Raw genomic sequence first — 72,089 nt, forward strand, 5'->3', positions numbered from 1 at the left:
ATGATTAAATGAAATACCTAAAACAGTAGCTGGATTATATTTAACCCAGTTTATGAAATACCAAGTCACAGGGCTTTTTTTGAAATTCATGCATGCTGAAATAATCGGTGCAGTTGAGGATGTAATTGTGGAGCTCAAGTCCAGCCTGCCAAATAAGATGAACTGTGCTAAATAAAACCTTTAACAAAGTAAAGAAGACTGTGTTCATATGCACAATAATAACCAGATTACAATAAGATTTTTTAGGAGTAATATTGCTATTTAAAAGATCATATAGACTAGTTTTCATCTAATACAGTAAAACAGCTATTTACTTTATCTGCAATACAAATAAATTGCATATAACTTAAGCACCCAAATCTTCCTAGCCTTCACCTGTACTCAAGCTACGTCTGTGTAGCTCTGATTATGTGTAATAAACATTTAATAAACATTTTAATCATACTTTCTTATTTATTTATTTATTTATTTATTTATTTATTTATTTATGGGTTAAGGGATAAAACATGTGATGTATAACTAAAGATGATTATGTATGGTTGCATATATATATATATATATATATATATATATATACAGTATATATACAGTGTATCACAAAAATGAGTACACCCCTCACATTTCTGCAGATATTTAAGTATATCTTTTCATGGGACAACACTGACAAAATGACACTTTGACACAATGAAAAGTAGTCTGTGTGCAGCTTATATAACAGTGTAAATTTATTCTTCCCTCAAAATAACTCAATATACAGCCATTAATGTCTAAACCACCGGCAACAAAAGTGAGTACACCCCTTAGTGAAAGTTTCTGAAGTGTCAATATTTTGTGTGGCCATCATTATTTCCCAGAACTGCCTTAACTCTCCTGGGCATGGAGTTTACCAGAGCTTCACAGGTTGCCACTGGAATGCTTTTCCACTCCTCCATGACGACATCACGGAGCTGGCGGATATTCGAGACTTTGCGCTCCTCCACCTTCCACTTGAGGATGCCCCAAAGATGTTCTATTGGGTTTAGGTCTAGAGACATGCTTGGCCAGTCCATCACCTTTACCCTCAGCCTCTTCAATAAAGCAGTGGTCGTCTTAGAGGTGTGTTTGGGGTCATTATCATGCTGGAACACTGCCCTGCGACCCAGTTTCCGGAGGGAGGGGATCATGCTCTGCTTCAGTATTTCACAGTACATATTGGAGTTCATGTGTCCCTCAATGAAATGTAACTCCCCAACACCTGCTGCACTCATGCAGCCCCAGACCATGGCATTCCCACCACCATGCTTGACTGTAGGCATGACACACTTATCTTTGTACTCCTCACCTGATTGCCACCACACATGCTTGAGACCATCTGAACCAAACAAATTAATCTTGGTCTCATCAGACCATAGGACATGGTTCCAGTAATCCATGTCCTTTGTTGACATGTCTTCAGCAAACTGTTTGCGGGCTTTCTTGTGTAGAGACTTCAGAAGAGGCTTCCTTCTGGGGTGACAGCCATGCAGACCAATTTGATGTAGTGTGCGGCGTATGGTCTGAACACTGACAGGCTGACCCCCCACCTTTTCAATCTCTGCAGCAATGCTGACAGCACTCCTGCGCCTATCTTTCAAAGACAGCAGTTGGATGTGACGCTGAGCACGTGCACTCAGCTTCTTTGGACGACCAACGCGAGGTCTGTTCTGAGTGGACCCTGCTCTTTTAAAACGCTGGATGATCTTGGCCACTGTGCTGCAGCTCAGTTTCAGGGTGTTGGCAATCTTCTTGTAGCCTTGGCCATCTTCATGTAGTGCAACAATTCGTCTTTTAAGATCCTCAGAGAGTTCTTTGCCATGAGGTGCCATGTTGGAACTTTCAGTGACCAGTATGAGAGAGTGTGAGAGCTGTACTACTAAATTGAACACACCTGCTCCCTATGCACACCTGAGACCTAGTAACACTAACAAATCACATGATATTTTGGAGGGAAAATGACAAGCAGTGCTCAATTTGGACATTTAGGGGTGTAGTCTCTTAGGGGTGTACTCACTTTTGTTGCTGGTGGTTTAGACATTAATGGCTGTATATTGAGTTATTTTGAGGGAAGAATAAATTTACACTGTTATATAAGCTGCACACAGACTACTTTTCATTGTGTCAAAGTGTCATTTTGTCAGTGTTGTCCCATGAAAAGATATACTTAAATATCTGCAGAAATGTGAGGGGTGTACTCACTTTTGTGATACACTGTATATACTGTATATGTAGTCTTCATGTAATCTATGAATATACAAATCTGTAAATCATAATTGGGGGTACAAATCAACAGCACTGCTGCAGTAAGTTTTGCTACACAGGTTTAAATGCAGAAACATAAAATAAATTAAATTATTAATTTGGTTGTATAGAAATTCTCTGTCAATTAAATTGATGACTGCACTCATTAGACTAGACCACTAGCATTACAATGAGTAATGTATAGATTAGAGCACTTTCTTCACAACTTAAGAGCATCTGTACAAATAATTTACAAAAAAAGTACAAAATCCTTGGATTTTAATGTAGTCAATGTATATAAAAATCTATCTTATTTGCATGTGCATAACGTGTAAACGGCCCATTTAGGCCAATTTCCTACTAAAAACAGGCACGAAAAGCATTACTACATCCACCCTTGTATGTTAGATTTAAAATAATTTATTGAATTAGTTCATTTCACTAAAAATTTTTAGCATGTAATGTGATCTTGATAAGTTAGAAATGATCTTGTTAGAATGAGAGAGAACAAAACATGACTGAAGGAATTTAAAACGTTTTATACTTACATCCTAAAATCTTTTAGAAAAATGCCAAATCCCTAAAATTCTTTGTATCTGGTGACACCTGGTGGTAAAAATACAGCATAGCAATTTCTTCAGAGTAGTATTTCACATAAAGTCACCCCAAACACACCTAAGACGACCACTGCTTTATTGAAGAGGCTGAGGGTAAAGGTGATGGACTGGCCAAGCATGTCTCCAGACCTAAACCCAATAGAACATCTTTGGGGCATCCTCAAGCGGAAGGTGGAGGAGCGCAAAGTCTCGAATATCCGCCAGCTCCGTGATGTCGTCATGGAGGAGTGGAAAAGCATTCCAGTGGCAACCTGTGAAGCTCTGGTAAACTCCATGCCCAGGAGAGTTAAGGCAGTTCTGGGAAATAATGGTGGCCACACAAAATATTGACACTTCAGGAACTTTCACTAAGGGGTGTACTCACTTTTGTTGCCGGTGGTTTAGACATTAATGGCTGTATATTGAGTTATTTTGAGGGAAGAATAAATTTACACTGTTATATAAGCTGCACACAGACTATTTTTCATTGTGTCAAAGTGTCATTTTGTCAGTGTTGTCCCATGAAAAGATATACTTAAATATCTGCAGAAATGTGAGGGGTGTACTCACTTTTGTGATACACTGTACCTCCAGTTCACCTCACTTGCATGTCTTTGGACTGTGGAAGGAAACCAGAGCACCCGGAGTAAACCCACGCAGACACAGGGAGAACATGCAAACTCAACACAGAGAGGACCCGGAGATCAAACCCAGTACCTTCTTGCTGTGAGGTGACAGTGCTACCCACCTAGCCACCCCTATTATACCCTATTATCTGACTGTAAAAGTAAAAGCAGTTTTTGTCTTCACTAAACCATTCTGTGACCCTTTGGTGCCATGTTAATGGGGGAATTCCTATCCTGAAAGAGACCATCTCAATGAGAATAGAAATGTTTTATTAGATTGATCAGGTAATCAATTTGAATTACTTAGAGTTGATTCAGTGACCAAGCAGGGGACAAATGAACTAGAGGTTAAATGTAATCAAGTGTATAAATGTTGATAATGTAATCAAGTAAGATTTTAAAGTATTGCACTTCACTTTCAGATAGAGTGTACTGTCACTGGGGGTGATTTCAAGGGCCCTGAACCAGACAGAGGCCCTCAAAGACTACTGTTTATATATAAATATCTAAGAAAGAAACATTTCAATAAACAGGGACCAACAGATATCAAGTAATAACATAGAGACAAGATTTAAAATTGGCTACATTTAACTAATATTAAATGTGTTTAAATAAAAAGTTTTTATAATTATTAAAAAATATAAACATCTCAAAGCATGTAGCGTTCATAGGCACCTAAAACATTATTTTGTCTTTAAAATATGAGCCAGAATAGCAGTGTAACTAAGTATGAAAGGGAAAAAAAACCAGTAAAGTTATGGACAAATTGTTTGGATTTTGAAGCTAGCTTTTACTTTTTATACACTTTAACAAAGTACTAATAATGTCAAGGCTACAAGCAATACATATTGTGACAGAGAAAGAAAGACACAGTCTTCATTGACATCATATAGTAATAATAGTATAAAAATAATAATAATAATAAAGAAATAAGTAAGATGCTCAAAATTAAATCTTTTTTTCTTTTTCTCTATGACACAGATTTGTTTTTCCATGTCAGTGTGAACAGCAAAAATGTAATGAAATCCTGCTTATTTGTGATTTAGCTTTGCTTGAATTCGGCTGTGATTTGACATACCAGAAGTAACAGTATATAATAAACTGTGTTAGGATTATTATTAGATAGAACCATTGATAGTGCATTGCATATGTTTATAATTTTACACTACTAGTAATATATTGGACAGTTTATGAGTGCAGTCTGTACATTAAATTAGGCTCAGTTCAAACCCCAAGGTTTAGTGTTTAGTTCTAGCTTTTCTGTTCACGTTGGCATTTTAAAGGCAGTGTGTAGATACAGTGGCCCTGGAGCAAAAATGCTCAGTGACCCAACAGTGGAAGTTTTACAAAGCCAATTTTTAAACCCTTTATAGCCCAAAGCCCAAAATACGGTGCCCTACTGCCACCAAAAAGCTGCCTGGTGTTCCCAGGTGATCTTCTATTTAAGTACTAACCAGGCCCAGTCCTGCTAAGCTTCTTAGATTAAATAAGAAGAGGCATTATCTTGGTGTTATGACTTTAATCTAGTCAGATGTACACATTTGAGAATTCAGTTTACACACCAGATGTATTTGAAAATGTGTCACATTATAAATGATAGTGAGTAAGTATAAAGTGCAAGAAAACAAGTATAATATCAGTAAAGTCTAAAATAGTGTGATATTAGTGTTTAAAACTAAATAGATTTTGAATATTGTTTACACTACTCCTTACCCAGATAAACCGATTGAAGTATCCAATACAGCTAACAAGCACGTACATGAAAAGGGTGGACAAAACAATATCACATGAAAAAAAGAAACTTGACTATGAATTGCCTAAATTCCAATCACAGCTGCACAGAAATGTTATATATTGTTGATGGACATTCAGGCGAAGCCAAGGAATGTCTTCAACCCACAATGTCTGCTGTCAGCTATTTGGTACGTAAATTGTTGATTGATCACAAATGGTGTATTAGGTGTAATAATAACTTGGCATATTTTTAGATAGTAGGCCATTCTTTAGGCCTAGGTACTCTCATTGGGCTGTTCCTTTTTCTTGGTGTTTTACGCAATTTTTCTAATTAAAAGAGTTTCATTTTTCAAGAGAAGGATAAAGTCAAGTCTAATTAATCATCACACATTAAACCTCCTTTGTGTTCCCTCAAAAAGGGAAGAGATTTTTCAGCACAAACTATTAATTGCTTGTATAACAGCATTCCATTTCAGCTACTCCATTACTCTACAGCTTACTGCCTACTTTATACAAATTTATTGTGTCTGTTGTATTTATTAATATTATTATTATTACGTCCCCCATATAATCATCCAAACAAATATTCTGTTCCATTTGTCAGTAAACCTGGTCATTCAAGTAAATCACCCATATTTTAATAATGATTTGATATTTTGCCATGCATAGAGTCTTCTTTCTTCCATATGACACAAATTGTAGAAAGACACCTGTCTTAAGTGAAAGAAAAAAGGTCCATTAGTCAGGTATCTTTGTAAAAATATATTATTCAATAGATACAAATACCTAGAGCTTTTAAAACTCGACATCCAGGTCCCCCTCATATTTTCTTAAATATGTCTTTCTAGAAATTGATTACTCACCCTCAGTAGCAAAGAAAATTCAGCTTCTCTCTGCAGTCTCTGTTCTCCCATACATTTGTCTTGGTGTTGTGAGCTCCACAGCGGTAGGGGTTGTCTGGACATGGGGGCATTGACATCAGGCTTTCAGGTTGGTCTCCGCTAACACAAATCCATTTTTCATTGAGATAGCGCTGACCTGTCCACACACTCTGCGTCTGGGTCAGCTCCAGCTCCTTTTTTGCCTGCTGCAGATGTATCTTAGAGTTTACAGTGGCCAAACCTTTGTAGTTAATTCTGCAATACTCAAGAGCTTCCTCCCAAGTTTTGTTCTCTCTAACCAAGATTAAGATCCTATAACAAAAGAAAGGCTGAGCTAACAAACATTGAAAATCATTCCACTTTTGCTTAAGCCACTCAACACAGTCCTGATCTCCATTCACATTATTAGGTTGACCAATATCCCAATCAAACAAATGACTCTGTTTTCCATCAGTCCACAGCCAGATTTTTGACATTGGTTTGCTTTTATGCAGCCCGATGCATAAAATGCTTTGGTATATGGGTCTGAAACGTTTGCAGTCTCTAAAAACATCTCATACTCCTCATCAGTATCCATGGAGGCCAGACCACTATAGTTTGTTTTGCAATACGCCTGAGCATCAGACCAGTTCAGTTTCTGGGAAATGTAAAAATATTGTTTCACCAGACCAAAAGACACTCCGAAGAAGATCACCAGAAGATAAATAAAAAAGCATGACTTAACTTCTGCCATGGTTCTAGGCTGTGTAGATTTTTTCATGGGGCTCTCACCAACTCAGCTTGCATGATTTGCATATCATTAAAATGCATTTCTTTAAAAGCACGTTTAGACAAAATTTCATACAAATTAGTGAATGCATGTACAAACTATATCAGCTAGTCCTGAACAAGTGGATGATAGTGAATTCGATGATAGTGAGTTTTTTCCATTTCCAAAAAAAACCCCACTTTGGTTCTAACAGCTTTCAGCAGATTTGTGTTCTTTGACTGTTGTTTACTAAAACTTGAGAAATGAAATGTTTACTATGGAAGCACTTCTGTAAGTCGCTCTGGATAAGAGCGTCTGCTAAATGCAGAAAATGTAAATGAATAACAGTGATGTTTATTCTGATTGCTTTAATAGCAATAAATCAAAAATCTCACGAATCTTGGGACATTGGTTCAGGTGTATGAACTGTACATTAAAATGCCAATAGAAACAGAAAGTTTGAATTTATCAATAAATCTGTGAGCCTGAACGCAATCTAGTCTAGTCACTAGAAGTAGCAGATAAAATTTTTCACAATATTTTCAAGTTTCATTAGATTAAGGTCAAGAGACTTAGCCACGTGGTCAGAGAGGTTTAAAATAAGGGCTTTTCATAATATCAGGATTTTGTAAAATGTCACTAGTGGAAATGGATTTATTTATCTAGAGGAAATTATTTTCACTAAAAGGTGAAGAATTCTTTGTCTTATCCAAAATTTTTGTTTTTTTTGTGTCTCAAATTGGAGAATGAGCTACACAAAAACCATCAGTCTCACTTATTTAAATATTTCTGAATGCATGACTGCATTTTGGGTGTAATGCAAATGCACTACTGCAAAATCTACCTTGTTTAGATGATGTATAGTTTGTGCTCTGGAGTTTTACAAACCAATAACCAGAATCAATGAAGCATCTAACAAACTATTAAATAAAGAAATACTTGATATTTTAGAGAATTATATTTTTACTCTGAATCTTAGATTGAACAATCAGTTAAATCAAATTTTATTTTTTATTAGTAGGTTGAGGTTACATCTTTTTTGTACTAGGGCATTTTAGTAGAACTGCTTCATGGGTCAAAAGTTTAGTAGAAATTAAAATGATACAGACTTGGACAATTTTTTGCATCAGGTCCTTTTACAAGCAGGCTACACTGTAAACAATGCTGTTAATTATGAATGTTTTTAACAGTATTATTCTGTATATAATTAATGTCTAACTAAAGCATTACATAAGTCATATAATCTACAATAGCAGCAACTAGTGCAGAATCCTGTTGTTCCAATTGTCCATTCTTGTTTTTTGACAATCTCAACTTCTTTCTACATCAATGTCTGAAGAATGAAGTTACTTAACATTACTACTTTTACTAAAGGTAAAATCCCTATTATAAAAAGGTGCATATCGCTCATATGTAAGGTGCATTCAAATCTGAACAACCACCTTAATATGTTGCACACAAACTCGTCTGAAGGTTTACAATTTGCATTACAATTTGAATATACATTTACATGGCCATTTCATTCAAAAGATACATTTATTCAAAGTCACCTGTATAAGTAAGTGCGAAAGTGTTGTGTAAACTGCACAGTAAGCCATTAACGACTGCAGGAAGAACATGTCACAACCAGACAATAAATTGAGACAGTTGTAGCAATAGAATTAACAATAGAATTATTTAGTTGCAATGAGAAATGTATATAATTATGATAAAAGCAGTTCATTAGTCACATGGAAAAAATTAACAAGTTAATAAAACATCACTGAGTATAGAGATGTCATACATGCACGAACACTCAGGGAAAGTCCTAACATCATAACAGAATGTGCTCTTTAAGCAGTACAGTCTTTCACATCAGTATGATGGCATTTTGGTATGTGCTACTTTGCCAAAATGCTCTAACTTAGCTTTAAGTATGAACTGCCCATTTAGGTTCCTGACATAGCATATCAATGGGGTTCAAAATCCTAATTTTGGCTGCTTATGCCCATTTAAAAGAAGACTTGCTTTTGTACTTTGCATCATTGTCTTGTTACATAACTCAATTACTTTTGAAAGCGAGATTATGGACTGTCTTTCAAAAAGTTGTACTTTTGACCATAGAACATTATCGCAAAAGGTTTGGGGATTATTAAATGCTTTTTTGCATATGTGAAATAATCATTTGTGTTCCTTTTGGATAATAGTATTTATTTTCTTTCTAATGATGACAGCATGAATTCTGACCCTATCTGAGGTGATCAAGGCCTGCAGTTATCTGTTTTGTGTCTTATTTTTATATTTACTCCTGATGTCCTTGTCTTATATGTACACACGTGAACAAAATTGTTGGTACCCTTCCGTTAAAGAAAGAAAAACCCACAATGGTCACTGAAATAACTTGAAACTGACCAAAGTAATAATGAATAAACATTTACTGAAAATCAACTAATGAAAATCCGACATTGCTTTTGAATTGTGGTTCAACAGAATAATTTTAAAAAACAAACTAATGAAACTGGCCTGGACAAAAATGATGGTACCCCTAGAAAAGATTGAAAATAATTTGACCATAGGGACATGTTAAACTAAGGTGTGTCCTTTAATTAGCATCACAGGTGTCTTTGAACTTGTAATAAGTCAGTCTGCTTATTTAAAGGGTGAAAAGAAGTCACTGTGCTGTTTGGTATCATGGTGTGTAACACACTGAACATGGACCACATAAAGCTTAGGAGAGAGTTGTCTCAGGAGATTAGAAAGAAAATTATAGACAAACATGTTAAAGGTAAAAGCTATAAGACCATCGCCAAGCACCTTGATGTTCCTGTTACTACAGTTGCACATATTATTCAGATGTTTAAGGTCTATAGGACTGTAGCCAACCTTCCTGGACGTGGCTGCAAAAAGGACAATTGATGACAAATTGAAGAGACGGATAATACGAATGGTAACCAAAGAGCCCAGAACAACTTCCAAAGACATTAGAGGTGAACTCCAAGGTCAAGCTACATCAATGTCAGATCGCACCACCATCCGTCGCTGTTTTGGCCAAAGTGGACTTAATGGAAGACGACCAAGGAGAAAACCACTGTTGAAAGCAAATCATAAAAAAGCGAAACTGGAATTTGCCGAAATGCATATCGACAATCCACAAAGCTTCTGGGAGAATGTCCTTTGGACAGATGAGACAAAACTGGAGCTTTTTGGCAAGTCACATCAGCTCTATGTTCACAGATGCAAAAATGAAGCATACAAAAAAAAACACATTGTACCTATACTGTGAAACATGGAGGAGGCTCAGTTATGTTTTGGAGCTGCTTTGCTACATCTAGCACAAAGTGTCTTGAATCTGTGCAGGGTTCAATGAAATCTCAAGACTACTGAGGCATTCTAGAGTGAAATGTGCTGCCCAGTGTCAGAAAGCTTGGTCTCAGTCACAGGTCATGGGTCCTCCAACAGGATAATGACCCAAAACACACAGCTAAAAACATCCAAAAATGGCTAAGAGCAAAGCATTGGACTATTCTGAAGTGGCCTTCTATGAGTCCTGATGTAAATCCTATTGAACATCTGTGGAAGGAGCTGAAATGCAGTCTGAAGAAGGCACCCTTTAAACCTGAGACAGCTGGAGTAGTTTGCTCATGATGAGTGGGCCAAAATAACTGTATACCTGTAAAGTATTTATTATTACAAAAGTTATTTCAAGTTATTTCAGTGACCATTGTGGGTTTTTCTTTCTGTAAAGGAAGGGTACCAACAATTTTGTCCACGTGTGTACTTTAAAGAGTTCTTTTCATATGCAGTGCTTCAGGCCATCAGCAACACATTTCAATGTAAATCAAAAAGCATTTCTTATCAAACCTACAGCCATCCCATACAGGGTTTAATCTTAGCTTTTTTCTAAGCTTTTAATCTTTGTGCAGGCTGCTCACCAACTCAGCTTAAAGCTTCAACATTTGCTTGACATCAACATACAGTGTATCACAAAAGTGAGTACACCCCTCACATTTCTGCAAATATTTAAGTATATCTTTTCATGGGACAACACTGACAAAATGACACTTTGACACAATGAAAAGTAGTCTGTGTGCAGCTTATATAACAGTGTAAATTTATTCTTCCCTCAAAATAACTCAATATACAGCCATTTATGTCTAAACCACCGGCAACAAAAGTGAGTACACCCCTTAGTGAAAGTTCCTGAAGTGTCAATATTTTGGGTGGCCACCATTATTTCCCAGAACTGCCTTAACTCTCCTGGGCATGGAGTTTACCAGAGCTTCACAGGTTGCCACTGGAATGCTTTTCCACTCCTCCATGACGACATCACGGAGCTGGCGGATATTCGAGACTTTGCGCTCCTCCACCTTCCGCTTGAGGATGCCCCAAAGATGTTCTATTGGATTTAGGTCTGGAGACATGCTTGGCCAGTCCATCACCTTTACCCTCAGCCTCTTCAATAAAGCAGTGGTCGTCTTAGAGGTGTGTTTGGGGTCATTATCATGCTGGAACACTGCCCTGCGACCCAGTTTCCGGAGGAAGGGGATCATGCTCTGCTTCAGTATTTCACAGTACATATTGGAGTTCATGTGTCCCTCAATGAAATGTAACTCCCCAACACCTGCTGCACTCATGCAGCCCCAGACCATGGCATTCCCACCACCATGCTTGACTGTAGGCATGACACACTTATCTTTGTACTCCTCCCCTGATTGCCGCCACACATGCTTGAGACCATCTGAACCAAACAAATTAATCTTGGTCTCATCAGACCATAGGACATGGTTCCAGTAATCCATGTCCTTTGTTGACATGTCTTCAGCAAACTGTTTGCGGGCTTTCTTGTGTAGAGACTTCAGAAGAGGCTTCCTTCTGCGGTGACAGCCATGCAGACCAATTTGATGTAGTGTGCGGCGTATGGTCTGAGCACTGACAGGCTGACCCCCCACCTTTTTAATCTCTGCAGCAATGCTGACAGCACTCCTGCGCCTATCTTTCAAAGACAGCAGTTGGATGTGACGCTGAGCACGTGCACTCAGCTTCTTTGGACGACCAACGCGAGGTCTGTTCTGAGTGGACCCTGCTCTTTAAAACGCTGGATGATCTTGGCCACTGTGCTGCAGCTCAGTTTCAGGGTGTTGGCAATCTTCTTGTAGCCTTGGCCATCTTCATGTAGCGCAACAATTCGTCTTTTAAGATCCTCAGAGAGTTCTTTGCCATGAGGTGCCATGTTGGAACTTTCAGTGACCAGTATGAGAGAGTGTGAGAGCTGTACTACTAAATTGAACACACCTGCTCCCTATGCACACCTGAGACCTAGTAACACTAACGAGTCACATGACATTTTGGAGGGAAAATGACAAGCAGTGCTCAATTTGGACATTTAGGGGTGTAGTCTCTTAGGGGTGTACTCACTTTTGTTGCTGGTGGTTTAGACATTAATGGCTGTATATTGAGTTATTTTGAGGGAAGAATAAATTTACACTGTTATATAAGCTGCACACAGACTACTTTTCATTGTGTCAAAGTGTCATTTTGTCAGTGTTGTCCCATGAAAAGATATACTTAAATATCTGCAGAAATGTGAGGGGTGTACTCACTTTTGTGATACACTGTACATCTTTAATTTGTAAGACACTGGCACATTCAGATATAAGTGATGTAAGTAAATAAATAAGATTAAGCAAAGAAGACAAATTTGCACATTTATTATGATGACTGAAGGTTATTTTAATTTCTAAACACTTAAATCAAACCTGGATGGAGATTAGTAAATAAAAATAATAATAATTCAAGCTCTCAAAACACTGTGCAAAAGTGACATCTACTGGCCAAACACTTACATCTAAAATGAACCAGATCAATATTTACAAATGCAAATACAATCTTCATATGTGAATCAGTTTTGTGCTGTTTATCATTGCATATAGGACAATAACATGCAGCATTTGTTTTGTATAATAACAAACACTAATGTTATTTAGTAAAAAAATAAAAAGACAGAACAATCATCCAAAACACCTAAAAACACTTGATATACCTCATAGGCACAAGCAAAATCAGAATCAGCTTTATTAATCATTAACACACGAGGAATTTGTTTCTGCCTGTTGGTACCTCTGTACAATATGCAGACAATACTATATACAGACAATGTACAATGTACAGATTATCTACATGCTAAACAAAATTTACGCACACACATACAATAATAAAATCAAAGTAGAATTTAAAACAGTATATGTAAATGGGGTGTGGCATGTAACCAGCGGGTTATTTATGAGTTTAATGACATTTAGAAAAAATCTGTTCTTGTGTCTTAAAAATTTTGTGTGCAGGGTTCTTTAGTGCCAGCCAGAGTGGAGAAAGGTAAAAAGTTTATGTCCTGTGAGGAGTGATTGTTTTCTCTTTCCGATTCCTGGTTCTTGACGTGTACAAGTACTCAATGGTGGGCATAGGCGTGCTGATGAGACGTCCAGGATATTCCGCTGACGCACCAGCATCGAGTTTATGAACTCCAGGGTTCGAGACTCGATGTTGCCACCGGTCGGCTGGGCGCCACCTGGCGGGCATAATTGGCAGTGCCTGCAGCAGATACAAATTGGCCACGAGAAGAGAGGGCTGTACACGTGTAAAGAAGGCGTGGGCAGCAGCCTGCTCTTCTTGGATGCAAATCTGGAGTCTGTCAGCAGCGGAAGACAATTTGAATGCGCTAAATCGGGAGGAAAAATGGGGAGAAAAATGCATTAAAAAAAAAGGAGCACTAATGATTTTCTCTGCTGTCCTCACAACTTGTTGCAGTATGTGACCTGCTTCGTGCCTGATCCAAACTAGTGATGAGCAGACGAAGCCTCATTGAAGCTTTTGAAGCTTGCTGAAATTGATTTGAAGCATTGAAAGTGGACATCAGAGCAGAGTGACACCTGGTTGCTTTAAGAATGTATTGCAGCCTGCAGCTACTCAACACTGTGAAACATACGAACCCTTGGTGGTTTAATGGATCATTTGTTCATCTGCAAATAAGTATCTTTACTTATTAAAGGTCTGTGATGAAATTTGTCATGTACAATTCTCTGAGACTCAAAGGAGTGGTCAGGGGTTTGACTGTCTCTTAAATAGTCAGTGAGATAAGGGACAGCACCAAAGCTTTGAATCAGTCCCACCCATTTCTGGTGGTTCATTGATTTTTCAAAGCTTTCGACTTCAATACAAGCTCCGATACACTGAGTCGACTCAGCAAATGTTACAAAAGTAAAACAAGCTTCGAAGCCTCGGTGTTGAATGTCCCAACCCTAATCCAAACCATACCATGATGGATGTGCACAGGACAAATTCAGAATTCAGAACTGCAGCGTAGAATTGCTTTAAAGTTTTTGAGAACTACTATCTCCAAAAACCTTAAGCAGGAGTCAAACACCAACTTTCTCCTCAAAAGGGCCTGGCAGAGAATGTAAGTTCACCACAGTAGACACAGCGTTGTTAGGTTTTGTGATGGAGAGCAGATAAAAAGAGAAAGCAACTCATGTGACAAGGCACTAGTGGTGGTAAATTCTGTTTATTTTATGGACTCGGGTCACTCAAAGCGCTATTCCACCAAAAGAACCCTGGTTCTTGAACCGGTTCTGTTCAGGTTTCTTAGAACCTTGGTGTTCTGTAGAGAACCGACACGCGTTTCCACCAGTTTTTGAGAACCAAGTCTGCGTCATCAATGGTGGGCGTTGCTTAACAAAAGTTAAGAGTAGTAATATCATGGCAGAGCGTGTAGATTATGTTCAAGCATTTGTGCTGTTGTTACAGATGTTCGTTTTTATGCAAAAAGCATCAATCAGCTATTGGTGATAAGAAGACGTAGACACGTTTGTCGTAGTTGTTGTATTCTTTAGTTCACTGACGTGAGAAGCGTTTTGCGCATCGCTTTCACCGCGACTCGGCGCAAATAACTGATTTGCTCAGCGCTCGGCTTGAGCGGTGAAACATCACTAAAGTTCCACAACACGAACATCCATCTGTGTGAAATAAGCATCAAATCTACTCCAAAATACAACATATATCTGTGTTTAGCTGGATTTACTTTACGTGTGGTGTTTATGCAGCTCGGGGAATTGAAAAAGCTTCACGCTTTATTTTTCACGTTAAGCGTTTTTCGTCCGGGTCACTTTTACCACATCATATCACACAATTCACCTTTTTCAAGGCGCTTTGGAAATATCAGCGGCAAACTGGCTCAAAATTTAATCAGGTGAACTTTAAAAGATAAAAATGCAGCGACAAGCTCCATACGAGACACCAGCGGACGCCACTGTTGCTGTCGCTATGCGGTACAACATGACACGCCCACGGCTCACGGTTTGTGCTGAAAAACCAAGTATTCTGTGGTGCCAGATTGGCCCGCTAGTTCGCTGTCTGGAACCTCTTTTTTTCAGTGGAAACACACGGAACCGGTTCAAAATCAAGTTCAGGAACCGGAACGAGCTCCGTTCTGCGTCGGTGGAAAAGGGGTATATAATATTATGGAACAGCACCAAAGCTTTGAATCAGTCCTGCCCATTTCTGGTGGTTCATTGACATTTTCGAAGCTTTCGACAAGCTCCGATACACTGAGTCGACTCAGCAAGTGTTACAAAAGTGAAACAAGCTTCGAGGCCTCGGTGTTGAATGTCCCAACCCTAATCCAAACCATACCATGATGGATGTGCACAGGACAAATTCTGAACTGCAGTGTAGAATTGCTTCAAGAGCACCTGTGACTGACCATGCTTTCTCAGTGGCTGCAGAAAGTACAGTCTACAGTACATATTACAACCCCTGGCAAAAATTATGGAATCACCACTCTTGGAAGATGTTCTTTCAATTGTTTAATTTTGTAGAAAAAAAAGAAATCACAGACATGCCACAAAACTATCATTTCTCAAACTGTCAACCCTCTGGCATTAAGAAACAATAAAAAAAGAAACAAATATAATAGTTGTGGTCAGTCACAATTGCTTTTTTTTAGATCAAGTAGAGGAAAAAAATATGGAATCACTCAAATCTGAGGAAAAAATTATGGAATCATTAGAAAACACTGCACCATTATTACTTTGTTGCACCACCTCTGGCTTTTATAATGGTTTAAACTCTCTGAGGCATGGAGTTAACTAATGACAAACAGTATTCTTCATCAATCTGCCTTCAACTGTCTCTTGCTGTTGCCAGATCAGCTTTGCAGGTTGGAACCTTGTCATTGACCATTTTCTTCAATTTCCACCAGAGATTTTCAAATGGATTGAGATCCGGACTATTTGCAGGCCATGCCATTGACATTATATGTTTTCTTGAAGAAAAGTTTTCACGTCCTTTGCCCTATGGCAAGATGCATTATCATCTTGAAAAATGAAGTCATCATCACCAAACATCCTTTCAACTGATGGAATAAGAAAAGCGTCCAAAATTTCAATGTGGACTTTGGACTTTGGATGCTGAAGTTCCAGCATCATCACCTTGCCCAATGCAGATTCGCGATTCATCACTGAAGATCACTTTTATCCAGTCACCCACAGTCCACGATTGCTTTTCTTTAGCCTACTTTAACCTTGTTCTTTTCTTTTTAGGTGTTAATGGTGGCTTTTGTTTGGCTTTTCTGTATGTAAATCCCATTTCTTTTAGGTGATTTCTTACAGTTCAGTCACAGACGTTGACTCCACTTTCCGGCCACTTGTTTCTCATTTGTTTTGTTGTGCATTTTCTGTTTTCAAGACATATTGCTTTGTTTTCTATCTTGATGCTTTGATGTCTTACTTGGTCTACCAGTATGCTTCCCTTTTACAACCTTCCCATTTTGTTTGTACTTGGTCCAGATTTTAAACACAGCTTACTGGGAACAACCAACATCTTTTGCGACATTCCACAATGATTTATCTTCTTGAAGGAGTTTTATAATCCTCTCATTTGTTTCAACTGACATATCTTGTGTTGGAACCATGATTCATGACAATCTGCTTTGTGCAACAGCTCTCCGAGGTGTGAGCACTCTTTAAACTGAAGAATAATTAGCAAATCTAATCTGCTGCAGATGTTTTGTTTTTAAACTGCAAATTACAGAGTGATTCCATAATTTTTTCCTCAGATTTGAGTGATTCCATATTTTTTTCCTCTACTTGATCTAAAAAAAGCAATTGTGACTGACCACAACTATTATATTTGTTTCTTTTTTTTATTGTTTCTTAATGCCAGAAGGTTGATATTTTGAAAAATGATAGTTTTGTGGCATGTCTGTGATTTATTTTTTTTCTACAAAATTAAACAACTGACAGAACATCTTCCAAGAGTGGTGATTCCATAATTTTTGCCAGGGGTTGTAGTTCTCAAAAACCTTCTCCAAAAGGTTCTCCACACTAGACACAGCGTTGTTGTGATGGAGAGCAGATAAAAAGAGAAAGCAACTCTGTGGCAAGGCACCTCTGTTTATTTAATATGTTGTTCATTTGCAGTCAAACATAAAGCAATGCTGTGTCCTGGAATAATATTAAACAGTGAGGTTTAAATATTGCAAAGTTTAAAAAAAATGTTTTTAATGTTGGCTCATGTAAGTGATGTATTATATTTATGACATTAAAAATAACTTTGTATTGAATAAAATTAAATAAATGTGGAAACAGGTAGCTGGGTTAGTAAAATACCAGCAGTCCGGCGCAATGCATGGACGGACACGTACTCGTCCTCCTGTGGAAGCTAAGCTAACCAGATGCTAAAAACAATAATTAATTTGCCTGTCATTTGGCTTAGAAACATGTAAAAAGAAATTACTTGATTTTTCATTGGTATTTCATTGGTTTAAAGCCACCACTTTATTGCGAAACGTCCAGCCCTAAAAAGCTAGTTAATTGCTAGGTTTTAATAACCACCCGTTTATTTATTTATTTAGCTGGCTAGCCAGCTACAAAAAGAAGGCAAGCACAAGTACGCGTGCGCAACTTTAAACGCATGCGTGCAAGACAGCGACACCTTTCTGTGCCCTCTCGTGTGCAGTAGTGTGTAACCTCACGGTATGTGAAGATGTTTTCTGCTGTTGTTCGTGTTTCAGCAGCCGGTGTCAGAGGTTTAGCACGGGCACGTCCTCATTATACAGGTACGCGTTCATTTTTTGAACTTAACTTGGTTTTAATTATGTTTTTTATTCATTTAGAAAATCAGTTTCAATTTAAGTTTCCGACAACTCTACCGGGTAAAGTTCAAATAGCTACCACAGCGACATGTAGGGCACTAAGTAGGGAGCAGAAGACGTTGTTTTTAACAACAGGTAGAAATAGTAGACAGGGTGTATGGAGAGATTTGGGAGACGACCAATGAAAGTTGTATTTGGTGACAAGCATTAACGTATCAGAGTAAACGTTTATTGGAAATATTTAGAATTGTATCAGCGGTTAAATGACTAACATCGTACCAAATATTGACATCGACTTGAAGCTATTTAAAATTAGCTTAGTTACCTTTTAACCTTAGTCAATTAGCCTTGTAGCTAATAGCATTCATGTCCTTGTGATGACCCAGCGTGACAACACAAATTAAATCACAGTTGGACTCTTATTTATACATAGTATATATGGTAAACTAACACATTTATTTAAAAAAATAGTTATTTACTTTTAGTGCACATGTCCCTTTCACACTTGCACTCATTGTCTTTCGATTTCTTACATAAACACAATCAATAAAGTGTTTATAAGCATTTAAAAAAGTATTTGTAAGCAACTTACAAATTGATCATAAAAATATTTTTACAATATTAAACATGTCTATATGTGAAGGTCACATCAAATAAATTAAGTTCTAAATGTTAATCCTAAAAAGGAGGCAATAGCAGTTACCTAAAGTAGTTCCTAAAGATTTCAGGTTAAAATGAGTTAAACAGATGGAAAAGGTGACCTGGTAAACAACTTAAACGTCCCTCTCAGCACAAACTCAGTCAGGTTTGTAAACTTTCTAATGGTTAGATCATGGAACCACAAATCATGTCTTCTGGTATCAGTGATTCTTAGCTGCCCAAAAGCCTGTTTGTGGCTTGACCCTCCTCAGACCACTGTTGGTGGTTACTCACATTGCCCTTGTGTGCCACTTGCTGTTAAGGGTGAAACTTCAATCCAACAGTCTGGCTATAAACATTTAGCACTTATCAAATCACTCAGGTCTTTAAACAGCATATATCTGATGCATATCTGACCTAATTTTTTAAATCATAATTGTATATAAAATACACTTTTTTTATTTCTGATGTGTAGGTCTTTGTATTTTTGTATCGCTGATCTTCAGTGAGCATTTAGTTGCAATAATGTTGAGCAAGTTGTATAGGTGATTTGGTTTATCTGGTTGTAATAAAGACCATTAGACAGTGCAGCATTATATTTTGTTTAATTTCCTATGCTGTAATATTTACCTTAATGCAACCTAACAGTTTAAATGCTTTTTCAGCCCCCTTGGCCTCCAGGTGCTACTCCCATGCCAAAGCAGAGACAGACGAAGAGTTTGATGCTCGCTGGGTGACATACTTTAGCAAGCCCGACATTGATGCATGGGAACTTAGAAAAGGTAAATGGTTAATCCTATAGCCTATAGAGTCTGTAGTACAGTAACATATGAGCATAAATAGCATGTGCAGAACAAGTTTGGTTTTAAGAATGTGGATTTTTAGCAGAGAAAGAGTAGCACAAGACATGGCCTACTAAACTTTCTAAGCAAAGAATACAGATGCAGACAGTATCTTAACACATTTCCTGTTAACTTTAGTGTTGCTAGTAGATGTTCAGCTCCATTCCACTGGAACTAGGGATGTCCCGATTCGATCTCAAAGATCGGGATCGGGGCCGATCAAGGCATTTTTTAACTGATCGGAATCGGCTTTACTAAACCCGATTGTAATCCCGATCTTTTGTTTTACATCAGCATGTCCGCTGTGTGGAAATAGAAAGTGAAACAAGTCCAACAGCGGTGTAATGTCTGCACTGTGAGCGTTTCACGAGGCGGTAGGAGCAGAGCCGTGTTCATTACTGTAGAATTTTACTGTTTATATGGTGTGTGAGTCAGGGATCACTCCGGTTTACAAAACAACGTAGTGATGCACTCGTTTAATAAAGAAATAAATACACGGTATATTCACATATTGTCGGGAGCAGAACAATTTATTAACTTCTTCTGTTACGGTACCGAATAGCGGACAGCTAAAGTCAAGCACACTATTCCATGCACTAGGGATGTCCCGATCAAGTTTTTTTGTTCCCGATACCGATCCCGATTATTAATTTTGATCCCGATCCGATACCGAGTCTCAAACCGATACTTGTATTTTCTAGATATTGTCTAGATAAGAACTAGATAATACTGTTCACACAGTGCACACTTCAACTACATTACAATTATTCAAATTAATCCAGTGTATATGTTTAACAACTAAATAGCTCTGCAGTGCTGTAGGGAAAAATGCTGCATCCAAGCTATGGCTTAATGTTTTTGTATTTTTACAAAATCAATCAAAATGAGTGGGATAATTAGTTTTACTTTAAACTTTACATTCAAAGAAAAAAAATGTTTAATGCAGTGATACACTAAAAATGAACAGAAATCTGTGTAGCAGCTTAACTTGAATATAAGAAAATAAGTTACTTAAAAGCATTACGGTAAAACCTGAATACCAAAATAAAATGGAAAGGCTCTTTTGTTATGAAGGAAAGCCAGTTCTTAAAGTGCTTGTATTGTGACAATGGTTTGATGGACGTTTGTACACAAAGTGAGTGTGTTTTGACCCTTTAGGCCTTCCATAGAACATGAAATAGCGTGCTTGACTCAACTGTCGGCTATTCGGTACCGTAACAGAAGAAGTTAATAAAGTGTTCTGCTCCCGACAATATGTGAATATACCGTGCATTTATTTCTTTATTAAACGAGTGCATCACTACGTTGTTTTGTAAACCGGTGTGATCCTTAACTCACACACACTCTCACACATGAACGCAGCTCTGCTCCCACCGCCTCGTGAAACGCTCACACTGCAGACATTACACTTCACTGTTGGACTTGTTTTACTTTTCAATTTAAACTATTTCCACACAGCGGACATGCTGACGTAACACAAAAGATCGGGATTAAGATCGGGTTTAGTAAAGCCGATTCCGATCAATTAAAAAATGCCTTGATCGGCCCCGATCCCGATCTTTGAGATCGGATCGGGACATCCCTACCATGCACTATGGAAGCCCCAAAGGGTCAAAACACACTCACTTCGCATAGAAACGGCCATCAAACCATTGTCACAATACAAGCACTTTAAAAACTGGCTTTCCTTCATAACAAAAGAGCCTTTCCATTGTATTTTGGTATTCAGGCTTTACTGTAATGCTTTTAAGTAACTTTTTTTCTTATATTCAAGTTAAGCTGCTACACAGATTTCTGTTCATTTTTAGTGTATCACTGCATTAAACAGATTTTTTTTCTTCGAATGTAAAGTTTAAAGTAAAACTGTAATTATCTCACTCACTTTGATTGATTTTGTAAAAATGCAAAACATTAAGCCAATAGCTTGGATGCAGCATTTTTCCCTACAGCACTGCAGAGCTATTTAGTTGTTAAACATACTGTATACATTGGATTAATTTGAATAACTGTTATGTACTTGAAGTGTGCACTGTGTGAACAGTATTATCTAGTTCTTATCTAGACAATATCTAGAAAATACAAGTATCGGTTTGAGACTCGGTATCGGATCGGGATCAAAATTAATAATTGGGATCGGTATCGGGAACAAAAAAACGTGAACGGGACATCCCTAACTGGAACAATATGCAAACCATCTAAATTTTTTGTTAAATGTCACACTTGCATTTTAACATGCAGTACGACTATAATTCTGCAAAAGAAAAGTTAGTGACTAATAATATGCTTGTTTATAATTTAAAAGCATGAAAGTTTTAACATATAAATTGATGAACACAGATTAGAAACACAGATGTTTTGATGAACACAGATTAGGTTCTGGGGTGCAGCCTGTAAAGTAGATATCAACCTCAATTATTCTTTTAAGAAGATTTTCTTCTTAAAATGCTCCAACATCCCACCACAAAACAAGGTCCATTAAGGCCTAAGTATGGCCACATTCTATGAAAGATGTTTATTGTGTGTGACAGCTGAGAGTATGTTCGGAGACACATTTTCTCAAATGTCTTTGTTCACCAAAAACTGCTGCAGTTTTGTTTCATATCTTGCAGAATTACATCCAACTGAATTGGTTTGTATATTTGCTAACCATCTAATAACCATTTGTATTCTCCCTCAGGTGTGAACACACTGATCGGCTATGACTTGGTCCCTGAGCCTAAGATCCTGGACTCTGCTCTGAGAGCCTGCAGAAGGCTTGATGACCTGGCCAGTGCAATCCGCATTCTAGAAGCTGTTAAGGTGGGACTCTTATAGCAACAAAACATATGGTAGACAGTGTTTTATTATGAATAACAGTACTGCCTGGATGGTTGTGGTAATATTGTGCATTAAAGAACAGTAACAGAATTAAAGAATAAAACAGAATCCATAAAATTTTTAAAACAGCTGTCTGTAATATGAAACGAACCATTGTATTTGCAAATTTTCAAGGTGTTTTGAAGTGTGAAGGTAAAGTACATAGCTTATCAAGGCAGATTTACTTTTTGGCAGGAAAAATAAACAAGTAATCGAGTACTCAATTTCTTGGCAGGCTAGATAGTGTTTAAATGAAATGTGATGACTACCCTAAACATGTTGTTTCTGTCACTGTGGTAAAGCAAGGTTATGTGGTTGGTATATATTTAGTTTATGTTGATAACCAGAGGTTAAAATATAAATAAAGAAGTTGTGCCATGTATTATTTCTGCTGGTCAAAGTCAAACACATCTTTTATTTATTTTTCTTCATTTCTGCAAACAGAGAAGTTTCTGAGCAAATAAACCCCAAAACTGTCACCCTGCATTAGTAGCTGATGGGGTGGATGAATTATCACAGTATGTTATTTTATACCATGGTAACAGTACATACAGTATATTAAATTGTTCTTTCTTATTATTGTCACTTTAAAATAATCAAATCCAGTCTAATTTAGGGTGTTTTCACACTTTTTTTACTCTGGTTAAATCAGACTCACGTTTGTCTTGATAGATGTAGAACTTATTGACTAGTGAATATCTAAACTTTTAATTAGATATACAATTGAAATGAACAACAGCAATATCAGAACCAATTCTCTTTTCAACATGAACATATACATTTACTAGAGACCTGTTGATCAGCGGTGAAATTAGATTAGTGCTTATTGCACGCAGTTGCAGGTTCCACCAGTGCCACCAGTGATTGGATATTCTAACTGGACAGATGCAGTCTCTTTGAATGGCATCGAACTTGGGAGGTGTTAGACATAGGAATTAAGCTAACATAATTAAGTATGGAATACAGTGATTATTTAAATTAATATAGATTACTGTTGCTGCTTGGCAAGTTGTAAAACTAGGTCTTAATTAAAAGGGAATAAACAGAGGTATACAGATGATGCAGGCATAAAGTATAATGATCAAAATAGCTGAATAGACGATTGGCTGATGTTTTGTTGAAAGTATACATCAAGAGATGCACTAGTCCCAAACACAGGACCTTTTTTAATGTATTTGCATTTTTGCTCCTATAAGCGGAGTGAACATTCTTACTTCATTTTTGTGATGCATTTTGGTGTGCTTGGATTTTTCTGTGTGAGAAGAAACCGAACCAAGCAAAAAACACTCCAAGCTACCAAACTCATTAACTGATTTGGACCAGAGCAAATAAACTATAGGCTCAGCAACAATGATCTAGCTATACCACAGTATAGCAAAATCTCTACTGGTAGACACACTTCTATTGCTGTGTAGTAAATATTAGCATGCTGCCCAGCACTATTGTCTAAATGTTAATATTATTGTAGATATTAATATAGATTTTATAGGTATTATTTATTATTGATGCCACCCATAGAAGTAAACATTCTATTAAGATTTTAAAAATGTTTTGAATTTGAATCCATCTGATACTCTTGATTGTATAGAACCACTCTTAGAAATATAATCCCTGGCACACATTATGCCTGTGCATAAAAGTATCTGCTATTGATGTACAATAAATACTGTATACTGTGTTTGTTTTCCACTTACACCATCTTATCAATGATTCTTATTTTAGGACAAAACAGGGCCACACAAAGAGATCTATCCATATGTGATTCAGGAGCTTCGCCCAACCCTTGCAGAGCTGGGCATCTCCACACCTGAGGAACTGGGTATCGATAGGGCATAAACTCCTGCATTCAGAATGAGTAAGTATAATAACTAAGCTGCTTTTTTTCCCCCACATGGATGGTCGGTTAATGGGTAAAAGAATATTTGCTTATATCTTTAAATGTAATAGTTTGTTAATTGTCAGGCACTAGAGTTGGGATGCAAGTTTTTCTCTAAGTTTGTACATGTAGTTGGTGCATGTGCTGGAGTGTGGGTGAGGGTGAGTCTCAAATCAGCAAACCAATTCTCACGCAATTTCATTCTGGCTTCAATATAAGCGTCGTGTGTTAAAAATTAGGCATAACCTATTAAGCCAGTCTCTAGCTCTAATCGACTAGGTGTTTGCGTTGTATTTTTTATTATTTTTTGCAAAAGATACTTGCTGTTGATGTTAGCAGTTAGCTTTTATGTGATATTTTCTGATGTGTAATTAAAATGTGTTTATAGTGTGTGCACATGTTGTGTATAATGTGCATGTAATTTTTAGTGCTCGAGATGTATATGTGATGTATACAATAAAATAAATGTAAAAATTCATCCAATAAACTTAATTGTATAAGAAGTCATTATATTTGTTTTGCCACCGCTTCATCCTTGTCAGGGTCATGGTGTGTTTAGTTTTCTTGAAATCACTGGGTGCAATGCAGTAACACACTCCGGACAGTACACCAGTCCATTGTAGGCCCTTGGACATCCACCCCCTTCAGACATAACCAATTATGAAGAATAAGATATACTTTATTTGTTTATTTGTATGTGTATATATATATATATATATATATATATATATATACAGTGTATCACAAAAGTGAGTACACCCCTCACATTTCTGCAAATATTTCATTATATCTTTTCATGGGACAACACTATAGACATGAAACTTGGATATAACTTAGAGTAGTCAGTGTACAACTTGTATAGCAGTGTAGATTTACTGTCTTCTGAAAATAACTCAACACACAGCCATTAATGTCTAAATGGCTGGCAACATAAGTGAGTACACCCCACAGTGAACATGTCCAAATTGTGCCCAAAGTGTCAATATTTTGTGTGACCACCATTATTATCCAGCACTGCCTTAACCCTCCTGGGCATGGAATTCACCAGAGCTGCACAGGTTGCTACTGGAATCCTCTTTCACTCCTCCATGATGACATCACGGAGCTGGTGGATGTTAGACACCTTGAACTCCTCCACCTTCCACTTGAGGATGCGCCACAGGTGCTCAATTGGGTTTAGTCCATCACCTTTACCTTCAGCTTAGGGAGGGAATCATGCTCTGTTTCAGAATGTCACAGTACATGTTGGAATTCATGTTTCCCTCAATGAACCGCAGCTCCCCAGTGCCAGCAACACTCATGCAGCCCAAGACCATGATGCTACCACCACCATGCTTGACTGTAGGCAAGATACAGTTGTCTTGGTATTTCTCACCAGGGCGCCACCACACATGCTGGACACCATCTGAGCCAAACAAGTTTATCTTGGTCTCGTCAGACCACAGGGCATTCCAGTAATCCATGTTCTTGGACTGCTTGTCTTCAGCAAACTGTTTGCGGGCTTTCTTGTGCGTCAGCTTCCTTCTGGGATGACGACCATGCAGACCGAGTTGATGCAGTGTGCGGCGTATGGTCTGAGCACTGACAGGCTGACCTCCCACGTCTTCAACCTCTGCAGCAATGCTGGCAGCACTCATGTGTCTATTTTTTAAAGCCAACCTCTGGATATGACGCCGAACACGTGGACTCAACTTCTTTGGTCGACCCTGGCGAAGCCTGTTCCGAGTGGAACCTGTCCTAGAAAACCGCTGTATGACCTTGGCCACCATGCTGTAGCTCAGTTTCAGGGTGTTAGCAATCTTCTTATAGCCCAGGCCATCTTTGTGGAGAGCAACAATTCTATTTCTCATGTCCTCAGAGAGTTCCTTGCCATGAGGTGCCATGTTAAATATCCAGTGGCCAGTATGAGAGAATTGTACCCAAAACACAAAATTTAACAGCCCTGCTCCCCATTTACACCTGGGACCTTGACACATGACACCAGGGAGGGACAACGACACATTTGGGCACAATTTGGACATGTTCACTGTGGGGTGTAATCACTTAAGTTGCCAGCTATTTAGACATTAATGGCTGTGTGTTGAGTTATTTTCAGAAGACAGTAAATCTACACTGCTATACAAGCTGTACACTGACTACTCTAAGTTATATCCAAGTTTCATGTCTATAGTGTTGTCCCATGAAAAGATATAATGAAATATTTGCAGAAATGTGAGGGGTGTACTCACTTTTGTGATACACTGTATATATATATATATATATATATATATATATATATATATATATATATATATATATATATATATATATATATATATATATATATATATACAGTGTATCACAAAAGTGAGTATATATACACTCCTGATCAAAATCTTAAGACCAGTTAAAAAATTGCAAGAATTTGCATTTTGCACTACTGGATCTTAAGAAGGTTCTAAGTAGAGCTTCACAATGCTAAAAGAAGAAATGGGCGCAAGAGACAAAAACTTTTGAGCAGGCAATTTATTGAAAACAACAATTTAACTGAAATAGGCTGTTCATCAGCTGATCAAAAGTTTAAGACCATAGCTCAAAAAAACCCGAAAACCCCCTCAAAACAGAAATCAAAGTGTCAAAAAAAGTGAGTACACTTGGAACCTTCTTAAGATCCAATAGTGCAAAGTGCAAATTTTTGCAATTTTTTAACTGGTCTTAAGATTTTGATCAGGAGTGTATATACATATACAGATGTACAGTACAATGAAATTCTTTCTTCGCATATCCCAGCTTGTTTGGAAGCTGAGGTCAGAGTGCAGGGTCAGCCATCGTACAGCGCCCCTGGAGAAGACAGGGTTAAGGGCCTTGCTCAAGGACCCAACAGTGACTGCATAGCAGGATTTGAACTGCCAATCTTCTGGTTGATAGCACAAAGCTCTACCCACTAGACTACCACTGTCCCTTATGTGTTTTTTGTTATGTCTGTATGTACATAGCCAACTGGCCAACCCTAGCACATTTCACCCGTGTGCCACCTGAGCAAATCTATATTTATCAAATATTAAGCCATTAAATATGACCACTGCACCATGCACTTAACTAATGGGTGCAATCTAGCATAGAATGTGAGACATCATTATCATGCATTGCTGCACTTTACTGTTTAAACAGAAAACTTGAACTCTAGCTATGCAGTTATGGATTCTTTTCATAATGGTTGTTAATATATTCTTCTTTTTTCTTTTAGGTTTTCCAATGCGTATGATGAGGTTGTTCACTAAACCTAAGATTTCTGCCTCGTTCTTTTCTATCCAATGTCCATAAAGTATTGTTATGTACCCTATTATTGGACTAATAAAAGGAGCAATACATATAACAAACTGTGTTTGTTCTTAAAGGTGTTTAACATTATAATATTTGAGGGAAAAATTTACCTGACCCAATACATTTTTATTGACCAGTTAACTCTGTCACGGCATCAAGAAATTCAGAAATCCATCAGTTCTATAGACATCAACACATTAATTCTCTAATCAAATGTAGGTAGGAAAAGGTAATGGAACACCTCTAAATATACCTCTGTTTCAGCTCTCTTGGTGTGTGTTGCAAGCATTAAATTCCAAATGTGTATATTTACAAAATACAATAAAGTCTACTTTTATCAGTTAAATAAAGATCTAAATATATTTAATACATACATTATACATATACATTTAATGTTATCCCGCTCTGTCTGAAAAAAGGACCGTTGGCAAGCAAAACTTTAAAATAGGGCTAACTGAAGATAAATCGGTGACGAAAACAATGACTGCTGTTATAGGGCGTGTGTGTGTCTTTAAGAGAGGTGTATCATGGGAGGGAGATGCTCTGTTCACAATATCGCTATAAGTGATTCAGGAGTCGATTCGTAGGAAGCGAAGCTTGTTCAAGATCAGAGTTTCTCTTTTCAGTCAGCTCTCTGTTTTTACTGTTTTTAATGAAAGCTGCAGTTTTAAATAAACACCAGCTACTACAGAACATTTTGTGCGGGGATTTGGGTTGGGGGGGGGCGCAAGTCCAAGGTCAGCGAATGTCCAAAAAGGTTGAAATCCCCTGGTCTGAGGTACCATAAATTTAGCAAGAAAAGTCATTAGACAGGTTCTTTAGAGTCTTATTATTTATTGAACAGGAGAGAATCAGTATCAGTTTAACTAGTCATGTATACAAGATGGTTAACATTGTGTGCTCAACCACTAGCTACTGGTTCTTATGTACAGTGTATCACAAAAGTGAGTACACCCCTCACATTTCTGCAGATATTTAAGTATATCTTTTCATGGGACAACACTGACAAAATGACACTTTGACACAATGAAAAGTAGTCTGTGTGCAGCTTATATAACAGTGTAAATTTATTCTTCCCTCAAAATAACTCAATATACAGCCATTAATGTCTAAACCACCGGCAACAAAAGTGAGTACACCCCTTAGTGAAAGTTCCTGAAGTGTCAATATTTTGTGTGGCCACCATTATTTCCCAGAACTGCCTTAACTCTCCTGGGCATGGAGTTTACCAGAGCTTCACAGGTTGCCACTGGAATGCTTTTCCACTCCTCCATGACGACATCACGGAGCTGGCGGATATTCGAGACTTTGCACTCCTCCACCTTCCGCTTGAGGATGCCCCAAAGATGTTCTATTGGGTTTAGGTCTGGAGACATGCTTGGCCAGTCCATCACCTTTACCCTCAGCCTCTTCAATAAAGCAGTGGTCGTCTTAGAGGTGTGTTTGGGGTCATTATCATGCTGGAACACTGCCCTGCGACCCAGTTTCCGGAGGGAGGGGATCATGCTCTGCTCAGTATTTTACAGTACATATTGGAGTTCATGTGTCCCTCAATGAAATGTAACTCCCCAACACCTGCTGCACTCATGCAGCCCCAGACCATGGCATTCCCACCACCATGCTTGACTGTAGGCATGACACACTTATCTTTGTACTCCTCACCTGATTGCCGCCACACATGCTTGAGACCATCTGAACCAAACAAATTAATCTTGGTCTCATCAGACCATAGGACATGGTTCCAGTAATCCATGTCCTTTGTTGACATGTCTTCAGCAAACTGTTTGCGGGCTTTCTTGTGTAGAGACTTCAGAAGAGGCTTCCTTCTGGGGTGACAGCCATGCAGACCAATTTGATGTAGTGTGCGGCGTATGGTCTGAGCACTGACAGGCTGACCCCCCACCTTTTCAATCTCTGCAGCAATGCTGACAGCACTCCTGCGCCTATCTTTCAAAGACAGCAGTTGGATGTGACGCTGAGCACGTGCACTCAGCTTCTTTGGACGACCAACGCGAGGTCTGTTCTGAGTGGACCCTGCTCTTTTAAAACGCTGGATGATCTTGGCCACTGTGCTGCGGCTCAGTTTCAGGGTGTTGGCAATCTTCTTGTAGCCTTGGCCATCTTCATGTAGCGCAACAATTCGTCTTTTAAGATCCTCAGAGAGTTCTTTGCCATGAGGTGCCATGTTGGAACTTTCAGTGACCAGTATGAGAGAGTGTGAGAGCTGTAGTACTAAATTGAACACACCTGCTCCCTATGCACACCTGAGACCTAGTAACACTAACAAATCACATGACATTTTGGAGGGAAAATGACAAGCAGTGCTCAATTAGGACATTTAGGGGTGTAGTCTCTTAGGGGTGTACTCACTTTTGTTGCCGGTGGTTTAGACATTAATGGCTGTATATTGAGTTATTTTGAGGGAAGAATAAATTTACACTGTTATATAAGCTGCACACAGACTACTTTTCATTGTGTCAAAGTGTCATTTTTTCAATGTTGTCCCATGAAAAGATATACTTAAATATCTGCAGAAATGTGAGGGGTGTACTCACTTTTGTGATACACTGTATATATAACTCCAAAATTTTATCAGACACACATCAGCAAAAAATGAAAGAAAAGATGCATAGTTTGCCCTTAAGTCCCCTTTAATTCCTCCTAATGAAGAAAGCCTTTCTATTATATTTGTGATCAGGCAAATGACCCTCAACAAACATGCTTTTTGACAGCCATTTTATTTTACTTTGTATTTTGTATACACAAATTTTGCTTATTTCCTAATTATGTTCTACCAGAAATATCCATTTAAGCTTCAAATCAATTTGTTAAAATTCTTCTTTGTTTTTCTGTTTTATCAGTACAACATTTAAAGGTACTACAGCTTATGAAAGTCTGTTGAAAGAATGTTGGTATAACAGTAATTAGTTTTACTGTCTAAAGAGATTGGTAAGTGGTTTTATTTAGAGTAAGGATGGTAATATTTCTTACACAAGAGTGCTAATTTAGTCCAAGAAGAACATAAGAAAGTGTTTTGACTAGGAATAAAAATGGCTTGTTACAATAAAGTATATGAAGTAAAACACTGCATTTGGCAGAATGTGTTTCCAGGCAACACTGAGGCAAAGTGGAATGAAATCTTAGTGTTCAACAGGAGCAGAAGGATCCCAGTTCTAATGGAAAATAAATATAAAGTTAATTAATAGGCCACGAATGTTAAAATTGCTAAAACTGTTAGCATTTTTTTTTTTTACTTTTTAACTTACTTCAATAAACCAAAAGTTGTTTATGGTAACTTGTCCAGTAATGCAAATGGCACAAACTTTTTCGAAAGGAATGCGGTGCCCAAATGTGCAGTGTTTCTGGTTGTTGACATAGACCTACAGAAACAAGGTTCAGTTAATAACTGTTTTCCAACTTTTTTGGAACAATTTACTACCTGCAGACTGTCTACGGGTACTATAAAAGTGATTATTAGGCTGGTATTACTTTTAATTAGGGCTGTCACACGATTACAATTTTTAATCAACATTAAATAACCAAATTATTCGTGATTAATCTACTGCAAAAATAACGAAGCAAAATTTTAAGTTATGCACATTTTTATTGCAAGAAAATGTTTACCACTAAAAAATTCAATACAATTATGATAAAATTATTAAATCTAAATTATCTTTAGAAAGCCAGCCGATGCCTATATAGAGTTGTTAACAGCTACTCATCTTTTAGCCAGTTATTTAAAATGTCAAGTCTGTTCACATTATCTGGCAAAAGTGAGGATCTTTTCCTGTTCGTAACCCTGCCACTGAAAACAGGAACTCTGGGTACTACAATGAACCATTTCTAGATGCAACACGTACAACGTCATGTCGACCCACTAGGTTAACTATGTTAAAGCGTCTACAGTCTATTGCGATCCATTTAACACCACTCTTTGTAATGTTCCCGTGACATGTATAGTCGTCACCCTGCATTTAACAATATTTAGCAGCAGCTGATGTAATTTGTAACTCAGGACCGCAAACTGGAAAAAGACCGGTGTTACCATTATACAGTATAAACACATGTCACTGTGGTAATTTGCACTGCTTTAACACAGCAACATTATGTTTAAAGTGGCACAAACATAGCCCAATAAAAATCGTTTGATTAAAAATGTTATTCTTGATTAATTTTTTAAAATACTACTTTTAATACATTTAAGGTCCTAAGTATTGTTTTTTTCATTTGAAATAGCATGCTTTTTTTTATTAATCAAACTTGACAATAAAAAAACATCCAACTGAACTTGAGGATAAGCTTACCTCATAGCCATGTGATCTGAAATGGAAGACCACAGTAAATGATCCTCCAGCTTTAAAGGGTTTGTCAGAGGCTTTTTCCTCCTTTTCCCATCTACCCTTTCTGAAGCTGTTCAGGGCCGTATATTTTCCAATACGGGGATTGTAGTGAAAAGCATGTTCATCATTTTCTAATGGACCCAACTGAAAATTGATTGCAAAGCTGTAAAGAAAAACAAAACATAGAACATTTAAATTATGTGTTTTATGGTTTATATTCATAAAGTTTTCTAGATTTAAAAAAGGACATGTGAACATACCGGTCTGGTTTTGCAGCAACTGTTCCTTGGAAGCATACAGCCATATTTTGTTTTATAATCCCAGTCATTACACTCTTATTACTCTTACCCCAGTTCTAATAAAAAACAAACACATCAAACATGTAAAATAATAATACTCACAGATACGACAGCCAATCAAGCAACTTCAAAATAGTAGCAAAAACCTATTGAACTTACTTTAACGAAATTAATTAGTGCGATGCCAATGTCTCCTTTGATGCCAAGTGTAGAAACTGTCTCAAAAGGAATGCGGTGTTTAAATGTACTGTGTTGCGTTTCTTTTACATGCACCTCATAGTTATCAGACCTGACAGCAACAACCATATCAAACGGTGTTCCAGCAGTGAAGGGTTTGTCGTGGGCAGATTCTTCAGACTCCCATTCACCATTTCTGAAGCTGTTCAGGGCCGTATACTGACCAATACGGGGGTTAAGGTTAAAAGCAATGTCACCATTAGCTGATGACCCGGTATAGAAATTTATTGCAAAGCTGTGAAGATAAAAACATGGCAGCATAATTTTTTTTTACCGCATGGAAATTTAAACAATGCTTTTGTTGCATGCTTACATAGATGCAAGATTTTGTGGTGGTATTTTGTTTTGCTATTGAAATGAATATAAGGCCATACCCTTTGGCATCTGCAGAAACGATTCCTTTGACCTGAACAGCCATATCATCTGCAAACCAATTGGAAACTTGTGGCACCGGGGGAAGTGACTGAGAAAGCAAACAGTGAAGGACATTAATCATTGCAAGCAGAAGAAGGTATTTTTTATAATCCTAGATTAACTATGATATCACTATCAACTGTGTATATATTTATCTATATATCTGTATTAAGGGTGGAATTTTTTGGAAAACATGGGTCCCTTTACATTAGGCTGCTTTGCCTTTGCATGACCTGGAAGACTTATCGTAACTCATAAAACCATAATTCTGCTTTTTATCAGAATTTCCATCTGTCAGTCTGTGACCTAAACCTCAGTTGCAGTTAGGTTATGCAGGAGATCAGTGATTTAAAGCACACAAGCAATTCCGCCTCTGCTTGGCTCAAAAGAAACAAAATGAGGGTTTTGGAGTCCTGATGTGAATCCAATTGCAAGACCCTTCATTGTGTCTGATTTAAATGAATTCTGTAAAAAAATTGAAGCAAAAGACTATCGCACATGTTTGACTGTATTTGTTACAGACAATGGTGGAACAAACAGTTATTAGGTTATTAATTACTTTTTTACATGGCTGATACAAGTTTTGAAGAAGTCTTAATCTTCAGTCCAGTATAGTAATCATGTAAAAGCTGTTTTCTTTTTCACAGCACTGTACTAGGAAAGTTTTTTAAAAGTGACAGAAAAAGACAACCCCAAAAAAGTACAAAAGCCACACAATGGGCGCCCAGGTGGTGCAGTGGGATATCCCGCTTGCACACCAGCACCAAATTTCTGAACTTCTCGGTTCAAAACTCAATGTTGCCACTGGTCGACTGGGCACATCTGGCAGGCATAATTGGCATTGCCTGCAGCAGATACTAATTGGCCACCGTATCTGCAGGGTGGGGGCCGGACTATGTGTGGGTGGGTCTTCATACGCTGTGTAAAGACCCTGATTGGCAGAACCCTGACTGACCCCACAGACCCTGACTGTGCAGAAAGCAGGGGCGAGAAGAGGAGGGCTGTACAAGTGTCGGAAAAGGCGTGTACAGTGGCGTGCTCTCCTTGGATGTAATCTAGTATCTCTCAGCAGCGGAAGACAAAATTGAGTGTGCTAAATTGGGAGGAAAATGGGGAGAAAATGCATAAAAAAAGCAACAAGATGAACAAGATGGGGTCAAACTTTATATGCCATGTGCTGTTATGGGCCTTTAAAAAGCTGGAGGGGGTGGCACGGTGGCTCAGTGGGTAGCACTGTCGCCTCACAGCAAGAAGGTCCTGGGTTTGATCCCCAGATGGTGTGGTCTGGGTCCTTTCTGTGTGGAGTTGGCATGTTCTCCCTGTTTCTGCATGGGTTTCCTCCCACAGTCAAAAGACATGCAAGTGAGGTGAATTGGACAAAATTGTCCATGACTATGTTCGATATAACCTCATGAACTGAAGAACCTTGTGTGTAATGAGTAACTACAATTCCTGTTATAAATGTAACCAAAGTGTAAAACATGACGTTAAAATCCCAATAAACAAACAAACAAAAAGCTGGAGGAAGTTTTCAGTCAGATTAGTACATCATTTAGTGCAAACCATCACTTGTAAATGCCTGTGCCATCTTGATATTACAGTAAGCAATCTAAAGCTAACAACAACAAGCGAGCACTGGTCAGGTTGTTTCGAAAAAGTATGTGTTAGATCCAGATATTCCTAGAATCAGAAAGCATTGGGTTTCTACATTTTGCAAGTAAACATTTCATTTCAAGTTTAAAACAGGGTGGATTAGGTTTGTTTCATTAAACTAATGTATTATTAGATAATAAAAGGATTAGACCAGCTAATAAATACAACTTCTCCATCAATCAAAGAACTTTAAAAAAAGACTTTACTTACTTTAATGAAACAGACAAGGTTCATAAAAATATTTCCAAGCATGCGAATTGTAGTCACTTTCTCAAAAGGAATTCGACACTTGAATGTGCAGTGTTTTTGACCATTCACATAGACCTGCAGAAACAAGGAACATTGTTCACAATTTTGCAATATTCCTAAAGCAATTTACTAAAAAAATATTTGAGACACACCTCATATGCATTTGATGTGATGACAAAAATGATAATAAACTGTCCTCCAGCAGTGAAGGGTTTGTCAGGTGCAGATTCCTCAGTTTCCCATTGACCATTTTTAAAGCTGTTCAGGGCAGTAAACTGACCCATACGGGGATTGAAGTAAAAAGCAATGTCGTCACCTTCTGATGGTCCCGTACAAAAATTGATTGCAAAGCTGTGAAGAACAAACCAGACACATGTAACTGGCATCAAAACAATAGTTGTGTGTTTTTTAAAGGCATCTTAATTAGAGTTAAAAAATGTTTGATTGCAACTAGATATATGATGTTTTTTAATATTTGCTTCTAATACCTTTTGGCATCATTCTGAAGAGTCCCTTGGAAGAATACAGCCATATTATGTTTTAGGTTTGCAGGCAATTTAAGAGCATAGGGGAGAGCCTAGAGGAGCACAATTAGGTATCTATCATTGCATGTGAGAATATATTTACATTTTATTTATAATCATAGCTTTGCTTGAAGAAACTCAGCTAGTTTTATCTGACATAATCTTATAAGAGGGTTTTACTCACAGGGTTGCTGATTGAGTAGAAAGCCTCAAACTTTGTGGATGCCGAGACTAAGCTCCCTGTAATTGTAACAAATCTTTTTTCTTCCCTGAAGAATGGACAAATCCTCCAGTTCTGTTAGGTAAAATACATTTCAAACTTGTTATTTAGAGTAGCATAAAACATTCGGATATAGAATAGAGGTTAGGCTAGGTTGGGAGGCTTAGTTAGTTAACAATCAAGCAAACTTAAGAAAGTACAGCTGAAATTTTTACCACATACTATAAAAAGATCAGTTTAGTTAACACTACTACAGAAATGTAGGCCAAATGTGAGTAAGGATTCACTTTACTGTTTGAGGAAACTGTTTATTATTACAAAAATCCATTTCTGAAACATTGAGACCTTGTGTAAAATGCAGTAAAATGAAGAATCTGTGATTTGTTTATTCTCTTGAATATTTAACTGATAAAGTAGAAAGAAAAATGTTTTCCAGGATTAACTTACTTGTGTTTTGTAAATATAAACACATTTAGAATTTGATGCCTGCAACACGCTCCAAAAAAGTTGGGCCAGAGGAAAAATAAACGTGAAAGGTTTTAAAAAATATTCAAGTTACAGCGTTCCACAATAAGCAGATGAATTGTTAACGCTTAAAGGAATCATGATTTGGTATTAAAGAAGGTTCCAACAAAGGATCAGACTTCACAAGCAACATGGGTTGTAGCTCACCACTTTGTGCCAAACATCAGGAAAGAATGGCAACTTAATTAATTAGTACATTTCTTATCGCAAGATTACAAATAATTGTGTGTTTTACTATCTAGTGTTCAGAACATGCTGCTGAGATAAATATAGCCTTATTGGCTCAGGAGTACTTCAAAAAATCATTGTCTCTTAATACAGTCTGCTGCTGCAATAATAAATGTAACCTGAAAGACTGAAAGAGCAAGCCGTACATCCATTCTATACAGACAATTTGTGTCCTCATCTGCCAAACCATTGAAAAGTGTCATTAATAGGAAAGCTGATGGAACACAGAGATAAACACACCTTAGTGTGTGTTGCAGGCATCAAATTGTAAATGTGTTTATAATTACAACATACAATGACGTTTATTAATGAAATATCTTTTATTCTACTTTTATATAAAAATTTAGGAAAAATAGCAAAAGACTCAACTTTTCGTTGCAATTTACAATGATCTCATCTTTTCTGGAAGGGGGTTTTGTACCATCACAAAAAACATATTTGAGACAGGTGTAAAATAAATGTAAATAGCTATTGGTTGACTAAAAATATAAAAAACACATGGTTTGTAAAAGTAAAGGATGTAATAAATACAGTTATTAAAAATATTAAGCTAGTTGAAAGCAGTTTTAGTTAAGATTTTAACTTTTTTCAGACTTCAGTCATAACAAGAAATAAACAAAATATCAAGCAAAATCAATGAAGCTAAAAAAATGTCTGCATAACATGTTGAGGCAATCAACTGTTTAACTTACTTCAATAAAACCAATGATGTTGGTGGAAACATCTCCAACAACGCGAATTGTATTCACTTTCTCAAAAGGAATGCGGTGGTTGAACATGCAAAATATTTGGTCATTCACATAAACCTACAGAAACAGAGCACATTTATTTGTGGTTCTGCAACTTTCTTCCATAAACTTTCGGCAAGTTTATTCAGTACACACACCTCATAATCATTTGATGTGATGACAACAATCATATAAAACGGAGCTCCAGCAGTGAAGGGTTTGTCAGGGGCAGATGCCTCAGTCTCCCACTGACCATTTTTAAAGCTGTTCAAAGCCGTAAACTGACCAATACGGGGATTGAAGTAAAAAGCAATGTCGTCACCTTCTGATGGTCCCGTACAAAAATTGATTGCAAAGCTGTGAAGAAAAAACCAGACACATGTAACTTGCATCAAATTAATAGTCTTGTGTTCTTTAAATGAATCCTAATTCAAAACAACAGAATGATCTTTGTTGCCTGAGTTTAGATGGTGTATGGTGGTTCATATAGTCTTTAGCTCATACCCTTTAGCATCTGTTTGAACAGTTCCTTGGAAGAACAGCGCCATGTATTGTGTTAGCCCCACAGGTATTTTACCCACATAGGGGAGAAACTAGGAGTAATAAAGGAGAAATAAAGTGGACAATCATGTATCTGACATTTCAAGTAAAATTGTCCATTTCGGACCTTAAAATTGAAGGTTATTCTTTAAAGTAAACATAATTGCTTATTTGTTCACATCAGGGCCGGCGCTAGGGGGGGGCTGAGGGGGGCATTGCCCCCCCAAATTGTGTCTTTGCCCCCCCAAGCACAATGCAAGCAACGGCTATTTTTAAAATTATCTCTGAACCAATCACAAAAATGCATTTTGTTTTACAGTGTGAAGATATTTCCTTGCTTATTCCTGATTGGCTCTTTGAGTCATATAAAAATCGGCAGACTGCCCCAAACAGTTCAGTTCGGCAGTATATGTTCTGTTAGTGTGAGCGAGAGGCAGGTATACTGGTAAACACTTTTTTTTTACAGAATTAGTATTCTTTTGTTTTCTTTATATTTTAATTTCCCAATAATATAAATATTCTCACTCATTCCTATTTCCACGTTTGAATATTCTCAGTCTGTGTGTAGGTACATTTGTCAGCTTTGACTTAAATTTGTATTAAAGCCTTTCAAGAAATAGAGTTGTTCTATTAGTAATGGCAATTTAATTAAGGGGGCGTATTAAAATGAAATACAATTAGATAATCTTTTTTCTCCATTTACATAATCAACATGTATTTTTTAATCATTGGGTTTTAAGTTTAAGTTCGAAAACATGCATTTTTATTTCTTTACCTCATACATCACTTTAAGCCAGTATCAATAGCTTGGCTGTCATCATTCATGCACAAATCAAGCCTTGAATATATTTCTGGCTTCAAAAACATGACTATCAACATGCCCCCTCATTAGGTTTTACTGCCCCCCCAAGCAAAGCAGTCCAGAACCGGGGATGGTTCACATTAATAGTTATAAAACAATTTTGCTAACAAGTCACAGCAGTCATGTCCATCACAGTACATTTTACTTACAGGTTTGCTGACTGGATATAAAACCTCTAAGTTGATGGGTGTCGATCCCGAGATTATGCTCTCTGTAATTGTAACTGTTGTCTTTTCCTCCCTAAAGAATGGACAAATCTTCCAGTTCTGGTGGACAGAAGAAGAAACATCAAACACAGTTTTAGAAAATCAGCTTTATTGGAAAACTACAGGCACAAAAATTAATGACAGTGACAATGGAAAAGTTGGGTTTCGTTTACATTTTCAATTGTATTAATACTACGTATTTTCATAGTTTGACATTTGGAAAATGGTCTTTTGTTTTACTGAGCTTCCACTTTCATGGTCAAAAAGTTCCCTTTTATAATAAAACAACAAGTACAACTTAGCATATGGAAAAAATTCATGTTTTAAATGACCTTTTTGCCACATCGGACAGCACTTACATTGTAAAATAAAAATATCAGACATTTTAATCACTGAAGCTGCTTGGTAAGATAAATGTCTAAACATTTTGGTAAGAAGTTTAATGCTGGCAGCTGTTTAACTTACGTCAATAAAACCAATGATGTTGGTGGAAACCTCGCCAACCATGCGAATTGTATTCACTTTCTCAAAAGGAATGCGGTGGTTGAACATGCAGTGTCTTCGGTCGTTCACATAGACCTGCAGAAACAAGCTACATTTATTTGTGGTTATACAACTTTTTTCCAAGTTTCTACAAGATCATTTAAAACACACACCTCATAGCCATTTGATGCGATGACAACAATCATATAAAACGGAGCTCCAGCAGTGAAGGGTTTGTCAGGTGCAGATTCCTCTGTCTCCCATTTACCATTTTTAAAGCTGTTCAGGGCTGTAAACTGACCCATACGGGGACTGAAGTGAAAAGCAATGTCGTCACCTTCTGATGGTCCCGTACAAAAAATTACTGCAAAGCTGTGAAGAACAGACCAGGCACATGTAACTCGCATTAAAACAATAGTCTTGTGTTTTGAAAACGCACCTTAATTAAAAACAACAGAATGATCTTTAGATGGTGTATGGTGGTTGATATGGTCTTGAGCTCTTACCCTTTAGCATCAGTTTGAAGAGTCCCTTGGAAGAACAGCGCCATGTAATGTTTTAGCCCCACAGGGATTTTACCCACATAGGGGAGAGCCTAGAAGAACAAAAGTGGACAATCATGTATCTGACATTTCCATGTAACATTGTCTACTTTGTCTTGAAAAAATAAAATGTTATTTATTAAGGTAATCATAACTATTTAATTACAGTAGTACCTGTAAAACCAAAGTCAGTTGGTTCTGGGAGTGGCATTAAGTTTAAAATGTGTTGAGTTTTAAGGTATTTTTTCCCATAAGAATGTACAGTATGGAAAACCTGTTAATGTGTTCCATGGTCCCGTGGAACTGCATATACAGTGTATCACAAAAGTGAGTACACCCCTCACATTTCTGCAAATATTTCATTATATCTTTTCATGGGACAACACTATAGACATGAAACTTGGATATAACTTAGAGTAGTCAGTGTACAGCTTGTATAGCAGTGTAGATTTACTGTCTTCTGAAAATAACTCAACACACAGCCATTAATGTCTAAATAGCTGGCAACATAAGTGAGTACACCCCACAGTGAACATGTCCAAATTGTGCCCAAATGTGTCGTTGTCCCTCCCTGGTGTCATGTGTCAAGGTCCCAGGTGTAAATGGGGAGCAGGGCTGTTAAATTTGGTGTTTTGGGTACAATTCTCTCATACTGGCCACTGGATATTCAACATGGCACCTCATGGCAAAGAACTCTCTGAGGATGTAAGAAATAGAATTGTTGCTCTCCACAAAGATGGCCTGGGCTATAAGAAGATTGCTAACACCCTGAAACTGAGCTACAGCATGGTGGCCAAGGTCATACAGCGGTTTCCCAGGACAGGTTCCACTCGGAACAGGCTTCGCCAGGGTCGACCAAAGAAGTTGAGTCCACGTGTTCGGCGTCATATCCAGAGGTTGGCTTTAAAAAATAGACACATGAGTGCTGCCAGCATTGCTGCAGAGGTTGAAGACGTGGGAGGTCAGCCTGTCAGTGCTCAGACCATACGCCGCACACTGCATCAACTCGGTCTGCATGGTCGTCATCCCAGAAGGAAGCTGACGCACAAGAAAGCCCGCAAACAGTTTGCTGAAGACAAGCAGTCCAAGAACATGGATTACTGGAATGCCCTGTGGTCTGACGAGACCAAGATAAACTTGTTTGGCTCAGATGGTGTCCAGCATGTGTGGCGGCGCCCTGGTGAGAAGTACCAAGACAACTGTATCTTGCCTACAGTCAAGCATGGTGGTGGTAGCATCATGGTCTTGGGCTGCATGAGTGTTGCTGGCACTGGGGAGCTGCAGTTCATTGAGGGAAACATGAATTCCAACATGTACTGTGACATTCTGAAACAGAGCATGATCCCCTCCCTTCGAAAACTGGGCCTCATGGCAGTTTTCAAACAGGATAACGACCCCAAACACAACCTCCAAGATGACAACTGCCTTGCTGAGGAAGCTGAAGGTAAAGGTGATGGACTAAACCCAATTGAGCACCTGTGGCGCATCCTCAAGTGGAAGGTGGAGGAGTTCAAGGTGTCTAACATCCACCAGCTCCATGATGTCATCATGGAGGAGTGGAAGAGGATTCCAGTAGCAACCTGTGCAGCTCTGGTGAATTCCATGCCCAGGAGGGTTAAGGCAGTGCTGGATAATAATGGTGGTCACACAAAATATTGACACTTTGGGCACAATTATGACATGTTCACTGTGGGGTGTACTCACTTATGTTGCCAGCCATTTAGACATTAATGGCTGTGTGTTGAGTTATTTTCAGAAGACAGTAAATCTACACTGCTATACAAGTTGTACACTGACTACTCTAAGTTATATCCAAGTTTCATGTCTATAGTGTTGTCCCATGAAAAGATATAATGAAATATTTGCAGAAATGTGAGGGGTGTACTCACTTTTGTGATACACTGTACATATGTTTTTCATAATATGGATATATATATATATATATATATATATATATATATATATATATATATATATATATATATATATATATATATATATATATACAGTGTATCACAAAAGTGAGTACACCCCTCACATTTCTGCAGATATTTAAGTATATCTTTTCATGGGACAACACTGACAAAATGACACTTTGACACAATGAAAAGTAGTCTGTGTGCAGCTTATATAACAGTGTAAATGTATTCTTCCCTCAAAATAACTCAATATACAGCCATTAATGTCTAAACCACCGGCAACAAAAGTGAGTACACCCCTTAGTGAAAGTTCCTGAAGTGTCAATATTTTGTGTGGCCACCATTATTTCCCAGAACTGCCTTAACACTCCTGGGCATGGAGTTTACCAGAGCTTCACAGGTTGCCACTGGAATGCTTTTCCACTCCTCCATGACGACATCACGGAGCTGGCGGATATTCGAGACTTTGCGCTCCTCCACCTTCCGCTTGAGGATGCCCTAAAGATGTTCTATTGGGTTTAGGTCTGGAGACATGCTTGGCCAGTCCATCACCTTTACCCTCAGCCTCTTCAATAAAGCAGTGGTCGTCTTAGAGGTGTGTTTGGGGTCATTATCATGCTGGAACACTGCCCTGCGACCCAGTTTCCGGAGGGAGGGGATCATGCTCTGCTTCAGTATTTCACAGTACATATTGGAGTTCATGTGTCCCTCAATGAAATGTAACTCCCCAACACCTGCTGCACTCATGCAGCCCCAGACCATGGCATTCCCACCACCATGCTTGACTGTAGGCATGACACACTTATCTTTGTACTCCTCACCTGATTGCCGCCACACATGCTTGAGACCATCTGAACCAAACAAATTAATCTTGGTCTCATCAGACCATAGGACATGGTTCCAGTAATCCATGTCCTTTGTTGACATGTCTTCAGCAAACTGTTTGCGGGCTTTCTTGTGTAGAGACTTCAGAAGAGGCTTCCTTCTGGGGTGACAGCCATGCAGACCAATTTGATGTAGTGTGCGGCGTATGGTCTGAGCACTGACAGGCTGACCCCACACCTTTTCAATCTCTGCAGCAATGCTGACAGCACTCCTGCGCCTATCTTTCAAAGACAGCAGTTGGATGTGACGCTGAGCACGTGCACTCAGCTTCTTTGGACGACCAACGCGAGGTCTGTTCTGAGTGGACCCTGCTCTTTTAAAACGCTGGATGATCTTGGCCACTGTGCTGCAGCTCAGTTTCAGGGTGTTGGCCATCTTCTTGTAGCCTTGGCCATCTTCATGTAGCGCAACAATTCGTCTTTTAAGATCCTCAGAGAGTTCTTTGCCATGAGGTGCCATGTTGGAACTTTCAGTGACCAGTATGAGAGAGTGTGAGAGCTGTACTACTAAATTGAACACACCTGCTCCCTATGCACACCTGAGACCTAGTAACACTAACAAATCACATGACATTTTGGAGGGAAAATGACAAGCAGTGCTCAATTTGGACATTTAGGGGTGTAGTCTCTTAGGGGTGTACTCACTTTTGTTGCCGGTGGTTTAGACATTAATGGCTGTATATTGAGTTATTTTGAGGGAAGAATAAATTTACACTGTTATATAAGCTGCACACAGACTACTTTTCATTGTGTCAAAGTGTCATTTTGTCAGTGTTGTCCCATGAAAAGATATACTTAAATATCTGCAGAAATGTGAGGGGTGTACTCACTTTTGTGATACACTGTATATACAGTGGGGCCAAAAAGTATTTAGTCAGCCACTGATTGTGCAGGTTCTCCTACTTAGAAAGATGAGAGAGGTCTGTAATTTTCATCATAGGTACACTTCAACTATGAGAGACAAAATGAGAAAAAAAATCCAGGAAATCACATTGTAGGATTTTTAAAGAATTTATTTGTAAATTATGGTTGAAAATAAGTATTTGGTCAATAACAAAAGTTCAACTCAATACTTTGTAACATAACCTTTGTTGGCAATGACAGAGGTCAAACGTTTCCTGTAAGTCTTCACCAGGTTTGCACACACTGTAGCTGGTATTTTGGCCCATTCCTCCATGCAGATCTCCTCTAGAGCAGTGATGTTTTGGGGCTGTCGCTGGGCAACACGGACTCCACAAATGTTCTATGGGGTTGAGGTCTGGAGACTGGCTAGGCCACTCCAGGACCTTGAAATGCTTTTTACGGAGCCACTCCTTCGTTGCCCGAGCGGTGTGTTTGGGATCATTGTCATGCTGGAAGACCCAGCCACGTTCCATCTTCAATGCTCTCACTGATGGAAGGAGGTTTTGGCTTAAAATCTCACGATACATGGCCCCGTTCATTCTTCCCTTAACACGGATCAGTCGTCCTGTCCCCTTTGCAGAAAAACAGCCCCAAAGCATGATGTTTCCACCCCCATGCTTCACAGTAGGTATGGTGTTCTTGGGTTTTTCTTCTTCCTCCAAACACGACGAATTGAGTTTTTACCAAAAAGTTCCATTTTGGTTTCATCTGACCACATGATATTCTCCCAATCCTCTTCTGGATCAACCATATGCTCTCTGGCAAACATCAGACGGGCCTGGACATGTACTGGCTTAAGCAGGGGGACACGCCTGGCACTGCAGGATTTGAGTCCCTCTCGGCGTAGTGTGTATACTGATGGTAGCCTTTGTTATTTTGGTCCCAGCTCTCTGCAGGTCATTCATCAGGTCCCTCCGTGTAGTTCTGGGATTTTTGCTCACTGTTCTCATGATCATTTTGACCCCACGGGATGAGATCTTGACCCCAAGGGAGATTATCAATGGTCTTGTATGTCTTCCATTTTCTTACAATTGTTCCCACAGTTGATTTATTCACACCAACCTGCTTGCCTATTGTAGATTCACTCTTCCCAGCCTGGTGCAGGTCTACAATTTTCTTCCTGGTGTCCTTCGACAGCTATTTGGTCTTGGCCATGGTTGAGTTTGGAGTCTGACTGTTTGAGGCTGTGGACAGGTGTCTTTTATACAGATAACGAGGTCAAACAGGTGCCATTAATACAGGTAACGAGTGGAGGACAGAAGAGCTTCTTAAAGAATAAGTTACAGGTCTGTGAGAGCCAGAAATCTTGCTTGTTTGTTATTGACCAAATACTTATTTTCCACCATAATTTACGAATAAATTCTTAAAAAATCCTACAATGTGATTTCCTGGATTTTTTTTTCTCATTTTGTCTCTCATAGTTGAAGTGTACCTATGATGAAAATTACAGACCTCTCTCATCTTTCTAAGTAGGAGAACTTGCACAATCAGTGGCTGACTAAATACTTTTTGACCCCACTGTGTATATATATATATATATATATATATATATATATATATATATATATTAATGATATGATTAGAATATTATATTCCATTACAAACTATTTATTTTTGTGCCAAATGTTGTTTACAATCACAGAACCAAATTGTAGCGTCTAACTAATTCTAGGTCTCCAGTGCTTTTCAACACAAAAAAACAGATTACATTACAGATGTAAGATTAATTATTTGTACATTATAGTGTCATTATTCAATACATTTGTGCCTTTTTGGCTCTAAAGCTGTCAGACTCTATCTATACACATGAATTGTACCCCTTCCCCATTTCTTCACATCAGTCTGTCAAAAAGCAAACTGAATCACTGAGCAAAAGTCAGAAACAATTATTTTCAACCGAATTATTCATTGGAATCAAATCAGGAAGCTGTACTTTTATCTATGGTAAAGATTCATTCATTTTGCTCACTCTATTTCATTATGCTGTTGTAAGTAAACAACTCCATGGATGAGTGCGCATTTGATTCAGAGATTCAGTCTTGGTTTAAGCCTTGATAAACAGCTATATAAACCAATCAGAGCTTCCGAATTCAGATTCTGGGTGGAATTTCAGTTCCTCTAATCCAAAGCAATGTATGCTATTTTTTGTGGGATTTCTCCAATGTGTGTCATTTAGGTGAGTTGGCAATGAAAAACTCTCTCTTTATTGGTTGTAGAAGTATAAGTGACAGTTTAGTTACAAATTACCAGTTTCAGCTTTTTACCAGAATTTTTTTATGCGTATTTATTTGAAGTAAAATGGACAGCATGGATGTGATTGTAAAATTCTGCTGGTTTGTTTGATATAAATATTGTCAATGTTAATACTTAAATGATGTTTTACTGTACCGCTCCAGCTGAGCACTAAAGAAAGCGACAGCCGCACACACGTTCACTTTAGGGACAAAAGTCGAATTTAAAGGTACTAATTTTTCAATGAAGGCCATCGAGTTTCAAAGGTTTAAAATGTTGGGGATGTCAAGTTACAAGATACCACTGTATTTAAATTATTAAAGTTTTTGCTAACAAATTATGCCATTTATTTTCATCTAAAGATTATTACTTACAGGTTTGCTGACTGGATATAAAACCTCTAGGTTGATGGGTGTCGATCCTGAGATTACGCTCTCTGTAATTGTGACTGTTGTCTTTTCCTCCCTAAAGAATGGACAAATCTTCCAGTTCTAGTGGACAAAAAAGAAACATCAAAAACTATTTTAGAGAAAACACTTTAATGGAAAAGTCCAGGTACAAAAATAAAGACAATGAATGAATGGAAAAGTTTTCATAGTTAGACAATTAGAAAATAATTTTTGGTTTATTGAGCGCTCACTTTCCCAACCAAAAACATCACATTACAGTAAAACAAAACTTTTCATAGAAATGCTAATTATTTTATTCAAACCTAGCATATTCAAATTAGGCACTATTTTCAAAAAAGAGGGATGAAAAAATAATGAGCTTACTGCCTCATCTGACTTTAATATTATTGTTAAATAAAATATCAGAAATATTATTGAATTAAACTGCCTGGTCAGAAAAAAATGTCTAAACATTTTTGTGAAAGTTTAACACTGACAATTGTTTAACTTACTTCAATGAAACCAATGATGTTGGTGGAAACCTCTCCAACCATGCGAATTGTATTCACTTTCTCAAAAGGAATGCGGTGGTTGAATGTGGAGTGTCTTTGGTCGTTCACATAGACCTGCAGAAACAATCTACATTTATTTGTGGTTTTGCAACTTTCATCCATAAACTTTCTACAAGATCATTTAAAACACACACCTCATAGCCATTTGATGTGATGACAACAATCATATAAAACGGAGCTCCAGCAGTGAAGGGTTTGTCAGGTGCAGATTCCTCTGTCTCCCATTGACCATTTTTAAAGCTGTTCAGGGCTGTAAACTGACCCATACGGGGATTGAAGTAAAAAGCAATGTCGTCACCTTCTGATGGTCCCGTACAAAAATTTATTGCAAAGCTGTGAAGAAAAAACCAGACACATGTAACTGGCATCAAAACAATAGTCTTGTGTTCTTTAAATGCATCTTAATTCAAAACAACAGAATGATCTTTGTTGCCTGAGTTTAGATGGTGTATGGTGGTTCATATAGTCTTTAGCTCATACCCTTTAGCATCTGTTTGAACAGTTCCTTGGAAGAACAGCGCCATGTATTGTGTTAGCCCCACAGGTATTTTACCCACATAGGGGAGAGCCTAGGAGACCAAAAACAAAGTGGACAATCATGTATCTAAAATTTTATGTAACCTTGTTTACTTTGTATTTAGAAATGTTATTTATTAAGTTAAAAATAATTCTTTAATCTATCAAGTTAATTATGAATTTAAAAAAAGTTTTTTTTCCCAACGTTATGCCATTTATTTTCATCTCAAGATGTTTTACTTACAGGTTTGCTGACTGGATATAAAACCTCTAGATTGATGGGTGTCGATCCTGAGATTACACTCTCTGTAATTGTGACTGTTGTCTTTTCCTCCCTAAAGAAAGGAGAAGTCTTCCAGTTCTGGTGGACAGAGGAAGAAACATCAAACACAGTTTTAGAGAATCGGCTTTATTGGAAAACTACAAGTACAAAATATGAAGACACTTGAATGAATGGAAAAGTTTTTATTCACATTCCTTAATATTTTCCTAATACATATTTCAATAGATAGACAATTGGAAAATAGCTTTTTGGTTTATTGATCGCTCACTTTCCTATCCAAAAAGATCACATTGTAGTAAAACAACACTTGTTATGGAAACGCTAGATATGTAATTAAAACCTAGCAAATTGAAAAAAGGCACTGTGATTATGAAAGATGAAAAAAGAGATGAAAAATAATTAGCTTACTGCCTCATTGGACTTTAAAAATTTTGCAGAATTAAAATATCAGAAATATTATTGATTGAAACTGTCTGATCAGACGAATAGCTAAATATGTTGTTAAAAGATTAACACAGAAAACTGTTTAACTTACTTCAATAAAACCAATGATGTTGGTAGAAACCTCTCCAACCATGCGAATTGTATTCACTTTCTCAAAAGGAATGCGGTGGTTGAATGTGGAGTGTCTTCGGTCGTTCACATAGACCTGCAGAAACAAGCTACATTTATTTGTGGTTCTGCAACTTTCATCCATAAACTTTCTACAAGATCATTTAAAACACACACCTCATAGCCATTTGATGTGATGACAACTATCATATAAAACGGAGCTCCAGCAGTGAAGGGTTTGTCAGGTGCAGATTCCTCTGTCTCCCATTGACCATTTTTAAAGCTGTTCAGGGCTGTAAACTGACCCATACGAGGATTGAAGTAAAAAGCAATGTCGTCACCTTCTGATGGTCCGGTACAAAAATTTATTGCAAAGCTGTGAAGAAAAAACCAGACACATGTAACTGGCATCAAAACAATAGTCTTGTGTTCTTTAAATGCATCTTAATTCAAAACAACAGAATGATCTTTGTTGCCTGAGTTTAGATGGTGTATGGTGGTTCATATAGTCTTTAGCTCATACCCTTTAGCATCTGTTTGAACAGTTCCTTGGAAGAACAGTGCCCTGTATTGTGTTAGCCCCACAGGTATTTTACCCACATAGGGGAGAGCCTAGGAGACCAAAACAAGGTGGACTATCAGGTATCTTCAATTTCATGCAAACTTGTTCATTTTAAACTTGTTAAATTACTTTTTTGCAATGAGCTAAACATAATTCCAGTTTAAAATGAATTAAATAATATTTTGCTAAGTCATGCAATTCATGTCCATCTCAAGATTTTTTACTTACAGGTTTGCTGACTGGATATAAAACCTCTAGGTTGATAGGTGTCGATCCTGAGATTACACTCTCTGTAATTGTGACTGTTGTCTTTTCCTCCCTAAAGAAAGGAGAAGTCTTCCAGTTCTGGTGGACAGAGGAAGAAACATCAAACACAGTTTTAGAGTATCGGCTTTATTGGAAAACTACAAGTACAAAATATGAAGACACTTGAATGAATGGAAAAGTTTTTATTCACATTCCTTATTATTTTCTTAATACATATTTCAATAGATAGACAATTGGAAAATAGCTTTTTGGTTTATTGATCGCTCACTTTCCTATCCAAAAAGATCACATTGTAGTAAAACAACACTTGTTATAGAAACGCTAGTTATGTAATTAAAACCTAGCAAATTGAAAGAAGGCACTGTGATTAAGAAAGATAAAAGAAGAGATGAAAAATAATTAGCTTACTGCCTCATTGGACTTTAAAAATTTTGCAGAATGAAACTATCAGAAATATTATTGAATGAAACTGTCTGATCAGACGAATAGCTAAATATGTTGTTAAAAGATTAACACTGAAAACTGTTTAACTTACTTCAATAAAACCAATGATGTTGGTAGAAACCTCTCCAACCATGCGAATTGTATTCACTTTCTCAAAAGGAATGCGGTGGTTGAATGTGGAGTGTCTTTGGTCGTTCACATAGACCTGCAGAAACAATCTACATTTATTTGTGGTTCTGCAACTTTCATCCATAAACTTTCTACAAGATCATTTAAAACACACACCTCATAGCCATTTGATGTGATGACAACAATCATATAAAACGGAGCTCCAGCAGTAAAGGGTTTGTCAGGTGCAGATTCCTCTTTCTCCCATTGACCATTTTTAAAGCTGTTCAGGGCTGTAAACTGACCCATACGGGGATTGAAGTAAAAAGCAATGTCGTCACCTTCTGATGGTCCCGTACAAAAATTGATTGCAAAGCTGTGAAGAAAAAACCAGACACATGTAACTGGCATCAAAACAATAGTATTGTGTTCTTTAAATGCATCTTAATTCAAAACAACAGAATGATCTTTGTTGCCTGAGTTTAGATGGTGTATGGTGGTTCATATAGTCTTTAGCTCATACCCTTTAGCATCTGTTTGAACAGTTCCTTGGAAGAACAGCGCCATGTATTGTGTTAGCCCCACAGGTATTTTACCCACATAGGGGAGAGCCTAGGAGACCAAAAACAAAGTGGACTATCAGGTATCTAATATTTTATGTAACCTTGTTTACTTTGTATTTAGAAATGTTATTTATTAAGTTAAAAATAATTCTTTATCTATCAAGTTAATTATGAATTCAAAATTTTTTTTTTTTAACATGTTATGCCATTTATTTTAATCTTAAGATGTTTTACTTACAGGTTTGCTGACTGGATATAAAACCTCTAGGTTGATGGGTGTCGATCCTGAGATTACGCTTTCTGTAATTGTGACTGTTGTCTTTTCCTCCCTAAAGAATGGAGAAGTCTTCCAGTTCTGGTGGACAGAGGAAGAAACATCAAACACAGTTTTAGAGTATCGGCTTTATTGGAATAATACAGGTACAAAATATGAAAAAACACTGAAAAAATGGAATAGCTGGTTTCTATTCACATTCCTTATTATTTTCTTATTTTCATAGTTAGACATTTGGAAAATGGTCTTTTGGGTAATTGAGTTTACACTTTCCTACCCATAGGAGCCCCTTTATAGTAAAATCACACTTCTTATAGAAATGCTAGTTATGTAATTAAAACCTATCATTTAAAAATAAGACAATGATTTCAAGAAAGAAAAATGGAGGAGTGAAAAATAAAGACCTTTTATTAATTAAAACTGCCTGGTCAGAAAAAAATGTCTAAGCTTTTTGTGAGAAGTCTAACACTGACAATTGTTTAACTTACTTCAATGAAACCAATGATGTTGGTGGAAACCTCTCCAACCATGCGAATTGTATTCACTTTCTCAAAAGGAATGCGGTGGTTGAATGTGGAGTGTCTTTGGTCGTTCACATAGACCTGCAGAAACAAGCTACATTTATTTGTGGTTCTGCAACTTTCATCCATAAACTTTCTACAAGATCATTTAAAACACACACCTCATAGCCATTTGATGTGATGACAACTATCATATAAAACGGAGCTCCAGCAGTGAAGGGTTTGTCAGGTGCAGATTCCTCTGTCTCCCATTGACCATTTTTAAAGCTGTTCAGGGCTGTAAACTGACCCATACGAGGATTGAAGTAAAAAGCAATGTCGTCACCTTCTGATGGTCCCGTACAAAAATTGATTGCAAAGCTGTGAAGAAAAAACCAGACACATGTAACTGGCATCAAAACAATAGTCTTGTGTTCTTTAAATGCATCTTAATTCAAAACAACAGAATGATCTTTGTTGCCTGAGTTTAGATGGTGTATGGTGGTTCATATAGTCTTTAGCTCATACCCTTTAGCATCTGTTTGAACAGTTCCTTGGAAGAACAGCGCCATGTATTGTTTTAGCCCCACAGGTATTTTACCCACATAGGGGAGAGCCTAGGAGACCAAAAACAAAGTGGACAATCATGTATCTAATATTTTATGTAACCTTGTTTACTTTGTATTTAGAAATGTTATTTATTAAGTTAAAAATAATTCTTTAATCTATCAAGTTAATTATGAATTCAAAAAAAAAAATTTCTAACATGTTATGCCATTTATTTTCATCTTAAGATGTTTTACTTACAGGTTTGCTGACTGGATATAAAACCTCTAGGTTGATGGGTGTCGATCCTGAGATTACGCTCTCTGTAATTGTGACTGTTGTCTTTTCCTCCCTAAAGAATGGAGAAGTCTTCCAGTTCTGGTGGACAGAGGAAGAAACATCAAACACAGTTTTAGAGTATCGGCTTTATTGGAATAATACAGGTACAAAATATGAAAAAACGCTGAAAAAATGGAATAGCTGGTTTCTATTCACAATCCCTATTATTTTCTTATTTTCATAGTTAGACATTTGGAAAATGGTCTTTTGGTCACCCAGCTTACACTTTCCTACCCATAAGAGCCCCTTCATAGTAAAATCACACTTCTTATAGAAATGCTAGTTATGTAATTAAAACTTATCATTTAAAAATAAGACAATGATTTCAAGAAAGAAAAACGGAGTAGTGAAAAATAAAGACCTTTTATTAATTAAAACTGCCTGGTCAGAAAAAAATGTCTAAGCTTTTTGTGAGAAGTTTAACACTGACAATTGTTTAACTTACTTCAATGAAACCAATGATGTTGGTGGAAACTTCTCCAACCATGCGAATTGTATTCACTTTCTCAAAAGGAATGCGGTGGTTGAATGTGGAGTGTCTTTGGTCGTTCACATAGACCTGCAGAAACAAGCTACATTTATTTGTGGTTCTGCAACTTTCATCCATAAACTTTCTGCAAGATTATTTAAAACACACACCTCATAGCCATTTGATGTGATGACAACTATCATATAAAACGGAGCTCCAGCAGTGAAGGGTTTGTCAGGTGCAGATTCCTCAGTTTCCCACTGACCATTTTTAAAGCTGTTCAGGGCCGTAAACTGACCCATACGGGGATTGAAGTAAAAAGCAATGTCATCACTCTCCAATGGACCCGTACAAAAGTTGATTGTAAAGCTGTGAAGAAAAGAACAAGCTCATATAACTTGATTCAAAACAATAGTTTTTAAAAAATGCATCTTATTTTATAACAACCAAATTATCTTCATTCCCTGAGATTAGACGGTGTATGGTGGCTGATATGGACATAAGCTCATACCCTTTAGCCTCTTTGTGTACAGTTCCTTGGAAGAACAGCGCCATGTATTGTTTTAGTCCCACAGGGATTTTACCCACATAGGGGAGAGCCTAGGAGACCAAAAACAAATTGCACAATCATCAATCTACAATTTCTTGTGAATTGTTTTATTTTTACCTTAAAATTTTTATGTATTAATAGTTTTATGAATGTTTTTATTGGTAAACATGTTCTTGCAATAAAAATGTGCATAGCTGTTCAAATTTTGCTTAGTTATTAGTTTTGCGATTAATGGCGATTAATTTGGTTCTTTAATTGCGATTAATCTCGATTACAAAATCACGTGACAGCCCTAATATACATATGTATATATATATATATATATATATATATATATACTGTATATATATATATATATATATATATATATATATATATATATATATATATATATATATATATATATAGCTAATAAAACATTTATGTCCATCTTGTCACATTTACTTACAGGTTTGCTGACTGGATATAAAACCTCTAGGTTGATAGGTGTCGATCCTGAGATTATGCTCCCTGTAATTGTGACTGTTGTCTTTTCCTCCCTAAAGAATGGAGAAGTCTTCCAGTTCTGGTGGACAGAGGAAGAAACATCAAACACAGTTTTAAAGAATCGGCTTTATTGGAAAACTACAGGTACAAAATATGAAGACACTTGAATGAATGGAAAAGTTTTTATTCACATTCCTTATTATTTTCTTAATACATATTTCAATAGATAGACGATTGGAAAATAGCTTTTTGGTTTATTGATCGCTCACTTTCCTATCCAAAAAGATCACATTGTAGTAAAACAACACTTGTTATAGAAACGCTAGTTATGTAATTAAAACTTTGCAAATTGAAAGAAGGCACTGTGATTAAGAAAGATAAAAGGAGAGATGAAAAATAATTAGCTTACTGCATCATTGGACTTTACAAAATTTTGCAAAATGAAAATGTCAGAAATATTATTGAATGAAACTGTCTGATCAGACGAATAGCTAAATATGTTGTTAAAAGTTTAACACTGAAAACTGTTTAACTTACTTCAATAAAACCAATGATGTTGGTAGAAACCTCTCCAACCATGCGAATTGTATTCACTTTCTCAAAAGGAATGCGGTGGTTGAATGTGGAGTGTCTTTGGTCGTTCACATAGACCTGCAGAAACAATCTACATTTATTTGTGGTTCTGCAACTTTCATCCATAAACTTTCTACAAGATCATTTAAAACACACACCTCATAGCCATTTGATGTGATGACAACTATCATATAAAACGGAGCTCCAGCAGTGAAGGGTTTGTCAGGTGCAGATTCCTCTGTCTCCCATTGACCATTTTTAAAGCTGTTCAGGGCAGTAAACTGACCCATACGAGGATTGAAGTAAAAAGCAATGTCGTCACCTTCTGATGGTCCCGTACAAAAATTGATTGCAAAGCTGTGAAGAAAAAACCAGACACATGTAACTGGCATCTAAACAATAGTCTTGTGTTCTTTAAATGCATCTTAATTCAAAACAACAGAATGATCTTTGTTGCCTGAGTTTAGATGGTGTATGGTGGTTCATATAGTCTTTAGCTCATACCCTTTAGCATCTGTTTGAACAGTTCCTTGGAAGAACAGCGCCATGTATTGTGTTAGCCCCACAGGTATTTTACCCACATAGGGGAGAGCCTAGGAGACCAAAAACAAAGTGGACAATCATGTATCTAATATTTTATGTAACCTTGTTTACTTTGTATTTAGAAATGTTATTTATTAAGTTAAAAATAATTCTTTAATCTATCAAGTTAATTATGAATTAAAAAAAAAATGTTCTAACATGTTATGCCATTTATTTTCATCTTAAGATGTTTTACTTACAGGTTTGCTGACTGGATATAAAACCTCTAGGTTGATGGGTGTCGATCCTGAGATTACGCTCTCTGTAATTGTGACTGTTGTCTTTTCCTCCCTAAAGAATGGAGAAGTCTTCCAGTTCTGGTGGACAGAGGAAGAAACATCAAACACAGTTTTAGAGTATCGGCTTTATTGGAATAATACAGGTACAAAATATGAAAAAACACAGAAAAAATGGAATAGCTGGTTTCTATTCACAATCCCTATTATTTTCTTATTTTCATAGTTAGACATTTGGAAAATGGTCTTTTGGTCACCCAGCTTACACTTTCCTACCCATAAGAGCCCCTTCATAGTAAAATCACACTTCTTATAGAAATGCTAGTTATGTAATTAAAACTTATCATTTAAAAATAAGACAATGATTTCAAGAAAGAAAAACGGAGTAGTGAAAAATAAAGACCTTTTATTAATTAAAACTGCCTGTTCAGAAAAAAATGTCTAAGCTTTTTGTGAGAAGTTTAACACTGACAATTGTTTAACTTACTTCAATGAAACCAATGATGTTGGTGGAAACTTCTCCAACCATGCGAATTGTATTCACTTTCTCAAAAGGAATGCGGTGGTTGAATGTGGAGTGTCTTTGGTCGTTCACATAGACCTGCAGAAACAAGCTACATTTATTTGTGGTTCTGCAACTTTCATCCATAAACTTTCTGCAAGATCATTTAAAACACACACCTCATAGCCATTTGATGTGATGACAACTATCATATAAAACGGTGCTCCAGCAGTGAAGGGTTTGTCAGGTGCAGATTCCTGAGTTTCCCATTGACCATTTTTAAAGCTGTTCAGGGCCGTAAACTGACCCATACGGGGATTGAAGTAAAAAGCAATGTCATCACTCTCCAATGGACCCGTACAAAAGTTGATTGTAAAGCTGTGAAGAAAAGAACAAGCTCATATAACTTGATTCAAAACAATAGTTTTTAAAAAATGCATCTTATTTTATAACAACCAAATTATCTTCATTCCCTGAGATTAGACGGTGTATGGTGGCTGATATGGACATAAGCTCATACCCTTTAGCCTCTTTGTGTACAGTTCCTTGGAAGAACAGCGCCATGTATTGTTTTAGTCCCACAGGGATTTTACCCACATAGGGGAGAGCCTAGGAGACCAAAAACAAATTGCACAATCATCAATCTACAATTTCTTGTGAATTGTTTTATTTTTACCTTAAAATTTTTATGTATTAATAGTTTTATGAATGTTTGTATTGGTAAACATGTTCTTGCAATAAAAATGTGCATAGCTGTTCAAATTTTGCTTAGTTATTAGTTTTGCGATTAATGGCGATTAATTTGGTTCTTTAATTGCGATTAATCTCGATTACAAAATCACGTGACAGCCCTAATATACATATGTATGTATATATATATATATATATATATATATATATATATATATATATATATATATATATATATATATATATATATATATATATATATATATATATATATATATATAGCTAATAAAACATTTATGTCCATCTTGTCACATTTACTTACAGGTTTGCTGACTGGATATAAAACCTCTAGGTTGATAGGTGTCGATCCTGAGATTATGCTCCCTGGAATTGTGAATGTTGTCTTTTCCTCCCTAAAGAATGGAGAAGTCTTCCAGTTCTGGTGGACAGAGGAAGAAACATCAAACACAGTTTTAAAGAATCGGCTTTATTGGAAAACTACAAGTACAAAATATGAAGACACTTGAATGAATGGAAAAGTTTTTATTCACATTCTTTATTATTTTCTTAATACATATTTCAATAGATAGACAATTGGAAAATAGCTTTTTGGTTTATTGATCGCTCACTTTCCTATCCAAAAAGATCACATTGTAGTAAAACAACACTTGTTATAGAAACGCTAGTTATGTAATTAAAACTTTGCAAATTGAAAGAAGGCACTGTGATTAAGAAAGATAAAAGGAGAGATGAAAAATAATTAGCTTACTGCGTCATTGGACTTTACAAAATTTTGCAAAATGAAAATGTCAGAAATATTATTGAATGAAACTGTCTGATCAGACGAATAGCTAAATATGTTGTTAAAAGTTTAACACTGAAAACTGTTTAACTTACTTCAATAAAACCAATGATGTTGGTGGAAACCTCTCCAACCATGCGAATTGTATTCACTTTCTCAAAAGGAATGCGGTGGTTGAATGTGGAGTGTCTTTGGTCGTTCACATAGACCTGCAGAAACAATCTACATTTATTTGTGGTTCTGCAACTTTCATCCATAAACTTTCTACAAGATCATTTAAAACACACACCTCATAGCCATTTGATGTGATGACAACTATCATATAAAACGGAGCTCCAGCAGTGAAGGGTTTGTCAGGTGCGGATTCCTCTTTCTCCCATTGACCATTTTTAAAGCTGTTCAGGGCAGTAAACTGACCCATACGAGGATTGAAGTAAAAAGCAATGTCGTCACCTTCTGATGGTCCCGTACAAAAATTGATTGCAAAGCTGTGAAGAAAAAACCAGACACATGTAACTGGCATCAAAACAATAGTCTTGTGTTCTTTAAATGCATCTTAATTCAAAACAACAGAATGATCTTTGTTGCCTGAGTTTAGATGGTGTATGGTGGTTCATATAGTCTTTAGCTCTTACCCTTTAGCATCTGTTTGAACAGTTCCTTGGAAGAACAGCGCCATGTATTGTGTTAGCCCCACAGGTATTTTACCCACATAGGGGAGAGCCTAGGAGACCAAAAACAAAGTGGACAATCATGTATCTAATATTTTATGTAACCTTGTTTACTTTGTATTTAGAAATGTTATTTATTAAGTTAAAAATAATTATTTAATCTATCAAGTTAATTATGAATTCAAAAAAAAAAATTTCTAACATGTTATGCCATTTATTTTCATCTTAAGATGTTTTACTTACAGGTTTGCTGACTGGATATAAAACCTCTAGGTTGATGGGTGTCGATCCTGAGATTACGCTCTCTGTAATTGTGACTGTTGTCTTTTCCTCCCTAAAGAATGGAGAAGTCTTCCAGTTCTGGTGGACAGAGGAAGAAACATCAAACACAGTTTTAGAGTATCGGCTTTATTGGAATAATACAGGTACAAAATATGAAAAAACACAGAAAAAATGGAATAGCTGGTTTCTATTCACAATCCCTATTATTTTCTTATTTTCATAGTTAGACATTTGGAAAATGGTCTTTTGGTCACCCAGCTTACACTTTCCTACCCATAAGAGCCCCTTCATAGTAAAATCACACTTCTTATAGAAATGCTAGTTATGTAATTAAAACTTATCATTTAAAAATAAGACAATGATTTCAAGAAAGAAAAACGGAGTAGTGAAAAATAAAGACCTTTTATTAATTAAAACTGCCTGTTCAGAAAAAAATGTCTAAGCTTTTTGTGAGAAGTTTAACACTGACAATTGTTTAACTTACTTCAATGAAACCAATGATGTTGGTGGAAACTTCTCCAACCATGCGAATTGTATTCACTTTCTCAAAAGGAATGCGGTGGTTGAATGTGGAGTGTCTTTGGTCGTTCACATAGACCTGCAGAAACAAGCTACATTTATTTGTGGTTCTGCAACTTTCATCCATAAACTTTCTGCAAGATCATTTAAAACACACACCTCATAGCCATTTGATGTGATGACAACTATCATATAAAACGGTGCTCCAGCAGTGAAGGGTTTGTCAGGTGCAGATTCCTGAGTTTCCCACTGACCATTTTTAAAGCTGTTCAGGGCCGTAAACTGACCCATACGGGGATTGAAGTAAAAAGCAATGTCATCACTCTCCAATGGACCCGTACAAAAGTTGATTGTAAAGCTGTGAAGAAAAGAACAAGCTCATATAACTTGATTCAAAACAATAGTTTTTAAAAAATGCATCTTATTTTATAACAACCAAATTATCTTCATTCCCTGAGATTAGACGGTGTATGGTGGCTGATATGGACATAAGCTCATACCCTTTAGCCTCTTTGTGTACAGTTCCTTGGAAGAACAGCGCCATGTATTGTTTTAGTCCCACAGGGATTTTACCCACATAGGGGAGAGCCTAGGAGACCAAAAACAAATTGCACAATCATCAATCTACAATTTCTTGTGAATTGTTTTATTTTTACCTTAAAATTTTTATGTATTAATAGTTTTATGAATGTTTTTATTGGTAAACATGTTCTTGCAATAAAAATGTGCATAGCTGTTCAAATTTTGCTTAGTTATTAGTTTTGCGATTAATGGCGATTAATTTGGTTCTTTAATTGCGATTAATCTCGATTACAAAATCACGTGACAGCCCTAATATACATATGTATATATATATATATATATATATATATATATACTGTATATATATATATATATATATATATATATATATATATATATATATATATATATATATATATATATATATAGCTAATAAAACATTTATGTCCATCTTGTCACATTTACTTACAGGTTTGCTGACTGGATATAAAACCTCTAGGTTGATAGGTGTCGATCCTGAGATTATGCTCCCTGTAATTGTGACTGTTGTCTTTTCCTCCCTAAAGAATGGAGAAGTCTTCCAGTTCTGGTGGACAGAGGAAGAAACATCAAACACAGTTTTAAAGAATCGGCTTTATTGGAAAACTACAGGTACAAAATATGAAGACACTTGAATGAATGGAAAAGTTTTTATTCACATTCCTTATTATTTTCTTAATACATATTTCAATAGATAGACGATTGGAAAATAGCTTTTTGGTTTATTGATCGCTCACTTTCCTATCCAAAAAGATCACATTGTAGTAAAACAACACTTGTTATAGAAACGCTAGTTATGTAATTAAAACTTTGCAAATTGAAAGAAGGCACTGTGATTAAGAAAGATAAAAGGAGAGATGAAAAATAATTAGCTTACTGCATCATTGGACTTTACAAAATTTTGCAAAATGAAAATGTCAGAAATATTATTGAATGAAACTGTCTGATCAGACGAATAGCTAAATATGTTGTTAAAAGTTTAACACTGAAAACTGTTTAACTTACTTCAATAAAACCAATGATGTTGGTAGAAACCTCTCCAACCATGCGAATTGTATTCACTTTCTCAAAAGGAATGCGGTGGTTGAATGTGGAGTGTCTTTGGTCGTTCACATAGACCTGCAGAAACAATCTACATTTATTTGTGGTTCTGCAACTTTCATCCATAAACTTTCTACAAGATCATTTAAAACACACACCTCATAGCCATTTGATGTGATGACAACTATCATATAAAACGGAGCTCCAGCAGTGAAGGGTTTGTCAGGTGCAGATTCCTCTGTCTCCCATTGACCATTTTTAAAGCTGTTCAGGGCAGTAAACTGACCCATACGAGGATTGAAGTAAAAAGCAATGTCGTCACCTTCTGATGGTCCCGTACAAAAATTGATTGCAAAGCTGTGAAGAAAAAACCAGACACATGTAACTGGCATCTAAACAATAGTCTTGTGTTCTTTAAATGCATCTTAATTCAAAACAACAGAATGATCTTTGTTGCCTGAGTTTAGATGGTGTATGGTGGTTCATATAGTCTTTAGCTCATACCCTTTAGCATCTGTTTGAACAGTTCCTTGGAAGAACAGCGCCATGTATTGTGTTAGCCCCACAGGTATTTTACCCACATAGGGGAGAGCCTAGGAGACCAAAAACAAAGTGGACAATCATGTATCTAATATTTTATGTAACCTTGTTTACTTTGTATTTAGAAATGTTATTTATTAAGTTAAAAATAATTCTTTAATCTATCAAGTTAATTATGAATTAAAAAAAAAATGTTCTAACATGTTATGCCATTTATTTTCATCTTAAGATGTTTTACTTACAGGTTTGCTGACTGGATATAAAACCTCTAGGTTGATGGGTGTCGATCCTGAGATTACGCTCTCTGTAATTGTGACTGTTGTCTTTTCCTCCCTAAAGAATGGAGAAGTCTTCCAGTTCTGGTGGACAGAGGAAGAAACATCAAACACAGTTTTAGAGTATCGGCTTTATTGGAATAATACAGGTACAAAATATGAAAAAACACAGAAAAAATGGAATAGCTGGTTTCTATTCACAATCCCTATTATTTTCTTATTTTCATAGTTAGACATTTGGAAAATGGTCTTTTGGTCACCCAGCTTACACTTTCCTACCCATAAGAGCCCCTTCATAGTAAAATCACACTTCTTATAGAAATGCTAGTTATGTAATTAAAACTTATCATTTAAAAATAAGACAATGATTTCAAGAAAGAAAAACGGAGTAGTGAAAAATAAAGACCTTTTATTAATTAAAACTGCCTGTTCAGAAAAAAATGTCTAAGCTTTTTGTGAGAAGTTTAACACTGACAATTGTTTAACTTACTTCAATGAAACCAATGATGTTGGTGGAAACTTCTCCAACCATGCGAATTGTATTCACTTTCTCAAAAGGAATGCGGTGGTTGAATGTGGAGTGTCTTTGGTCGTTCACATAGACCTGCAGAAACAAGCTACATTTATTTGTGGTTCTGCAACTTTCATCCATAAACTTTCTGCAAGATCATTTAAAACACACACCTCATAGCCATTTGATGTGATGACAACTATCATATAAAACGGTGCTCCAGCAGTGAAGGGTTTGTCAGGTGCAGATTCCTGAGTTTCCCACTGACCATTTTTAAAGCTGTTCAGGGCCGTAAACTGACCCATACGGGGATTGAAGTAAAAAGCAATGTCATCACTCTCCAATGGACCCGTACAAAAGTTGATTGTAAAGCTGTGAAGAAAAGAACAAGCTCATATAACTTGATTCAAAACAATAGTTTTTAAAAAATGCATCTTATTTTATAACAACCAAATTATCTTCATTCCCTGAGATTAGACGGTGTATGGTGGCTGATATGGACATAAGCTCATACCCTTTAGCCTCTTTGTGTACAGTTCCTTGGAAGAACAGCGCCATGTATTGTTTTAGTCCCACAGGGATTTTACCCACATAGGGGAGAGCCTAGGAGACCAAAAACAAATTGCACAATCATCAATCTACAATTTCTTGTGAATTGTTTTATTTTTACCTTAAAATTTTTATGTATTAATAGTTTTATGAATGTTTGTATTGGTAAACATGTTCTTGCAATAAAAATGTGCATAGCTGTTCAAATTTTGCTTAGTTATTAGTTTTGCGATTAATGGCGATTAATTTGGTTCTTTAATTGCGATTAATCTCGATTACAAAATCACGTGACAGCCCTAATATACATATGTATGTACAGTGTATCACAAAAGTGAGTACACCCCTCACATTTCTGCAGATATTTAAGTATATCTTTTCATGGGACAACACTGACAAAATGACACTTTGACACAATGAAAAGTAGTCTGTGTGCAGCTTATATAACAGTGTACATTTATTCTTCCCTCAAAATAACTCAATATACAGCCATTAATGTCTAAACCACCGGCAACAAAAGTGAGTACACCCCTTAGTGAAAGTTCCTGAAGTGTCAATATTTTGTGTGGCCATCATAATTTCCCAGAACTGCCTTAACTCTCCTGGGCATGGAGTTTACCAGAGCTTCACAGGTTGCCACTGGAATGCTTTTCCACTCCTCCATGACGACATCACGGAGCTGGCGGATATTCGAGACTTTGCGCTCCTCCACCTTCCGCTTGAGGATGCCCCAAAGATGTTCTATTGGGTTTAGGTCTGGAGACATGCTTGGCCAGTCCATCACCTTTACCCTCAGCCTCTTCAATAAAGCAGTGGTCGTCTTAGAGGTGTGTTTGGGGTCATTATCATGCTGGAACACTGCCCTGCGACCCAGTTTCCGGAGGGAGGGGATCATGCTCTGCTTCAGTATTTCACAGTACATATTGGAGTTCATGTGTCCCTCAATGAAATGTAACTCCCCAACACCTGCTGCACTCATGCAGCCCCAGACCATGGCATTCCCACCACCATGCTTGACTGTAGGCATGACACACTTATCTTTGTACTCCTCACCTGATTGCCGCCACACATGCTAGAGACCATCTGAACCAAACAAATTAATCTTGGTCTCATCAGACCATAGGACATGGTTCCAGTAATCCATGTCCTTTGTTGACATGTCTTCAGCAAACTGTTTGCGGGCTTTCTTGTGTAGAGACTTCAGAAGAGGCTTCCTTCTGGGGTGACAGCCATGCAGACCAATTTGATGTAGTGTGCGGCGTATGGTCTGAGCACTGACAGGCTGACCCCCCACCTTTTCAATCTCTGCAGCAATGCTGACAGCACTCCTGCGCCTATCTTTCAAAGACAGCAGTTGGATGTGACGCTGAGCACGTGCACTCAGCTTCTTTGGACGACCAACGCGAGGTCTGTTCTGAGTGGACCCTGCTCTTTTAAAACGCTGGATGATCTTGGCCACTGTGCTGCAGCTCAGTTTCAGGGTGTTGGCCATCTTCTTGTAGCCTTGGCCATCTTCATGTAGCGCAACAATTCGTCTTTTAAGATCCTCAGAGAGTTCTTTGCCATGAGGTGCCATGTTGGAACTTTCAGTGACCAGTATGAGAGAGTGTGAGAGCTGTACTACTAAATTGAACACACCTGCTCCCTATGCACACCTGAGACCTAGTAACACTAACAAATCACATGACATTTTGGAGGGAAAATGACAAGCAGTGCTCAATTTGGACATTTAGGGGTGTAGTCTCTTAGGGGTGTACTCACTTTTGTTGCCGGTGGTTTAGACATTAATGGCTGTATATTGAGTTATTTTGAGGGAAGAATAAATTTACACTGTTATATAAGCTGCACACAGACTACTTTTCATTGTGTCAAAGTGTCATTTTGTCAGTGTTGTCCCATGAAAAGATATACTTAAATATCTGCAGAAATGTGAGGGGTGTACTCACTTCTGTGATACACTGTATATATATATATATATATATATATATATATATATATATATATATATATATATATATATATATATATATATATATATATATATATATATATATATAGCTAATAAAACATTTATGTCCATCTTGTCACATTTACTTACAGGTTTGCTGACTGGATATAAAACCTCTAGGTTGATAGGTGTCGATCCTGAGATTATGCTCCCTGGAATTGTGAATGTTGTCTTTTCCTCCCTAAAGAATGGAGAAGTCTTCCAGTTCTGGTGGATAAAATAAAAAAAAATATCCAAAAGGTTTTACTGGCAAACTACAGGTACAAAATAATTAAGTGAAAGAATATATGAAATTGTGAAAATCCATTCATATTTACAACAGTAAACTTACTGACAACACATTTACATGGTTAGACATTTGGTATAATGGTCTTTTGGTATTTTTAAGCTTTTACTTTCTTGGCCATAATGGTCCCATTACACTTGAACTATACTTGTAGGCAAAATGCCACTCATGTAATTTTAACCTTATTAATATGAAGCGCTGTGAAGCGAGATGGAAACAAAGGTCATAACATAATGACATTTCTGCCTAAATTGAGATGAAAGCAGAGGTCATAACATAATGACATTCCTGCTCAAATTGATGGGTGTTGAGCCTGAAAATACTATTGTCTTTTTTCTTTTCTAAAGAATAGAGAGCTCTTCCAGTTGTAGTATATGTATATCTATTTCACACACACGCACACATGCGCACACACATGCGTACACTACACAGAGTCATTGCTTTTATAGCATCTACAGGCAATTACAGTTAACATTTCATCTATTTAACAAACATACATTAAAGCAGGGTTTAAGAGGAGACAAAGAAAATGAAAATGTAGGAATGTACCTGTCTGAGACAGGTAGACCAATTAGGTAGCTTTCTAATCTCTTATAAGACATCTGAAAATAGTATTAAGATGCTGTTATTGTTTAGTTATGTTAGATTTTGTGTATGGAGTATAATACCATAAGAAGGTATTTGGTTGTAAGAAATTACAATGTTGCTTTGTCTCAGACTATGCTTAATATGCATATTGTTAGCATATTGAAAGCAGCAGTTGTAGCCACCCACCTGTGACACTAAAAAGACTTAACCCAATATGCCGACTGTCCAACCAAAGTATCACAATACTATGACAAAAATACTACAAACAAAACGGAAATAATTAAAATAATTCAAACAAATAAAACAGAGGCCAACTACAAATTGCTGTCCTTAGTGAACTGTTTAAAAGAGCGAGACACCTCCTCTGGAGGCAGCTCAATCATCCAGCATGGATGAACTAAACAACTTGCTTAAAAAAAAAATGCAGAAAACATTTTTACTTACTTCGATGAAACCAATAACGTAAAAGGAAATATCTCCAGTCAAATTAAGTGTAGACACTTTCTCAAAAGGAATGCGGTGGTTGAATGTGGAGTGTCTTTGGTCGTTCACATAGACCTGCAGAACAGGGTACAATGGTTTTGTGGAATTGCCATGTTCTTACAAAAATTATATCCAGGCCATTTAAAACAACACACACCTCATAGCCATTTGATGTGATGACAACAACCATATAAAACGGAGCTCCAGCAGTGAAGGGTTTGTCAGGTGCAGATTCCTCAGTCTCCCATTGACCATTTTTAAAGCTGTTCAGGGCCGTAACCTGACCAATACGGGGATTGAAGTGAAAAGCAATGTCGTCACCAGGAGACGGACCCGTACAGAAATTGATTTCAAAGCTGTAAATAAAAAGACAATATCATCTTGCATTAAAATATTCTGACATGTTTGCAGCATTAAATGGTGTTTGCTTTTGATATAACCACAAAATCTTACCCTTTGGCATCTGCAGGAATAGTCCCTTGAAAGAATATGGCAATATATTGCTTTACACCTATAGGGATTTTACCCACATAGGGGAGAGCCTGTAGGACAGAGGGGTAGAAGTACATTACAAGTCCTTACTTTAGTTAAAGCACAAAAATGTGTGAAAAACAATGTAAAAATTATGTATTTAAACAGCCACAAAGACTATTCTGCATCTGATTTCCAAAACTACCATGCAACTTCAAAATACATTCATACATTACTTATTTAGCCACTTCTTTTGGTAAAAGCTATATTCTCATCTTCTTCTAATTGCCCACAGATATGAATGAGAGGAGTGAGTGATGTCTTGTAATGGACTGTCCAGTTTGCTATCTATCCTTCACACTGATAATGATGATACCTGTTGAATAAAGGCTAGTACTTCTTCTAGCAGTCTTTGTTTGGTGAGCATGGGGGCAATTAGGATAAGTCAATTTCTCATTGGCTATATCCACTACATGCCACACCTCTCAAATCATTTTAAAATGAGGAGGGCAGTCTCCTGAGTTTTTAAGTTTTGGGGGCCTTTTTGGCAATCAGAGTTTTTACAGAGTTGTTTTTATACAGAAGATTTTTGTTCAGAGTTGCTCCGTCATTCTGAGTTGTTCAGTTGAAGCAACTAATGCAGTTTCACAAGTTGGCTTAGTTGTTTAGCTCACCGTTCGTGTTTCATTGAGAAGTGCTAATGATTGTTAAGTAAAAGTCCCTGAGCAAAGCAAAATGCTGCAGACATCAAGTCAACTCTTCCACCGAGATCAGCAACTTAAGAATCCACTGACACAAGGCCGAGCCCTCCTTCATCAACAAGATAAGCACACATATCATATGCTCACAGTAAAGAGCTTTGGTATGGTGTTGTGTTTTATTTGATGCTTTACATTAATTTGATGCTTTTCAATAATTATTAGCATACACTTCAATTAAGTCCTAAACTTTCCTAATTCTCCACCACCATTGGCTTCACCTTTCATAGAAACCCACCAGTAGATAACATATATAATTTCTTAGTATTAGACTTGTACCTGCATGTTTAGTCCAACATAATTGGCACTTAGTTAATGCCTTCACTTAGTAACTTCCATTGTATATGTTGTTTCCAGTGTTCAATAAACATTATAACTATTTAAGTAGAGCTAACTATTCAACTTAGAACTGTAAGTTTGATTCTTGGGTGAGATAAATTTTTATACTTATAGAATATCACTTCATCAAAAAGTGACCATAAAAATAGGTGGTGGTGCTCTGTAATTAGTAAACTATTAATTAATGAATTATAAATTAATTTCCATATTATTCTGATTAGGATACTACTAATAAGGATACTATTAATAACAAGGTAATATAATTAATGGACAGTGTACTGTCTAAGCAATAAAGGATTAAGGGCCTTGCTCAAGAGCCCTGGTAGTGGTGGGGCTTGAACCAGCAACCTTTTTGATTACTAGTCCAGTACCTTAAGTGCTAGGCTACAACTGCACTGAAACATGAAAATTTAATTATTTATGTACTGGTTAATTTCAACAGAAAAGTTTGACAAACCCAAATGAAAGATTGCCATGTATCTTTTCTTTTTAAGCAATAAATGTCACTGGTGAGTCTATTTTGCATTATTAAACGATGTGTTATTTTGGCTGTAGGTTAAAGCACAGAATGCATTGGGTTTCCCTCCTTTAGTATATTGCTTTGTATCTATTATTACTGTTGCAGACCACAACGATTGTAATGTGATGCTTTACAGCAACATAATACACAGTTGTGTGAGATCAAATGCTGGTGTTGGTAATGTCGTTTATATTTTGTTTCCCACTTCCGTTAATTCCTGTTTTATGTTCATGTGTGCATTTGTGACTTCATTGATAAGGTGTGTTTGTGTTTGGATTTACTGATCAGGTTTGTGTGCAGTTTTACTGATAAACCTTACTACAGAGCTCAGAAGGGTTACAGCATAGTCATGATAATGTCAGAATGATTAATAGAAGGAATGCCAGTTCTCCCTAGTCACTTTTGATGGACAAAAAACAAACAAAAAGGAAAGTATGGCAGCGTTATTTTATGGCAATCTGACAAGTTCATGATCACATTTTTTCCTTCATGTCATGTTCATGCACATTTAAAACACAGATTTTACTTACAGGTCTGCTAACTGGATGTGAAAGTTCTGTCATGATGGGTGTCAAACTCAAGGCAGAGCCTCCTGTTTCTGTGATTTTTTTCACTTCCTTAAAGCAGGGGGAACTACTCCAGTTCTAGAGGGAAAGTAAAAACGTTGAAAATATTCTTTAAAAATCCAGAGGGACAAGAACACAAACTGTTAATAATAATGTATTTCCAAGCCATAAAAAACCAAAAACTTTAATACCTACATTTAGAAAACCACATATGGAGAATGAAACAGTCCCATTAAAGGCAAGTGTGGTAACTTTTTCTATAGGTATGCGATGCTTGAACATGCAGTGTCTCAAGCCATTCACATAAACCTGGAGAAAGGATGTAAATACAAATAATGATTTTACATCATGATTCTTTTATTACAGTAGCACAGAGTGACCTCAATGTGATGGTTTTAGCTAACAGCAGCTACTATTCTGGGTTTTTCACAACACTTTGATGCCTAGAATTTGTGCCTATTCATTAAAAAGAGCTTTTGTATTGCTGGGCATTTGTATGACTGGGCACTGAATGATGTTGCTCAAAAAAGCTTAATTTGATGTTTCAGTTAATTCCAAAGCTGTTCACTGGAGCTTAGGTCTGGGGTGTGCAGGCCCCTGGAGTTTCTTTAAACCAAGCTTTTCTTCATGTCTTTATAGACCTTGCTTTGTGTGTAGGGGCACATTAATGCTGGAGCAGGAAAAAACCTTTCCGAAACTGTTGCTGCAATGTTGAAAGCATTTAATATACCTTATGTAATTGATGTAATCGTTGAACAACTATCGAGGCTGAAACATGATTGCAATAATTAGAAGCGTTGTCCCAATACTTTTTTCCATGTAGTGTGTGTATATGGCTGGCTAACTGGACGGTTGGCTGGATGGATACATGGATGGATGGATGTATACTAAATTTATTTACTAATATACAAACACACCTCGTAACCATCTGGGTTGATAACAACAAACAAGATGAAGGCTGTTCCTTTGGTGAAGGGATTGTCAGAGACAGTTTCCTCTTTCCCCCAGTTTCCACTTCTGAAGCTGTTGAGGTATACTTTTTCACCAATGTGGGGGTTGTAGTGAAAAGCAGTGTCATCAGCATCAGATGAACCTGTCTTAAAATTAATTGAAAATCTGTAAAAGAAAAAAAAGAAAGAAAGGAAAAAAAGAAAAGTTTGGATTAGTAAATATTTAAAGTCATTTTTATATTTTATATTTCAGGTATTTATATTATATGTACATGTTTTAATGTGTTGTACACTGTAAAACAGGGGTTTTCAACCTTTTTGGACAAGTGCCCCCTTTCGTGTGCCGACCTTGAACTTGAAATATTCCAATAAACAAGCAGTTAAACTCACTGGTGTTTGTTATGTGGCTGATTTTGTGCACATGCTATATTTATTATCAGTAGTTAAGGTAAAGATTAGTAATGCAGCATATTTTCTTGTAAACAACACAACAACAAAATATAGTTATATTATTATTAAAATGCAAATGCTTACAGGCTACTTTAGTACTGTACCACTTATGGATTATCATAGCCCCCATGGTAATTTCAAACCCTTGACCCATTAATATACCCACCTGATTGGTAGGTAAGTTCACCCCCTCTCCCGCATGATCAAGATTCCACTAGGAAAAAAGTGTCAACAAGTGACTCGACTGACCCAAGTGAACCGGATCACATTACTGAGTGACTCAGATTAACCCGACTCCATAAAAAGAACCCCCCCCCCCAACCTTGCACAGAAACCCTTGCGAACGCTCTTGACAAGCTAAAATAATATATTTAACGTTAAGTGCATCATACATACAAAGCAGTGTTGCTAATTACAATATTGAAAGCCCTATCCTTTTCAATAATGCGATGGCTTAACATATTCTGCGAGCACATGATAGAAATTCAACTAGTTATAAACCGTAAGCGGCACTTGCTTTTGATGTAGATGAGCGCAGAAAACGTCACAGAGCCAAGTAGAGGCAAAAGTACATCAATGCTAAGTTTGCTAGTTCAGGATACTCCGCTTTGACTGACAAAAAACTCAGGTGAGCTAACTTTTAGTTCCACGGACAGAACGAGTCTGACTTGACTACCACTCTGAGGTAATAGCTAATTTAATTAAGCCTCCGACCTGTGAGGAAAGCGAGTCACACACAATGTTCTGTAGTAGCTGGTGTTTATTTAAAACCGCAGCATTCATTAATAACTACGGGCCAGTGATAGCTCAGTGGTTAAGGTACTGGACTAGTAAACTGAAGGTTGCCGGTTCAAGCCCCGCCACCACCAGGTTGCCACTGTTGGGTCCCTGAGCAAAACCCTTAACCCTCAATTGCTCATTGTGTTCCGCTCATTGTGTAAGTCGCTTTGGATAAAAGCGTCTGCTAAATACTGAAAATGTAAATGTAAATGTAAATAACAGTAAAAATGGAGCGCTGACTGAGGAGAGAAACTCAGAATGTGCACAAGCTTCGCTTCATACGAATCGACTCCCAAATCACTTATAGCGATACTGTGAACAGAGCGTCTCCCTCCCACCGTACACCTCTGATAAAGACACACACACACATATACATCCTATAACAGCAGTTATTGTTTTGTCACTGATTTAACTTCACTGTTTTCAGACTGAACTTGATAACATTAAACGTGCGTGTGCGTGGTCAGCGAGACTAATCAAATATGTCTCCTGTGGGTAAAAAATTAATTGCTTTAGTTTTAGAAGTAAAAAAAACCTCGCCCCCCCAAGCCCTCACAAATAACTTTGAACATAGAGAGACCAGCTTTACCATTAATCAAAAAATTAAGTAAAGTCTTTACACTAATAATTTAATTCAGTCTTCATCAGATAGCATTTTATTTTAGGTGCAGCAGATCCTGAGGTAATGGTAGTCATGTTGACTAGATCGCTAGCAGCTCCAATTATTGCCACACCAGGTTACGTGTGACGCAAGCATGTAAGTGCGAGCCCTCCCGGAACCCATACAGATTGTATTGCAGTGCCTACAGTTCGAAAAAAAAAGTGCCTTAATATGAGAGTCTATCAGAGCAATCCGGGCAATTTTAAATCATACTGAAATCGCACGAAAGGGGCGGTACTGTACGGAACACAACTCGTCGCTGATTGGACTACAATATTCAGAGGCAAGACAGACTGTCCAGAACAGTCACAGCTAGTTTAACACTGGTTGAATGTGATAGAAAAATTTCTTCCTTTTCGCCCTTTGGTGGTGCGTCGCCCGATCGCCCTAAGGAACAAACCGCCCATGCTATTAGAACACGTTTTTTTTTTACATTCTGATGTTTTATATAAATGAGAAGTAAAGCTTCTAACCCACGTCTCCTGCAATAATTTATTTGTATTTTTCTGTTTACCCACTTGTTTATTCAGATCAGGGTCACAGTGGGTCAATCACTGAGCGCAATGAAGTAAAAATCCATGGATAGGACACCAACACTTCGAGGGGCCTTGGCCACCCCCATTTTGTCACAGACATAGCCAAGCATAATTTATGGAAGCGCCACACAAGCAACATGACATGCCAGCAATAATGGGATAATTCCATTAATAAGCAGATGTACAGGTGTTTCTCATACCGTGGCTGGTGATTGTATATGTAAGGTATAGAAATATACGTATATCAGTATATACAATATACAGTATGTGAACTAAATAAAAAAGCATCTACGGCTCATGCATAAGGCATGTTCTTTATGCTTCCAAACCTGCAGAAAGTGCAAACTGTGTTTCATTAAAAACAAATGTAAGAAGAAGACATACGCTGTGGCATCTGCAGGAAGAATACCCTGGAAGAATACAGCCATGTTATGTTTTATCCCTCCAGAAATTTTATTCACATAGGGAAGTACCTAGGAAAGCACAAACCATCAGGCATTTGATATATAATTGGTAGCATTAACATTTTGTGTATTTTCATATACATTATATACTACATAGCATGTGGACACCTGGCTTTAAGCTTGTTGGACATGGCATTCCAAAACCACAGGCATAAATATGAAGTTCCCTTGACTCCCCTACTCTTCTTGCAGCTTTAACAGCTTTCACTCTTTTGAGAAAGCTTTTCACAAGATTTTGGTGTTTGTCTGTAGGAATTTGTGCCCATTAAGTCAAAAGCACATTTGTCACTTGAGGTCAGGCACCAATGAAAGACAAAAAGGCATGGCTTGCAAGTGACATTTCTATTCATCCCAAATGTGTTCATTGGGGTTAAGGTAAGGGTTCTACGTAGGCAAAGTTCCTCCACACTAAACTTGTCAACCATATCTTTTTATTTTAACTGTATTGTAATTAAATATAAAAAGCCATTTTGATTAAGTGACATTTGATATAGCTTTTAACTTACAGGGTTGCTGATTGGGTTTGAAACCTCAAACATAACAGGGATCATGCTTGATATTGAACTCCATGTGATTGTGATTTTCTTTTCTTCAGTGTAGGAACCCCAGCTCTGTTAATTAAAAAATAGGTAAATTAAAACAAAATTATGTTATGCTGCACATGAACATGCATCCATTTAATTTATTAATAACAACAAACTAATACCCCTGTTATTCCTGTCATCTTCATTACTTCTGTGAGGCATGAAGAATCCCAGGTCTGATGGAAACAGACACATATTGTATGGAAAATAAGATGACCAATAATAAATATAATAAAATATAATATTAACATATCTGCAATAAAATGCAATTAAAAAAACTAACATTAATAAAACCGCAGACGGACAGGGAAACATCTCCACTTATAGCAAGTGTGGAAACCTTCTCCACAGGAATGCGATGCTTGAACATGAAAGGTCTCCTCCCGTTTGCAAAGATCTAAAAAAAAACAAAAAAAAATCTAAGAAT

At 37.1% G+C, this 72,089-nt stretch overlaps 3 protein-coding genes across 4 annotated transcripts in view; 1 reads left to right on the plus strand and 2 right to left on the minus strand.

The window, feature by feature from the left end:
- Positions 1 to 17,795: 17,795 nt before the first annotated feature.
- LOC134323041 (cytochrome c oxidase subunit 5A, mitochondrial) lies at positions 17,796 to 27,535 on the plus strand. Its single transcript, XM_063004457.1, has 5 exons — positions 17,796 to 17,927; positions 19,268 to 19,384; positions 22,122 to 22,243; positions 24,023 to 24,155; positions 27,403 to 27,535. Exons 1-4 carry the CDS (start codon positions 17,855 to 17,857, stop codon positions 24,134 to 24,136), a joined length of 426 nt encoding a protein of 141 aa, XP_062860527.1. The 5' UTR covers positions 17,796 to 17,854; the 3' UTR covers positions 24,137 to 24,155; positions 27,403 to 27,535.
- A 2,500-nt stretch (positions 27,536 to 30,035) lies between these two features.
- On the minus strand, positions 30,036 to 37,469 carry LOC134323226 (galectin-4-like). 2 transcript variants are annotated; one of them, XM_063004674.1, is made up of 13 exons: positions 37,401 to 37,469; positions 37,055 to 37,253; positions 36,861 to 36,974; positions 35,380 to 35,490; positions 35,160 to 35,248; positions 34,824 to 35,022; positions 34,633 to 34,746; positions 32,730 to 32,818; positions 32,278 to 32,590; positions 32,080 to 32,174; positions 31,784 to 31,982; positions 30,746 to 30,859; positions 30,036 to 30,652 (listed from the first exon to the last, which is right to left on the minus strand). In XM_063004674.1, exons 1-13 carry the CDS (start codon positions 37,442 to 37,444, stop codon positions 30,620 to 30,622), a joined length of 1,713 nt encoding a protein of 570 aa, XP_062860744.1. In that variant the 5' UTR covers positions 37,445 to 37,469; the 3' UTR covers positions 30,036 to 30,619. The 2 variants fall into 2 exon arrangements, with proteins under 2 accessions (XP_062860744.1, XP_062860745.1); XM_063004675.1 differs by lacking the exon at positions 30,746 to 30,859.
- A 26,467-nt stretch (positions 37,470 to 63,936) lies between these two features.
- LOC134323515 (uncharacterized) overlaps positions 63,937 to 72,089 on the minus strand; it is a 16,883-nt gene continuing 8,730 nt past the window's right edge. Inside the window, exons 9-20 of the mRNA XM_063005049.1 lie at positions 71,946 to 72,059; positions 71,785 to 71,838; positions 71,585 to 71,689; positions 70,999 to 71,087; positions 68,155 to 68,353; positions 67,433 to 67,546; positions 67,202 to 67,315; positions 65,037 to 65,125; positions 64,741 to 64,939; positions 64,545 to 64,658; positions 64,062 to 64,114; positions 63,937 to 63,964 (exon numbers count right to left, since the gene is read on the minus strand). Coding sequence (XP_062861119.1) covers positions 63,937 to 63,964; positions 64,062 to 64,114; positions 64,545 to 64,658; positions 64,741 to 64,939; positions 65,037 to 65,125; positions 67,202 to 67,315; positions 67,433 to 67,546; positions 68,155 to 68,353; positions 70,999 to 71,087; positions 71,585 to 71,689; positions 71,785 to 71,838; positions 71,946 to 72,059 — 1,272 coding nt within the window. The remainder of the gene's footprint in view (positions 63,965 to 64,061; positions 64,115 to 64,544; positions 64,659 to 64,740; positions 64,940 to 65,036; positions 65,126 to 67,201; positions 67,316 to 67,432; positions 67,547 to 68,154; positions 68,354 to 70,998; positions 71,088 to 71,584; positions 71,690 to 71,784; positions 71,839 to 71,945; positions 72,060 to 72,089) is intronic.

This window comes from Trichomycterus rosablanca, chromosome 11 (assembly GCF_030014385.1).
Source record: "Trichomycterus rosablanca isolate fTriRos1 chromosome 11, fTriRos1.hap1, whole genome shotgun sequence".
Classification (NCBI taxonomy): Eukaryota; Metazoa; Chordata; class Actinopteri; order Siluriformes; family Trichomycteridae; genus Trichomycterus; species Trichomycterus rosablanca.

What these genes read in the sequence shown, in the direction of transcription:
- LOC134323041 (XM_063004457.1), top strand. Translation starts at nt 17,855, where the DNA reads ATGTTTTCTGCTGTTGTTCGTGTTTCAGCAGCCGGTGTCAGAGGTTTA. An exon ending in TGCATGGGAACTTAGAAAAG is followed by an intron (nt 19,385 to 22,121) that starts GTAAATGGTTAA and finishes ATTCTCCCTCAG; the next exon opens with GTGTGAACACACTGATCGGC. An exon ending in GCATTCTAGAAGCTGTTAAG is followed by an intron (nt 22,244 to 24,022) that starts GTGGGACTCTTA and finishes TTCTTATTTTAG; the next exon opens with GACAAAACAGGGCCACACAA.
- LOC134323226 (XM_063004674.1), bottom strand. Translation starts at nt 37,444, where the DNA reads ATGGCGCTGTTCTTCCAAGGAACTGTTCAAACAGATGCTAAAGG. An exon ending in GTTCAAACAGATGCTAAAGG is followed by an intron (nt 37,254 to 37,400) that starts GTATGAGCTAAA and finishes TTTTCTTCACAG; the next exon opens with CTTTGCAATCAATTTTTGTA. An exon ending in ACCTTGTCTGTTTCATTAAA is followed by an intron (nt 32,819 to 34,632) that starts GTAAGTAAAGTC and finishes TTGCTTTCTCAG; the next exon opens with TCACTTCCCCCGGTGCCACA.